We start from the raw sequence: 72,089 nt of genomic DNA on the forward strand, positions 1-72,089 counted from the left end.
AGCCAAGCCACAGTTTCTCAAAAGACTATGGTGGTTCAAAAGGAGTCAAACACATCCCTAGTTGCATCCTCCCAAAAGGATGCAGCTATTGAAAATAGTCCCCAACCAGGGACACATAACAAAAGAGGGAGGAACACTGAAGCCACACATTCACCTATCAAAGCCTTTTCAAGAAGAAAGAAGGCTAAAACCCTAGTTTCAACACAGGGGGCACACACTGCACAGATACATCCACCTGTATCTTTGCCTTCTCAAATTCAGCTTAATGTGGCTCCAGCAAATATGGAGTCACAGCCCCATTCTCTCATAATAGACACACATCAATCACCAAATTCTCCATCACCATCTCTGGCTGTGGATATGATATTCACATCAATTCCTGATTCTCCCTCTTTAAAACTCAGGGAGGAGCCCCACTCAAATCCTGGTGATCATCATCTTTTAGATGATTTGTTGGATCATCAGCCAATTCTTTCAGACTTAGTTGAAGAATATGTGTCACCTCACTTAAAATCAATTCACACAGATTCAACAATTATGTCACTTTCAATATCTACATCTTTTCCTTCTTCAACGGATATCTCTCATCTGTTGACAAGTGGTTGTTCTTCGACGGATAAGCTTAACAGCAGTTATCCGTTGATATCATCAGTTTCTACTTCAACGGATACTCCCTATCCGTTGATGGTCTCTACACATATAACTGAATCTATTCCAAGTGTAGAAGACATGGTTACTGTACAATCACTTCTAGGATTGAGGGAAGGGAGTGATAATTTGAGTGAGAGGTTGGGTTGCTCCCAGGCAAAAGGAGAGGTTGAGAGTCAAAATATGCATGCTATTTCTTCCAGCATGGCAAAAGTGAGTGAGAGGAGTGCCACCTTAGTAGGTGAGGGTGAGGGTGTGAGGGTGTGTGTGAGTCAGGGGGAGCCCCTGATGCAAGAATATAGAGAAAATGAGAGAAAAGCAGGTACAGAAGCTATAAGGGTGGATCCAGCCATTGCTAGTGAGTCAATGATTGTGAATGATGCTGAAAAGGGAAGACAATTTCAGCAACTTTACAAAGCTGAAATTGATAACATTTCCTTGGATGCTGACACTTTTACTCATCATGTTTCAGCCTATCAATTGTTGGCTGCTTAGGGCAATGTGGAGGCAGAGCGGACTTTGAACATAGTGCACACTTCATAATCTCTTCAAAGAGATAAAGCTGCTGTTAATAGGATGCTTTCTCAAGCTGGTGAGCCATCTGAAGAATTTGAAGTAAATTCTAATGATGATGACTCTATTTCTTTGGATGGAAGCATGAACTTAGGGGGAGATGCAGGCCCAAGTTCTGTTCCAAATTTACCTGAATGGGCATGGACAAAGAAATCTACACCAGGACAGTTTGGTGTGGCTTTGGTCAAGCAGGTTATGGCTATTCAAAAGGCCCTTCAGGACACTTCAGATGCTGGTACCAAGGCTATTCTTCAAACTTATCTAGACTCTCTGCATCTCTTGCAGTTGCAGCACATCAGACAGAATTTGAGTGTGGATGAACTCAAAAAGGATATTGCTGACCTGAAATCCTACAATTCTGAGAAGTTGGATTCAGTCATTCCTTATGGTACAATGCAAGATTTGTTACTGAGATTGAGGAGAGAATCTGATGCTGACAAGAGGCTGGCCAAGTTGGAAAATAGAGTTCAAGTCATTGAAAACTCTGTGGTCACCATTCTTCAAAATCAGCAATCTCAGACAAGTCTATTATTGCAGCTGGCAAAAGCACAAGGCTTGACCCCTATCCTTGATGATAACAAAAAGGGGGAGAATAAAGGGGAAAGGGAAGGAAAGCCATCAACAAAAGTTCAAATATCTAAAGTGCTAGTTCCTGCCATCACCACTTCTCCAACACTTCAAATCAAAGGAAAGCTTGATGGAATTGATCTAATCCAGATAGCAGCAGCTGAGATGAAAGTCAAAGAGCAAAGGAGGAAAGTTGATGAAAGGATGCAACAAATTTTTGGTTCTACAACTTTAAAATCACAATCTGTGAAGCATAGCACAAAGGTGGAGCCAATCATTATGGAGCTCAAGCCAGTAAGGAGGAATAAGGTTGGAGAGACTTCTTCCAAGAATCTGAAACCTATGATTCTCAAGCCCAACAACAGATCTAACAAGGACTCTACAAAGAACCCTCTAAGCCTTGCTCAGTTGAAAGGAGTGGATTTTCCTCTTCCAAAGCCTGATGAAGACAAGGTTTTGGGTGGTAATATCATGAAGCACAAGGAGACCAAGGATGTGGTTGAAAGAATGAACATGGTTATTATCTTTAGAGAGGGAAAGAGTATCTGTGTGATACACGGACATCTCAAATTCTCAATAGCCAAGAGGGAAGAAGCTAGAAGGTTGAAGGAAGAAGCTAAAAAGCTAAAGGCTGACAAAAGAGCACAAGCAAAGCTTGAAAAATAGCTAAAGTCAAGTCAAGCTGAAGAAAAGAAAGAAACTGAAGACAAGGGTGAAGATGTAGGTATGGGGGACATGTTTAGTGATGATATGGAAGAAAGAAGTAAGGAAAGAAAGGAATGAAAGAAAGGGAACAGAAAGAAGGCCAATACAAAAAGGAAGATTGTAGATGAAACTGAAGAAACCCAATCAAAATCCAAACCACTACCTTCTATTCCTGAACCCATTGTGCATGACCCCTTCATAAACATCCATGGTGAAACAATCACTCCTAAGGAGGAACCAATTGATTGGGACACCATCAAATTGCCCACTTTCTTAACCACTTCTCCACCATCAAAGAAACAGAAAAGAAAAATCAAATCAACACTTCCTCTAACCTCAATCAAATTCACTCAGAAGCCTAAGCCTAAGCCACAAGCCTCAAAGGATGATTATGTTCACATTTGTGACATAAAGGAATTTACAGACATTGAACTCTATCTGGATGAGCTGGAGGAAGTAAGGGGAATAGATGCCTACAGACAGCTTCCAGAAAGACTAGTGTTCAAATATAAAGGAAGTGGGGAAAGGACTTGGCCTCTTTATAGAATTCTGAATGAAGGCTATTCTACCTTGTTTAGAGTCTACTCAGCTATAAAAAGGGATTCTGGCTTTACCAGAATTGCCAAAACTGAGATTCTCAACAAGATTTTCAGCATAAGGAAAACTTGGTGGGAGCCCAATGCCTTGCCTAGAACATTACTCATCCCAGAGCGAGGAATTACAGTTCATAAATCACCTCATTGGTTGATGGAGTTCAGAGACAATAAAGGAGTCAGAAGATTTTTCAGACTTGAAGATCAGCTCAAGATTGCCAGTAATGAAACTCTCAAGGATATGCAATCTAAGTTGGACATCAATGAAGAAGATGAAGCTGAATTCTACAGACAACTCCAACTCCAAATAGAGGAGAATAACAGGAGGCTAGGGAAGAAAACAAGGGATCAAAGGAAAAGAAATTAATCTGCTCAGGCTAAAAGGAGCACCCTTGGAAATAATGTAATTCTTCAATTCTATCTCAGTATACACAATTTTGCAGCACTTTTAAATTTCTACTTTATTTCAGTTCATATATTTGTTAAGTGTTTTTTTATCATCAAGTTAAACCCAAATTTATGCCTACAGTTCTAGTAGACATAAATAGGGGGAGATTGTTAGGAATATGTGTGTTAGTTTGATGATAAGTTAAACAAAACACTTAAGTAGAAATCTAGTGTTTGTAGTCTCAACGGATAAAACCATTTTGGCTATCCGTTGAAGGAGTAGCTTTACTTAGAAATAAGTTTAGTATTGTAGCACATTTCATTCTCTGTATTTAAGTTGTAATTCTTAGTTGTTGTGGGAAATTATGAGTCATGTTGACTACTAGTGGATATGCAAATAGGAGGGCTAATTGTAAATATTGCATGCCTTGTAATTTTGTATAAGTGAAGTAGTATCAACTGATATTAAAGGCCTTCAACGGATGAGAAACAAAGCTTCAACGGATAACATCCATCAACGGATGAGTGCATCAACGGATAAAGCTTCAACTGTTAATGCATCAACGGATAAAGCTTCAACGGATAAAGCTTCAACGGATAAAGCCATTAACAGATGAAAGCTTCAACGAATGCTGAGTTCAATAGCAGTTGATAATGATAATTCATAAGCTGACAGAGGCACATGGGTTGACAGAGACAAACTGGAATGTGGCAGCCTCTAGGAGGAATCAAGAAAAAGCAGCATTTCCATTATGGTGCAAACAAGGAAGTATTCAAAGATTCACAGCTAAACCTAAATTGCATTGGATAGAGAAATGAAGAAGAAACATGTAAAGAATCTTTTAATTGTATTTTACAGTTTTGTCTTCACGTGTAAACTTGGTGATATATAAACCAGGTAGCAACTAGTAATTAGATGGTGAATTTTCCAGAGCTGTTTAGAAAAATCCAGAGAGAAAATCATCTAGTTTGTACTAGGACGCAGCTGTGATTTAATTCTTTGAATCACAGATTTTCTGAAATAACACATCTCTGGTGGAACAACAAATCCACCAGCAAAGTTTTTAAGTTCTTTGTGTCCTTTACATTTGTGTTTGAATATATATATGTCTGTATTAGCTTCAAGCAATTCACACACACTTGTTCATTAAAACACTTAGCCTTAGAAACTGCTCAAAACTTGAAAAGGTTTTGAGATTTACATTCAACCCCCCTTCTGTAAATCTCATTGTTAGTCCACTGGAAATAAAATTGATTGTGACGATGTTTTTCAGCCGGGTCATATAGTCAAATTTTGAGTATTTTTTGAACAATGGGCCAAGTTCTAAAATGCATTGACTCATTATTATTCGAACTTATCTAAATATGTAATACCAATATAGATTATTTATATATAAGCGATTCTATTTTCAATATTTTTTTAAAAATTATATATGTACATTTTAATTACTTTTTATAATAAAAAATATGTTAAAAATATATGAGATATATTTTCAAACTAAAAAATGATTAATAAATAAGATAATAATCAATTTATGTACTATGCCTAATTTATATCTGGAATTCAATTCTTTAAAATTAACTGTACAAATATTCAACTAGTTATCCTTTTTTTCGAAATTCAAGTAAGTATCTTTAAAGTTAAATAAAATATTTATTTAGCACACTTACATATTATGTGTATGATAAAAAACACATGTGAGACAATATGGTGTAGTGGTAAGAGGTTGTATAGTTGAATGAAATAACTTGAATTCGATTCCCACAAACCATATCTTTTATATAAAATTATAAAACAGGGGTAATTTAGTCTTTTCAATGAGACTTTTTAATCTCATGAAATTATACCCTTGTTCTCCTATTATATATATAAGAGATATGTCAAGTTCTCGTGATTTTGGTGATATCATCTTTCACTAACAATTCTTTCCTCAAGTAAATATACTTTTAATGTCCCTCTCTCTCTCATTTATTATCGTTACTAATTCTCTCTTCAACTCATTTCTCATTCTTCTTTCTTCTCATTTTTATATTATTAATGTTTACTAGCACTAACTTTTACAATTTACTTAAAATGCCCTTCTATGTTTTCCTCTCCTTAATCATTTGTTTACCCTTTTTGGTCATACAAAATTCAAATACATGATCCATTTTAATAATTTAACCCAGTTATAACCCATGGATTTATCCGATTTCAATTTATCAATACAAACAATACTATATTTAGCGGATACTCCATATTCACTATCCATGGGTTCCGGATACTCCATATTCACTATCCAACATATTTGAATTAATTCAACATGGTAACTACCAATATGATATCAATCACAGTTATTCTACAAAGAATAAAAGGAATGTGTGATCACAATTATCATCACAATTATCATCGAATGTATTTCAATTTCCTTGATTGTAGAGTTACATGATTCTGCCGATTCTTTTTTGATTCTTCTTTGTAAACATAATTCTTCATCGCACAATTTGTTGCACACCACATCATACATACAATCTATAGTATGTATCATACTGAATTTTCAATATATTTTTAATATTTACTAGCACTAGCTTTTACAATTTACTTAAAATACCCTTCTCTATTTTCCTCTCCTTAATAAGAGTAAATAGTCATATAAATTATTTATTAGCAAATTACACCCTGTAAAAATATAGATATAGCTCTAATTGATTCTTTTTATTATTTACAAAATCAATAATCCAAATAATATCATACATGTCCATAATTAATGCTATAATTGATTCTTTTATGATTAGAAAATCACTAATTTATTATTTGAATCATGGAAACAATTATTAAGTGCTAATTTTTCTATACATACATCAATTCCTCCCACTAATTATGTCTCAATCACATATATAAACCATGTTCATCCTTTCACACAAAATCACATCTTCCTACTAACAGTTAGCAACCACTACACAAACGTAATAATACTCAACTATTTCTGATTTTCTATTTTCTCATAGTTTTTTATGTATCTATCATGTAGTTAAAAGTTGAATTGATTCGAACTAATTCGCTGAATATACTATTTTCCAGATTTTAGCAATAATGTTCGATCAATTATCTTCTCTCGACCTCTCTAGAACCACCTGGAAAATTAAAGCAAGAGTAACTCGAATGTGGCCTTCGGTTCCAAACTCTTCTACCGCAATCGATGTCATCAAGAGATATAACCTCATTCTGTTGGATGATAGTGTAAAATCTATATTTTTTTACTTATAATAGTTACATAAATTATATTTAAATATCAATCTGTTTATAAAATGTTTGCTATGTTTAACCACTTCTTCACCATTGTTTGTTTATGTAGGATTGCCATGTACATGCTTACATATATCCAGATTACTAGAAAAATGCATTTTGATAAGATAGTGGAGGGTGGTGTATAAGTGTTTTCTAATTTTTACACAAAAAAGCTCTTGGAACACTAAAACCTGTTTCCTCTAGGTTAATAATTAATTTCTCATATACGACAACTGTAGATCCCGTTGATGATGATGATGTTATGATATCTACCCACAAATTTGAATTTGTGGATCTGAGTGAATTATTTGTTGTTGCACAAGCAAAATGTGGTACAGAATTTCCAGAATTTGTAACAGGTTTTGAGGATACAATCCTTTTTTTAAATTTTCAAGTAATTTGTTTTCACGCAAAGTGTCTAACGTCAAGATTGATTGTAGATGTTATGGGAGTATTAGAGAGTTTTGAGGAGCTTTCCAAGATTGATACTAAGTTTGGTCAAAGGGACATTGTCCATTTTCAGATTACTGATGGAAGGTATTAATTTTCTTGGTTCTTTCTGATTATTGTTTGTGTATATATATTTAATATTATTTTCCATATTGTATGTTTACTATTACTTCATTTATTATTTTATTCTAGGCATTCCTCCAAAGTTACCATGTAGGGTAATCTTGCAATTGCAATTGATGCACGTTATAAAGAGATTCCAAACGAAGAGCGAGTGATTGTCATATTGACCACTACCAAACTTAAGATTTTTCATAGTTAGTTAATTTTTAATGAACTAACCTCTTTATTAATAAAACTATCAAAAATATTGCAGCAATGAAGCTTAATTTTCAAATTTTCTTGGTTGTAGCCTCTGTTCAGATTAGCACTATACCTGCTTCCAAAATTTATCTAAACCTGGACCATGATGCCGTTTTTGAGAAAAGACAGAGGTTCACATTTGAGTAATTATGGCACTTTTGTATGTATTTATTCTCAATACCAAAATTATTACATGTACTTCATTTCTCGAATTAGACTCCGTGAAGAAGGTTGCGTTCTTTCAAGAAAAGCTATATCATCAGCAACTCAATTCGAAGGGTCAATTTATCATACTATTCATACTATCACGCTAAAAGAACTTAGTGAGAAAACTGCAACTGATTTTTTGAAGGTATTAATTAATTATTTATTTTACACAATTTTACTAACTACATATGTATAGAAATTTGAGTTTATTTTTTTTTCTACTGCCTCCAGACAATTTTATTCATCATATGTTAATCATTTTTTAGATGATTTTCCTATACAAAGTGAAAGTTAATAATGTGGAGGAGAGTGTCGGCTGATGGTACCAAAGTTACCGTGTAAGGTAATCTTTCCATAAGATGGATTGCTCTGGAGAAGTCACAAAACTGGAAAGAAAATATAAATGCTCCACATACAATCAAAACAATCATGTTCCTCAAAAAAGGTTGTATAATTGTAAACTAAACCATTTTACAGTTATATGAAACTTCAAAAAATCACATAAGTTCTTAATCATTTTTTTAATGTTTAGGTTCAAGATTTTTCTACTTGCAGAAGACTCTAAAGAAGCATTTAATTTCGTCCTCTATGACTGTGCTGTAAAACGACTGGTGGGTAAAATAGTAACAAAACTTATTACCGAGGTTTTCGAGGTATGCCAATTTGTTATTATGGTATCTTTGTTTTAAATTCAACTTTTAATTTCTATTTGTAATAAATTTATTTGTCAGAATCAATTATTTTTTAGGATTCAGGACATATCCTCCGCATATTAAGGCTATTGCAGGGAAAGAGATTACACTCCGAATTTAGCTCAATGATGATAACATCATCCTCAATAGTTCAATTTACTATGCAATTGATGCTTATGATACTAATGGTTCCACATCTTCCATGTCTGCAAATACGGTGGCCTCTGAAATTTCAAACTCGGTAAATATAAGTCTCATTGTAATGCTCAGATTTCATAATATGATCCTTAAACTATTTATTTTTTGTATCTCATATCATTCACAATTGATGATTCAGTGACTATATTTTTTACAGTCTGATGTGGTAGAAATTACGGACCATGGACATACTCCAGGATCCGCTAGGTCTACCAGCAAGAAAATAAAATTGGTAAGCAGTTTGTTATTATTTTATCACGTATAAAAGTGATAACCTTGACACTTTTCTGATATATAGTTCAGTGATAAACCTGAATTCTAATTACACCCATTTGTTTCTTTTTTAGGAGAGGTAAATGTCCATTTTCGCCTGGATCTTTGTTCTGAATGCATAGGGTGATCATGGCATTTCCAGTTTTTTATCATTTTAGTCATATCAATCCATTTTTATTATTATTTCCCACACACTTTTAAGTGTAATGTTTCCATATTTTGCATTTTTGCTTTAAAACAAAATTAAGAGATTTGACAAATTTAATGACTATTAGTGTAATGACTCTTTTATTTCAGGGGTTTTGTATAGTCGGAGTGTCAAAGTTTATACATATTATATTTAATGGTTGCCGCGTAAAATTTTTTAACTAAGGATTTCTCCCATTGGACATGCTCTTATAAGTTATAACCATATGTACTTTAACTTTGGATGTCTCCCTTTGGGAAGATTAGTCATATGAGTTCACTTATCTATCAACGTAAATATCAAATTTGATATAAATTAATGATCTAATATGATGATCAAGTAATAGTTTTAACCTATATATTTGATGATCTTAATATAACCATAATGATCAAGTAAGTGTCTACTTAGACATTACTGGAAATATGTGCAATCAACACCAAAGAATAGATGTTGGATAATCTACTGGAATAGATACTGTACTATTAGATTAATAAAAATTGATACAAACAAAACTCTGCTACAATAAAAGCAAAGGAGACAACAACCAGAAGGAGCTAATTTATTCCAACACCAACTTAACCAAAACAAAAGATTGTATAATTTTGTGCATCAACCATATTCTACAAAATCCAAAAATTTAAAGATCAGATTAAAACAGGTGCTCATGGTTGGTACGTTTCTGTAAGTTAACGAACACCGAAACACTACAAATAAGTTAAGAACTGACAACAAGTGATTTCTACACAGGAGTAAACTCTTTTTATTTTCTTTTTTTAAGAATATTAGGATCTCTTTCATTTACAGAATTTGTGGAGCACTTAATACAATTCAAATAAAATCATGGTAGTCGAAATAAGAAAGTTATCCTATAATCTGACATCTTGCAAGAAGGTTCTTCGGAAAAATCTTTAGCTCAACATTAGTCTATTTACCTGATGGTTGTCCGTTGACGAACACTTGCAAATTATGGCCAGCTGACATAATAGTAAGAATATGATCTTTTCCATGCTTGAGGAACCATTCATTCGATGTTATATTCACTATGGAGAGAACAGAGTAAGATCATAAAATTAGTTTAAAACAGATATTTCAAAAGACACGATAATGATTAATATCAGTAGACGATAATATTTACTCTATAAGGTACCACAAATAATATGAGGAATCTATGGTGAGATTTAAATGCTCATACAACCCCCATTTTTCTAGAGTATCACCCTCATCAGCAGTTGGAGCTTCTTCGGTGAAAGATTGTCAGTGGAAACCTGCACTAACAGGGAGCATCTTCATACGAGCATCGTGGAAACCTAACTGTAAATATTATTATTTGGGGTGATATTAGCTGAAGGATTGCTAAACAATATTTATATATTTGGGATTATAACCTTTAAATATAAGGACAGAATGACAAAAATCATTTTCCATAATGTCTGTCATTACAAATCATAAATGGTGCAGATATAGTTAACATTTAAACAAAAGGAATGTCGGCTTGGATTGTTTCTCCGATATATATAATCGAATACATCTAACAATGATTATTTTTATTTTAATTACTGTAGGAAGTACAATCAAACTAATCATCTGATCATGTGGAATATGACAGATTTCTAGAGTGGATACATGGACCTTGGTCCACCGTCCAAAATTTGCCCGCAACAATGAATCATGTACCTTATCAATTTGCCGACACCTTTGTAGAATTACAAGCAACTATTATTTAAGTAATCTACATTTGTATATCACTTCTCCTATTTCTCCTATTATAGAGTTCTTATTTATCTATCTACCATTTACTGCATAAATAGAAAATTTGTTCAAAGATGCTGGGAAGATCCTCAAGGATTTCACCATTATTATTTTCCTGATGCCAGTTTCTTACATGAATTAGAGAATAGGCTAATTACGTTAGAGCTTGGTTACAACCAAGCTCAGCAGTGAGAGAAGCATGAGAACCTGTTTACAAGTTTAAACGAAGACCAGCTTCAGGCATATACTTCTATGCTCAGCAGTGTCGCAAATAATGCTGGTGGCGTGTTTTTTGTGTATGCTTCAAGTGGCCGTGGGAAGATATTTATCTGGAAAACACTCTGTTGCAGACTACGTAGTTTAGGAAATAATGTGATTCATGTGGCCTACTCTGGAATTGCAGCTACGTTTCTTCTAGGAGGCAAAACCGCTCATTGCAGATTTCACATTCCGCTAAAACTTAACCAATGCCTGGTTGCAGGTATTAAACATGGCTTAAAGATTGGATAGTTAATTAACAAACCAAGAAGTAATGAAGAATATAAAGAATGATGCATAGGATAAATATGGGGGAAATAGTTGACAAGTCATAGTGATAATATGATGCGGTTTAGCATTCTGAAATCTTGGAAAAAATGTAGTTTAACAGTTAACAAAATTGCATAAGGACAAGAGTACATTGCTTTAAAAACTATAAGGAAGACTGTTGACAAATATTCAGAATCAATATAGTAAACTGCAACTAAGTAGTAGAAAAATCAGGCCAAAATGGTAAAAAAAACAGAGCATAAATAAGGATTACCAAATACTACTCAACAACTACTATATCAAAAGTTACTTCATCTACCAGCAAACTAAGAATAACTACATCGTTAACTTTCAGTCCGTTTTCTCGCACAAATTTGTTCCAGCCGGCCGAGAACCTTCTCTTTCCATCAGTCACGTTAATTCCAGTATTCCAAATTTGCCCAAATCTTCTACGATAGGATGCAGGGTCCCATCAATTTACTACAAAATTATTGTTTCCAATTCATAATTTTGGGTATTTAAGAATCTTCCACTATTGTCCACACTAAAAACAATAAATTGAAAACTTACCGATTCGTTACAGTATGTACCCACATGAGATTTAATAAGAGTAAATGCAACTTCTTCAATAATGTTTTCGCCCATTTCCTCAAGTCCATCTTCGATATTGTTGTCTCCATCACTATTATCAATAATATCAAGATTATCTATGTGATTGTATTCGGTCTCACTATCATGACCATCTTTATCATCACTAATTTGGACAATTATATCATTATTTAGTTCTTCTCCTTCTTCTGATATTATTTTTGTGTAATCTATGTCATCCACGTTTAAAAATATAGTAATAAGATATATTATGCTTCATTATATTATTATAATGATATATTAAATTGTGTAAAAACTTATAAAGTAGTTGAATATTATTTTTTCCGCATATCTTTCATAAACCAATGCCTAGGTGTAATATCATGTCTCGAAGATATTAAATCATATTCCACCTACATCTCATCGCTCCTGTAAATTCTCATCCTGGCTTCATGATTTCCATCAATCGTGATTAAAAAGGTATCACGTCTTTGTAGACTATATTGCTTGAATATTTTCCCACTTTTCCAATACTCTGTGTCTTTTTTATACGATACTGGAAAAATAGTATCTCCGCAACGTACTGTATTCGCGTTGGAAAGCATATGATCATAAAATAGACAAACCAGCATTGGTGGAATCTGTCAAGTAACAATAATTTAGAAGACATTGTAGTACATATTTTTGAAATAGTAAACTAAAAAATTAATGTATGTACCAAATCAGCTTACAATTTCTTTGTAATGCCACGTATGCAAGTGCATTACATGTAAAAAAGATGTAGTCCTATCTTCAGTTCCTGTTCAAAAGATATATACTTAAAAAGAATCATAGATCTAGCATTAATCATCTATTCTCATATAATGAATATTATTATTACTAATAAAGCACAAAAGGCCAAACATTACCTAATGACATTTCATGTGGTCGAATATTATCACTTTTGAACAGACAAACATGAACCAGGTGTTCTTCCAATAAAATAAGTGAATCGAACGCAAGAATGTCAAATATTTCCACTCTACTATACCTCACGATTTGTTTCATCCATTACCAAAATAACAATCATTGTGGGATTTTTCAATTTTAACTTCCCAGGTTTTATAAAGAAAACACAATTGTATTGTGTCCCCGTCTTTCCACTGTCCATATAATTCTGACATTTTTTTCGGAAGTAGCTGTATCAGTAAAATAATCAAAAAGTTAAACATTTATAACAAAAAAAAGATATAAGAACATATTTATGTATCAACCAACCATTTACTTATCCATGGGCCAATATCAGATGGGCGGATGGTATGGTCGTAAAAACTTAATTCCCTTCCAAGTACGCAAAAAAAAAATACCGCATCCTCGCCTTTTCATCCTCCAAATCGAGAATGAACTCTTTTTCTTTTATATTATTAGGTATATTCACAGAATTTTGTGAATCATAACCAGAATAATCTATTACCAGACCAGATGAATTATATATCTCAATAAAGAAATTTTCACCTCCAATATAATTCAACAATACCGTATACATTTGTCGGACATTATGGCTTTTCATAAAATTTTCAAATCCAAGTAATTTTTTATTATCACTATCATAAAATCCTTCACAATTAATTCCTCATCTGCAAATAAGAAAGATTTGTCGATGAAGTTTGGCACAAAATTCCATGGCGAATGGTTTTGGTACTCTCTGTCATCAATATATATGCAAACGATCAATTTCAAATTTATATTAATTGCCAACGACTCTATATTGAGTATTGTATTACATACCAATGAATTAAAAGAGTTATGTTCACAAATTTCAACTAAGAAGCTTTTCCTCTTAGCTTTAAGGCCTTCTTCTGTGCTTGATAAGCGACCTTGCAAAATTTGATAATATTGAAATTATTACGTAATTTTTAAAAAATATGTTAGAACTAGGCTAACTAGGCTAACTTTTTATTCATCCAAACATCAACTTGGAGTATAATGTAGAGGTATGTAGAGGTTAAATATCACAAGCAATGTATAAATTATAAATAATAAAATAATTTGACATTACTTAGCAAAAGATTGTTATGTAAATCATATTAAATTACAAATAATAATACACAACACATTATACTATAACTCTCCAAAAGTGGTGATGTAGAATATTTGTGTTTTTGTACTTTCAAACTAAGTACAAACTAACCTTCATCATTTTTGCACGAGAGAGATGGTACATTGCTAAACTGTGACTTGCAACAAGAGCCGATACGATGATATTTTATATTAATAGAACTTATAATCTAAGATCATTTTACAATGCATCTTGGTTTTTGTAGGATTTTTTTACATTGTATCTTTTGAATTTATGCAGCTTACTTAATTGTTGCAATGATTTTCAATCTAATTAAATGAATACCTTTATGAAGATTTGACCAATATCGATATATATATATATATATATATATTTAACATATTGGACAGTTTTAGGTAAAATAAGACAACTAATATATTTATGAACAATACATTTTTCATATAAAATAAAAGAAATAATTGTTTTAACTTCTTTCTACAAACTAACTAAGGGAAAGTTAAAAATTACCTAGGTATCGCTTATCAACTTTTACTTCCTTTTGTATCCATATCTATCAATCATAAATCATTACAATTTCATTTTTTCATATCAATCAATTAATGTAGTGAAAAAATAATTAAAGATTATGAATCAAATTTTTGACCAAGCATTAGAAACTCCTGTAGTTGTGATTTTGTACAAGGTCATCGTTAAATGACATAATGTTAATATTATTACTTTTAGGTTCATATTTTTCACATAATAATTTTTAACTTATTAACAATTATTGAACTTCTATATTTCTAAAAGCCTCAATAGCAATAACCAATTTCCCTGCATCAAGATATATCTTAATCTTGATTTGGAGGTGGTAATAATAATGAGAGAAATGTGTTTTTATTATAAGTTATGTTATATTAATATTAAATATTAAATACATTAACTTAATTTATTTATTTTTACTTTTAAAATATCTTATCATGTTTTTTGTTTCAGTCTTTAATTTAAAGGATTTCATGGACCGCTTTTTGCCGAGTGAAATTATTAGTCATCATCAAAGATCTTAAGGATTTAAAATTGCCAATATATTCGATAAAATATTAAGACCGTAGTATTTTTAAATGCGTAGTGGTATTGGATATTGGATCTTTTAACCGGTTCATTGAATATTTGTGGTGAGAATTCATAAAGCATTATAAATTTTATTTATATTTATTAGCAATTTATCAATTTTATGTCTTTCAATTATTATACAGTAATGCACGCACAATTTATTTTAGTGATGTAATTTCACTAACATAATTAATTTAAAAATATTTTAAACAAATTTAAAATTTACTCCATGTACATTTCTATAATTGTAAATAATTAATTATGTGTTTCAACATACTAATTCAAGTATCAGACACATATTCCAATCTTTGCATTTTTTTTAACAATACAAAGGTATGATGAATTTAGCGATATTGCACTAAAAAAAATTTAAAATAAATTTTGTATATTGCAAGAAATTCCCGTGTGCGAAGCACGGGCTATATTACTAGTCAAATTAATAATTTTTAGTAATTCACTTTCTTTCACTCATTTTATCTTTTTCAAATATTAATTTTATTTAGACAAATATTCATTATTATATTTTTATATTTAATAAAAGGTTGATAGTCAATCTTTATGGTCTGGGTGATATTATTTTGCAAGTTTTTTATTTATAATTTTATTTTATTCTCATTATTAAATATTATAAATATAGTATTATTATATATTCAAATTAAGGTAATTTAAAATATTTTTTTAAAAATAATTAGTATAATTTATGTGTCAAACTCTCCTTAAAAAATTTATATCATCAAATTCTATATGTCAAAGTGTCATTCATTTTTCACTAATAATCTCATTCTTATTTAATTTACTTTCAATGTCTTTCTCTCATTTATTAACTCCATTAGTTCTCTTCCTACCCATTTCTCGTTTTTCTTTTTGCTCATTTTAATATTCTTAAATTAATATTTTTTAATTTTTCTCTTTTTTATTAATTTTATCCTTTTCAAAAATTAATTTTGTTTACACAAATGTTCATTATTATATTTTTATATTTAATAAAAAGTTGATAATTAATATTTGTAGTTTGGGTGATATTACTTTTTAAGTTTCTTTATTCTTAACTTTATTCTATTCTCGTTATTACATATTATAAATATAATATTACTATATATTCAAATTAAGCTAATTTAAAATATATTTTCAAAAAGTAATTATAACATAAATGGGCATCTGCATAAGAACTAATTTTACTTAATAATGATGCATTTAAATGCGAGTTTCGTCCGTAACTATAAGACCCGGGTGTTGCTTCACTCGCTGGAGATACAATTTCGCTAGATAAAAATTAAGAGTATAAAAATTTTAAGAAATTATTATGTAAAGTTATTTTGTCACTTTATGGTAAATTTATTATATGGTTTTAAATTATGTGCTACTTATCCCTTAACCAAAAATTCGTTCAAAAAGAATTAGAACTAAGAATATCCAGAGCAATGGAATGAACGACCAAAACTCAATTTTTACAAATTTTCACCAAACTTGAACAATTTATAATAAACTGGACACTGTATTATAATATTACTAAATTTATATTTTTGCTCGAACTTGTAAAATAAATCGAAGTCGAGTTTCGAAGTCAAACGTGCTTATTGAACAATTAGGTTCGTTTATAGGCCTTGCGTCTATTTCTTTTTTGGTTTTTGTTTATTATAGAGATGCACAAAAAGCCCGGGTCCGAAAATCTGATCCGGCCCGATCCGGTCAAAACCCGGTCAAATCCGGCCCAGTCAAATCCGGTCCGGTCAAAAACCGGCCGGGTACCGGCCCGGGCTTCGGGCCTCGACGGACCCTATATTTTTAGGTAAAGTCCGGCCCGATTAAAAGTCCGGGCTTCGGCCCGGCCTGACCCGATTAAAAGCTCGAAAAAGCCTGGTTATAATCTGATTATTCTAATATATTTTCTTATATATTTATAAATTCACATTTACTATAAATATAAATAATACTTTAAACACATATATATTTACATATCTGTGATTAATAATATTATTTATATACTTCGTTGCATAAATAATGAAAGAAGATATAATAAGTACATTATATATATTTGGATATCATTGTTATGAATATTTGGATATCATTGTTATCATAACAATGACAATGATATCATTGCTATCATAACAATGATATCATTGTTATCATAACAATATGATAAAACATATTATTTTATAAATATGTTATTTTTTGCCGAACTTAAATGTTTTCAACGAAGTAATGTTTTCATAAAATATTCCATGTAAACTAATACATTTTTACGATGATCTAGTTGCTAACACATGTATTTTTCGCAATCTCTAATAATACTCGATCCGATTTAAATTAGAAAAAAACTCGGTCCAATCCGATCCGGCCCGAAAAAAACCCGGTTAGGCCCGCCTCGAGGGCCCAAACGGGCTCTGACATTTCCGGAAAGCCCGGCCCAGTCAAAGTCAAAGTCCGAAAAGTCCGGCACGGTCAAAGCCCGGTCATTTTTAAGGCTCGGTCAAAATCCGGCGGAACTTTTGTGCATCTCTAGTTCATTATGGACCTGCAGATCAATTTTAATTTTTTTTCCGATTGAATACGTTGTTAATTTTCTTGGACCTTGGGCCTCATTTCTAGTTCCTGCTTCATTTCTTGCAACTTGTGGACCGTAAAGCGAGAGGCCATGTTTAAATTCCTTCCTAGACACACCCGATGGCCCATACCACAATACCAATTATAATGATTAGACATTATAAATTTGTTTCAAAATTTTTGGATGTTTCAAAATAAATCCTATTTTTTTCAAAAATAATATATGTTACGTTTTTATTAGTGAGATGGTGAGATTAATGTTACAACACGTGAACTAATATAATGAGTAAGTGACCGATATATGTTGATACTCACGTTCTGGGGAAAATTTTGGAGAAATTTTAGAAATCTTATAATTTCTCTTAATTACGTGAAATAAGAATGATAAAAGATAAAATATTGATGTAACATCTGTCTTTCGGAACATTAACACCAAAATTAACTAAATGAAAAGTAATACCAGGTAAATTACAAAATCTGGTGAAAATACAAATGTTGAAATTTAATTTGTTGACACTTGTGAATGTATGCCGGGTCTAGAGTTGGTAATTCGTTCGTTTTGTATATTTTTATATTGTGTATTTTCATGTTTCATGTCATGAATGTCTAATTCAAATTCTAACCATTAATGATTCGTTTCGTTTCGTGTTCATGTACCTAATTTCGTGTATGTTTCATGTCGTATTTTGTCTAATTTAAAATTAATAACAAAATTAAAATAAATATAATATATATTTAAATATTAAATTATTATAAGTCAAATCTTAAGTCAATAAGTTATAAAGACTTAAGTGCAGTCAAGTCTTGTGAAATTTATATTTGAATCTATTTTTGTGCAAAAATTATATGTAGTAAGATATACTCCCGGTAAAAATAACAAAACTATATAAAAAGCCCCAATGAGAGTCAGTCGTCATTCATAACAATCATCCATTCTTCACCATCTCCTCCTTCCATCAAATTCACATCCGTCTCATCCATCCTTTCGTCCCGTTTACTCCATTTCTAAATCTTTAATTTCTATTATAATAGTTTTCAATAAAATCGAGATTTAAATCCTTTTGGGTGTGATCTTGTTACCGTACCCATCTTTTTTGGTCGTTGATTGTCCCCAATTTTTGGGTGTATGTCTTGTTACTTTTTTGATTCGTTGTAATATTACATTAAGAATGATTTTTACGGTGTATTAGGAGATTTGAGCAACCCGCTTCAAATCTGGAATTATGGTACTTATCGCAAGAGCTCACCTCGCACAATAAATGATTGTTCAATATATGGGGCATCTGTACCCCAGGCTCAGTTGATGTAACTGATGGATATGAACACTGGTTAATCACCAGTTTTTTATGTGCGCAGGTCAATTGTGATTCTACTATTTTCAGTGATAGTGGCGTCGACTGGATTGTTCGAGAAACTTTTGTAATCATTTTTATTATCAAGAATATTCATATTCTATCTGTTAAGCAATCTGAAAACAAAACGGCTATTTGTTTAGCTCGATTTTTGTTTTACAATCAGGTTGTAGTTGTCAGTTTGGGGATTTGTTCCGACTGTATTCTTATGTTTTATATTCAATAAAATCTGATTGTTCGTCAAAAAAAAGATATACACCCGGTAAAAAATTGAGTAAATTAGTGGGACCGATTAATATTATATGTATAAAGTGGGTATAGTGGAGAAAAATAGTGGATGTAGTTATTTTAAAAATTATAAAAACTTTATTATTTTTGGAAAACTTTAAAATGTAAATAATTGGAATGGACATACCAAAAAATAAAGTGTAAACAAATGGGAGGGACATAGGGAGTATGTATTTATATAATTTTACTAGATTTTTTAAAATATTTATTTATTTCATTTATTTTCGTTTCTTGTCATGTACTCAGGATAAACCCAAAACCAATACTAAATTTGACCGTGTACTTTTGTGTTCGTGTACAAAAAATGTCAACTCAAACTCGTAATTATCGTGTCGTGTTATCGTATTGTGTACGAAATTGTCGGCTCTCAAGGTACTATGTTATTGCGAGAAAAGTTATCATTTATAAAATCTGGGAAAAAATTGTAAAAATATTTGAGATTTATTGCATTTAATGAATTAATGTAATATAACAAAAAAAATATTATTAAAATAAATGAAATTTATCCAAAATTAAATAAAAATTAAATATGACAAAATTATAGTTTACCAATTTCCTGATAATCATTATATAAGGATTGCATCAAAAAAGTTGTACACGTCACGCCTTTCCCGATTGATTTGAAACGTTTCAACTTCTCAAATATCTATTGGACAAATCATGTGGGCCCATTCCTACCCGTGCCACGTGTCGACTCTCATCCCCTAAAAAAGCTCAATACTCTCACGGCACGCCTTAGTCCACAAAACGACAATATCAGTACCTTCAAACGACATCGTACAGATCAATTTAGGTTGCATTATTTATTTTTTCCTTTCTGGCAAAGTTATGGTGAACAAGAAAACCCAAATTAGAAAGCACTCTCTTCCTTCTTTTCTAAGACCCTCGCTATAAAAAAATTCAAAGAGTATAATTGTAATAATTATTATATACACAAACCCAAGCCAACACACAAAATCAACACACCCACATAAACACCTTTTCATCCCTAAACGCACAACTCCAAATTATTATTCATAAAATATTCATTATTATTTATAAAATTATTTACAAAATATTCAGGGAACTCAAAATTTTAGTAATTTTTTATTTTCAAAGTGAGATTTTATTTCTCACTTTATATTGCATAAAACTATTTTTTTCTGAGTTTTTTCTTAAATAATGGCTGCTTAAACATACATTCAAGAATTTCCTACTCACAAAATACAAAAAGACCAAGAAACTTATACACACAATCAAGAAACACACATCAACAAAATCAAATAATACAAAAAATACACACAAAAACACAATATATTTTAGATCAAACACAAAACAAATTTCATCACATTTCAATATTATTGATACGTTAGCTCACCGGAATTATCTCCCACTTCTTCACAAAATATACATAGAGTTATATATACGCACAAACACAAACCTGTATATATATATTTGTTGTTTGCATGTATGTATATGTTCACGTAACTGATCACGTAAAAATTCAAGAAAATGGATGGGTTATGCTTAAAGACATGTTTAATGACGGCCCAGATCATCGTTTCCGACGTCCGTAAAACTCCGGCGAAAATTCCGGCGACTTCCGGTCGATCACCGGCGAATGGGTTGTCGTCAAAATGGAGTTTTTCGATGAATTACCCCTTTAAATCTCTCTGGCCAGTTCGGAGAGAAATGCTTAAAGCTGTTTCACATAATGACGTCGTCTCGATAAATGAAGAGGATGATGATGAGGAGGAGAGAGATAGTGGGAGAGATGGGAGAGAGGAGAGAGATTGTGGGAGAGATGAGAGAGATGGGAGAGATGAGAATTGGGTTTTGAAGATTTTGCAGTTGAGGGCATTGAGAGAGAGGAATGATGAAAAAAGTGATGATTTTGAGGGAAAAAGTAATGAAATTGATGAGGAGAGTGAGTGTTTTGGTGAAGAATGTGGAGTGTGTGATGAGGGTGAGGAGGGGAATGTTGTGGTTGATAAAGGGTTGTTTTCGAAAATGTTGAGGAGGGTAAATTTGGGGGAAGCTAGATTGTATGCTCAATTGTCTTATTTGGGGAGCTTGGCTTATTCGATTCCGAGGATTGAGGTGAGGTGTACTTTTATGCATTTGTGTCGTTTGGTAACGTTTTTTTTTTAAAAAAAAATTATTTAAATTTGTCGCGTGAATGTTGGTTTTTAGGTTGTTAGTTGTGTTTGTGATGAAATAATGAAATGAAATGTTGACAAATGATGATTTAGTGATGATAATATTGGAGTTTGACTTGGTTTTAGGTTGTTAATTGTGTTTGTGATGAAATTATGAAATGAAATGTTGAAAAGTTTGATGAGGTTTGGGTGTTTAAGGTTTCTTGATTGTACTGAGTTTCGCGAATTTAAAGATGTTGGTTTTGGTTTGAGAGGTATTTTAGGTGTAGCTTTTGTGTTCTGGTGTGTTTTTGCTATGGATTGGGAATCTGGAATCGTTGTGATGAATTTCATACCTATCTAACTCTGATTTTTATTGCCTGGTTGTCGATGGAATATTATGTGTTATTGAGTTGATATCGTGATTATGATAATTTGATCTGTTTTGGATTGAATAATCATCCTATATGCAACAGGATGAGTTTTACGTGTTATACCTGATTGATTTGTTTGGTTTGTACAGCCAGGAAATCTGTTGAAATATCATGGATTTCATTTTGTGACTTCATCGGTGGAGAAACAAGAGCAGGCATTGAAAGCTGAGAGAGAGAAGGATTCGAAAGAGATTCAAGAGAAAGAGAAGGGTTCAGCTGACTCTCAAAACAAAGAGATGAATTCAGCTGTCTCTCAAAACAAAGAGAAGGGTAAATCTGAGGTTCTTGAAAAGGAGAATGACATAGCTGAAAGTTCCGAGGAAAAAGAGGCCACTGGGGTTCCAAAAACAGAAGAAAAGCCAAAGGACATGGGGAAAGCTGATGAAGAAAAGGAGCGTGAGAATCAACTAAGTGCATACGTTGCTTATCGAATTGCAGCTTCTGCTGCATCATATTTGCTGTATCATACAACCAACTTGCTTCCCTTCAAACCCTCCAACGCCGAAGTGACGGACGACTTGTCCAAGGATAATGTAGGCAAAGTTGGTATGCTGAACAATGTCGACATGATGAATGGGGATGTGGCCTCTCTAATTGCTACAACTGATTCTGTAACATCTGTTGTGGCTGCGAAGGAGGAAGTGAAGCAGGCTGTTGCTGATGATCTCAATTCAACAAGCTCTACACCTTGTGAGTGGTTTGTGTGTGACGATGATCAAACAACTACAAGATTCTTTGTTATACAGGTAGGGCTCGGATCTTAATAATTATTGAATATTTACATATCTTGAAAATTATGAGACAAATTGACTTTCTGTCTTCAATGACGTTTCAAATAGTTACACTTGAACTTACTCTGCTATTTAAGTTTGAAATAACAGTTTATAATACATGTATCCAGCTTAGAGCTAGAGGTGAAAGTAGCTAGTTTTGGCACTGTACTTACTCAGTTGATGCATTAATTGCAGGGGTCCGAGTCGTTGGCTTCATGGCAAGCAAATCTACTATTTGAGCCTGTCAAGTTTGAGGTTAGTGTAATATTCTATTATTAGTAGTTGCTTACTTGCTTAGTGCATTATTACAGTTGATAGTTACTGTCAATGATTTTGTATTTAAGGTCCTCTATAAATTAAATCTTTGTCTTTACTTTGAATAAATAGGAAAACACATGTTAAATCAGAAATAAGTTAACTCAAAACTTTGAGTAATGTGTTTTGTTTTCCTTTTAATAATCTGTAGGGCCTGGACGCGCTTGTTCATAGAGGTATCTACGAGGCTGCAAAGGGAATCTATGAACAGATGTTGCCTGAAGTTCGTAGTCATGTACAAAATCATGGCGATCATGCCATGTTCCGTTTTACTGGGCACTCTCTTGGAGGAAGTTTATCAATGCTGGTGAACCTTATGTTATTGATCAGGGGCGATGTCCCTCCTTCTCTACTACTTCCTGTAGTAACTTTTGGGGCGCCATCAATTATGTGCGGAGGAGATCGTTTGCTTCAGAAGCTTGGTTTACCCAAGAGTCATGTACAATCAATTTGCATGCATCGTGACATTGTACCCCGAGCTTTCTCTTGCAACTATCCCACTCATGTGACAGAACTTCTCAAGGCTGTAAATGGCAAATTCAGGGGTCATCCATGCCTCCAGGATAATGTAATGTGTTTTCTTTATCTATGAGAATTTTAAACGGAGTTTTTTAATCGATTCAGAAGAATATATGTTCAGTTATTTATATATTTGTTTCTTTTTTTGCATAACAGGGGTTGCTGTACTTTCCAATGGGGGAGTTTTTAATTTTACAACCAGATGAGAATTTTTCTCCACACCACGAGCTCCTTCCTTCAGGTAGTGGTTTATATCTGTTAACTTGTCCAATTTCTGATGCTACTGAAGAGGCAGAGAAGCATATTCGAGCAGCACAAGTTGCATTTTTAAATAATCCCCACCCTCTTGAGATCCTGAGTGACCGATCTTCTTATGGTTCGGAAGGAGCCATTCTAAGAGATCATGACATGACCTCATACTTAAAATCTATACAGAATTTTATCCGCCAAGAGCTCAACCAAGTACGGAAGACTAAAAGGGTACACCGAAGAAAGTTTTTGTGGCCCCTTATTTCCCGAAGTAACTTAAATGAGGATATAGCCGTGACTAGTCCTGTTGCATCAACTAGCTCGAATAATGAACAATTCAACTTTGCTGGTGTCCTTCATACCGGGAGGGAATCTTTCAGACGGCTCACTAAGCTTCTAACATCACGGCACATGCATGTGGTGATTGTATTTCTTTTACCCGCACAAGTTCTAATCTTGGGTGCCTACAACATGATCAATTTCCATTGAGAAAGCTTCCATGAGGTTGGCCAACAACACCCTTGTAAACTGTTTTATAATTCTTTCTAGTACAGCCATAGAGTTGGACCGTGTAATTTTTCATGTCATATGTAGTGATTAAGCAAGTAATTTTCCCATGTTTAATTAAGAAAATGGGGAATTTCAGAGGGTAGGAATGTAAAGTAGCATACTGCAAATGTTAGTGATTTAGACAGGAGACAGATTATGTACCAAGTCTTATCAATATCACAATATTCATATTCTTTCATTTGTGTTTCCTCTCAATGAAATGGATCAAAATTGATTCTGATCAGTATTGTATTTCACATCTCTCTTGGTATATTACTTAGTTTCAATTCTCCAGATATGCAGTTCTGTATATATCGTGTAGCTGAATTGCAATATTTCCAAGTGTAATAAATTCCGAACGAGACAATAAAATGCTGGTATTTTGTGGCAAGAAAACTAAAAGAGAGCGAGAGCTACAAGCTATACATGGAGGGCCACTGATAACCTCCACGCAAAGAACATGCACATACGCATACTGATAGAGATGTTTATATGAATACAATCCAGATGACTGGACTGGAAGAATGGTGACAAATTTTAGTTGCCAACCCAAACCAAACTGCTGACCAAATACTACAGTCCCTTGTGATCTTCGAAAATGGTTTATGCTAGGCCCAGTGTGATCTTCGAAAATTAATAAAAATCTTATTTTTGTGAGGCGTGATTTTTTAAAATTAGTAAATATACAACTTTTAATAGTATATTGTTTTAGTCTCGGCTACCAGGATCTAGTTCTGCTGGTTTTAGTCTCCGCTATCTCGAAATCCTGGTTCCGCCACTAACTAGTAATATGAAAGGAGCTTCGGCCTTCAGCAGATAGGAGCTAAGGCTTAGCCATCCAACAAGGCGTATGTATCCTACCAACTCAAGTGGGTCTTTGAATCTTAAAGGAGTAATCTAGACGGCATGGTCAAGAAATAAGTATACCTCAATAATTGCGAATTGAACATGTATCTAATTTCAGCATCAGGTATCTTTCACTTTTCACTATTATTATCTTGTACTCCCAGTCTTGTACCAGTTAAAGGGACGGTGTATCAATCAAAGAAGTCTCTCCCGATCTATTTTTGTGTTCACTTTCCCAATTTTTTTTTTTTAAAAAATAACCTATTTTTTTCAATTTTTCCCAAGCTAACATAATTTTTATATTTTCTAATATTTAGCTATAATTATAAATTATACAATAATATTAATTTATATATATACTGAATTATTTTTTAATATAACATCTTCAATAACAAAATAAAAATATTAAAATACAGTAATTCATAAATACATATTATAATTTTTTTTCTATTTTGTTTCGCATATTTCTTGTTTGAGCAATTAAAAAAAAAACTTGTTGGTGGATGTATATTAGGGCTTTAAAAAACATGTTTTGACATATTTTTTTTCATTTTTTTTCTTCGGTATTCAAATACTGACGTTCTACTTTGGAACAAATTAAAAATCTCAAAAAAAATATTATGTGTAACTATAGTATTTTAAAGTCCTAACAATATAGACCCCATCATACTATATTTTTTGAAATAGACCACACTACATTATTGATATCAGATATGATCAAATATGAAATCTGGATAACCAATATAAATGAAGATATTGAGCTAATGTTTTATCTTTAAAGTTTAATGAAATATCTAAAAGTTGTTGATATCAATGTAATCTTGACAACAACTCAAAACATAGAACAAATTTACTTTTATCCTATCTCTAAAATTCCTATAAATACAAACCAATCTATAACAAATAAATGATAGAAAAACAAAGCAAATTAATTTGCAAATGAATAATTAGAGTTTTATAGATATGATGGAAAGAACAAGTGCAGTATTCAACTTAAGTGAAACTGATCACTTAATCTATCTACACGAGTCCGAAAGTGATGAAACTGATGGTGAAGATGAAGACAATTCCAATTCAGATTCGACAATCAGCAAGTTCTGACGATAAAGAAGAAGACAATCCAAGCACAACAGTCGGAACACATGTACCTATTGTCCCGTGATTTACAACAGAGGCTTTTACCTACAACAATGTCACTAATAACTCAGGTGATTTTTCTAGTTCCTCTAGTGTTAATCCTCTTGGTAGTAGTATTTTTGAAGGTCAGTGTTTTGAAGATAAGCAATCTGCCATCGTGTCAATTAAGTCTGATCACATAAGGGATTCTAAAGATTTGGACTGATGAAAAATGACTACGAAATATTCCACTAAAGATGTGGACTCTGTCTCGTGATGGAGGATATCACCATGGTCAAGCAACAACAAATATGGTTGAAACATATAATGGTCAATTACGATCCACTCGTCATCTCTCAGTCACTTCAATGGTTGAGTACATATATTATCGGAGTATCAAACTTGATGTTGAAAGACAAACTTAAACACTGAACGATCTTCAAAATGGTTATATATATTGCAAGAATTCGAGAAAGCTCTTTCAAAATATTTAAGAAAAGGTATCTGCATATAAGATTATTCCATACAATCAAGAAAGAGGGGTATTTGAGGTGACAACTGCAAGATACAAAACACATAAGAGATTTTGGAAAGGTGGCAACAAACATCATATAGATATCTCTAAATGATATTGTTCTTGTGGAAAATCACACATATATCACTCTCCTTATTCTCATATAGTTGCTGCTTATATGATATGTAATTTAGATTGGAAGCAATACACTGAACCATATCATACTCTACCAAAATTATGAGATGTGGGATATGAATTTTCCCCAATACTGCATCAAACATATTGGACATTTCTAATAGCAAATAATTGGGAGATATATGAAATAATCGTACCTAATGAGGATTGGAGGAAGACAAAGAAGATAAAGCACAGCAAAGGTCAAAGTCAAAAAATTTGCACATAAATGGATAACTCTCAGACTGGTAAAATTTGTGTAAAATATGGGTAATAAGGTCACACGAGAAATAGTGCACGTTATCCTCAAAAAGATCTTTAATGTAATATTTTTAATTTAATTTTAAGTTCTTAGTTTATTAAGTTATTTAATTTTACTAACCATTAATGTAATATCTTCGGTTTAAATAAAAATGTTACGTCTATGTGTATGTATTGTAGTTTATTGAGTTGTTTAATTCAATATATGTATAAATTAATAATTGTATAATTTATAATTATAACTAAATGTTAGAAAATATAAAAGTTAGGTTACTTTGGGAATAGTTGAAAAAAGTAGGTCATTTTGGGAAGAATTGAACAAATTATGTTAGTTTGGGAAAGTGAACACAAATATAGGTTATACATGTAAAGACTTCTCAATCAAATATCTAGCATTATAACCCGTGCGAGACACAAGCTGTTTTCTAGTAATATGTCAAAATTATGCGTATAATTTTTTTTATTTTTTTTATGATTAATAAATAAAATATAGTTCCTAATAATTTAATTAAACTGTACAAAAAATAGCATTGTTGATAATTCATATTTAATGAATATATAGACTCTAAATTGATGATTTATTATGTTATAATTTTTAGCTTTTTTGCAGGCTTCATAATACTGGTGATAACAAATATTTTTTATTGTGCATGATCCATAAGTCAAATAAATTGTTGATTATTATAATTTATGGAGTTCATATATATTTGAGTGTAAGGTGATGAAATTTTGTTGTATATGATGTAGAATATATTTCGGGTCAATCACAAATTTATCGTGTTGAAATGTCAATATAATGTTGTTAAATTATTTGCGACGATGTTTAGTTAACAAATACATGCATATCTACTATTTATACATGGGATATGTACTTTACAGTATGTTATTGTGCGTGGTAAGGTTGATGTCATACTACATAAATTTTGTATTTTTTAAATCGAGTAGATTCTGATGCTATGTTCGAAATAAGCAAAATATATTGGTCTAAATAAAAATTAAATATATTTTTGAATTATGTGTACATTTAACACTATTTCATTTATCTCATAATTGTTAACTTATTTTATTTTTACGTTCAATTTGGTTAAATAACTAAAATTTAACATTTTCTAAGAACTATATAACATATATTTTCTAACAATATAACTTTTATTGAATAAACATGTATTAAAATTTATTTATTTATTTTTCGTATTAGTGTGAACATGAATATTTAACATAGTTAATTAATTATTTCACATAATATCGTAGATTTTAATAAGACAGTTATTTAAAAAATATATTACGATATTTACTAAATACATGTTATATCTTAATTTATTTATATTTTTCGTATCATGGTTATCTTGATATGTCAAATATTAATTAAAATTTGTATCTTAATTACAACTTTAATTATTTAGAAATATATAGCTAACTATATATATAAGGAAAAATATGACTCAAAATGTTATTTCATGAACTATAATTAAAAACTGAATTTTAACTCTTTAGCAACACATATATTTTAAGTGTTTGATTAAGAACATAGAAGAAACGGTAGTATAGTGGTATTGTAATTTGAGAACTAATGGCTAAAACGGGGGTCGATTCTAGAAGATACAAGGGCAAATTCATCAATTTACTGAGAATAAAAAATCTCACTAATTTTATCTTCTTGTTCTTTTATTATATACTAGATTTATACCCGTGCAATGCACGAGAAATTTTTAATAATATTTTTAATGTGTTTGTTACATATTTATTTTATTATTATATTTTATTTAGAATTTTTATTTAAAAATTTATATAAATTTTCGTTACACAAATATTTTTTTGTCATAAATGGTGTTATGTATTGCTTATATAAATTATCTTCATTTGTATTTACTATTTATTTTATTGAATATACGATTTTCACTTGTATTTAAAATGAATAGTGTTATTTTTTTTTGTTTTTTAAATTGTTGTCAACTTTTATACAAATTTCTAGTTACATTTCTATTTACATGAAATTTAATTATGTGCTATTTGTTTTACTTGTATTATTATCCCAATTTTCATACACATATAAAAATAAAGTCATATTATTTATATTGTTATAACTTTTATGTATTCCATATTTAATATAAATAGTATTATTATTTCAATTTTTAAAATTGTTTGCCAACTTTTATATAAATTTCTAGTTACATTTCTATTTACATGAAATTTGATTATGTGCTATTTCTTTAACTTGTATTATAATCCCAATTTTCATACACATATAAAAATAAAGTCATATAATTTACCAAATTATAACTTTTATATAAGTAGTTATATTATAATTTTACGTATAAGTTAATAGCATACATTAAACATATTAGAGAATTAGTTTTATTGTTTCAAAAGAGTGTTAACAAACTTATAAAAAACTTAATATAGTAAAGATACACGCGGTGAGCCTTTCTTAGATGTTAGATAAGTTTAGTTTTTTAGTTAATGTTGTATTGTGACGACCAAACCATCACATACCATCTCATACCGTACCATATGATCTCCTTTACTCTAATTATATATAAGGATATAATAGAAGAGATATGTGAGACGGTAGCATGAACCGGCCGTCAAGCACATTCGACATTTTATATTTTAATATATTTTCATATTTTTTTGTCAACAAGCACTTTCACGTGAATGAATTGTATCAAAATACAATATCCGTCGCGAAGGGGATTCTTTCATTTGAGAAATTTTATTATTTAATCGAAGAGCATGTAAAATGTCCCGGAAATTTAGATAATAAAATATTCATCTCCGAAAAGTATATTGAAGCAAAAATCCTGCAAAACCAACAATAAAATTAACCGGGCTATATATTTTCACATTTACTTTAACATTATATTTATAAAATATTTAATTTTTCCCGAAAGGGTTGGCTAAATTGATTAAAGAGGATATAACTATATTCTTGGTCACATGTTCGAATCCTACTGTTAAGACGAAAACACGCGCTAAATTTGCATGCAAGTATACGCGTTCGCAAGTAGTATAAGATATAAATCAGATTCGTACCCATAGAGACTCTTTTTGGTTAACTTAAGATTATGCAATTTTACAACAATGGTATGGTTATCGCTCAATGCTCAGACAATAAAAAGTTGAGATTTTTATAACTAAGATTAAACTAACATGCAATTAACTAAGAATAAAAATGATTGAATTAACTATATGAGACAAACATGGGATTCTAACTTCATCAAATACTTCATTCAAAGTCATTGTTCTTAACCTTAGCATGCGATGGTGATGACAACTAATCTGATAACTGTTAGTCGCTAAACACGCGCTAATATTACACGCAAGTATACGAGTTCACAAGTAGTATAAGATATAAATCAGATTCGATCCCACAGAGACTGTATTGGTTAACTATCTAAATTAAGCACTTAAGCAACAATGTATGATTATTATTCAATGCTTAGATGATAACAAATTGAGAATGTTTTTAACTAAGAATTACGCTAACTATTATAACTACGAGAATAAGATAGACTGAGTTAATATATATGACAGACATGAGATTCTAACTTCATTAAATACTTCATTCAATAGCCTTATTATTATCAACCTTAGCATGCAATGGTGATGACACTAATCAGACAACACGAAACTGATAAACGCCAACTTTCGTTACACGAGTACCATTTTACCAGACATCCACAAAAGAGATAGAAACTGAATATGCACCAATTATATTGAGACCCTATATGTCTATAGAATTTGACAACATAACGGTTTAAGCACAAGTTATCTATCTTGATTACATAGGGCAAGTAAGATGGTTAAAATTACCTACGAATCATGCATAACAATACATGAACCTATGCTAGTATGACAAGTTCTAAATCCTTAAATTCACTTTTGCTTCATTAAGAATTAACACACTATCTTATAAGTTCGCGACGCTAACAAGACGAATACGCACAACCAATACTAGGATATCATACAATCACCACATACTAAGGCATCAACAATTTAACTAAATAAATCCATAAATAAATCTGCTAAAACCCCACGATAACGATTAGCCCATAATCGAACTCATCGCTAACGTGGGTTCCAATGAAAATATGATATAGCAAACGTAATCTTTATACGAATAAATAAACAAAGTACAATCAAGAATATAGGTTCAGCAAAACAAGAAACAAGCATCCAAATTACAACTCAAAATAAAGATTCACAAGAATAAACTAGTTCGTCTTCGCCTTTGTTGAATTGTGCCAAAAGGTCTCTTGCCGTCTTCTCCCTCCTTGATGTCTTGATATCTCTGAATATATATCCCTTAAAAAAATGACCTAAGTTATGTTTAAATGCATCCCAAGCAATTCGAATTATAAAAGAATCAGGATTTAAATATCCCGACCCAGCGCGGGCGCGCTGCCTTTCTGTACTCCCGGCGTGGCCGCGCGCAACACCAGCGCGGCCGCGCCTGCCTTCTGCCAAAACTTCATTTTTCCTTCTTCTTTATTCCTTGCAGCTTCGAGCCAATCTTCCAAGCTTTAATTACAGCACATCTTAAATACCATATTAGCATCAAAACAATGCTAATTCACCTGATTCACAAAGTAAAGCCTGAAATGCAAAAACACTTGAAAACACGTTAAAACACAAATAACTTGAGTACAAATACACCAACTCAAAGCTTATTAGAGCATAAATAAGTGACATAAATGTCACTTAACACATCCCCAAACTTGAATCAATGCTTGTCCTCAAGCATAAACAGACTCAAAGAACAAGAAATAAAAATGCATGAATGCAACGATCCCCAAAGAATAACTAAACCAATAAACTAGCAACACCTCAGCAAATGCAATTATTCGCATAAAGATCCATCAAATCTCACAAATCAATCTACACACCAGAGATGTGCGTGTGTGCAAATGCTTACAGATATACTATTGTAACTAGATTGATAATCATAACTCACTACTTATCAAAACAATCGCAAATTTATAAATATAATAAAAGCTAGACTCAAAATAACTTATAACACTTCAATTCTTATATCGGAGTTAACATGGATTCACGCTTTTATTCACAACAAAATAACAGAAATATGCTTATTTGATCGTGCAATGAGTGAGGTCCACAAAAGACTTATAAAATAGTACCCATGTAGCGAGCGTTAGGTTAGCGGATCCCAGACTATAGAAGCCTTAGGTCACTAGGCACAAAGTCCCCTAAGAACTTAATAACTCGAGTACTAAAGAGCCCACTCGTGATCAATTATACATAACACTTATTTTTTTTTCTCTTTTTTCTATATTTTTCATTTTCTTTTTTTTTCTATTTATGAATGAGTGTGTTTCGCTCCTTCTCATTCAACCCTACACTACTCATAAATATATGAGATGGCTACTAGCCATTTGACACCTAGCCACACAACTAGCAATGAAATCCAATTTCTCCAATTTCTAAATATCCATGTCTTTTATTATTAAGAGAATACCCTAAATTCTAAATATAAACAAGCGATTAAACCTCGACAAACCATGACTATGATCTAGCACTGTAGCAACTTATAAGTCTTAGTGAAATACAAATGTCTCTAGCATGCAAATTAATCTAATAAGACTCAACATCACTAAATACAACATCACTACACTAGCATCAATATCACCAATTAATCGAAAAAATTATCTAAGGGAATCATGATATAACGCAAATGCATGAAACTCCATGAATAAACTATCATAAAAACTACCAAAAAAAACTACATGGCAAAATGTATGCAACTATATGAAATAAAACTATCATGAACATGCAAACTATATGAGACTCACACAAACATATTCCTTCAACTACTACCCCCAAACTTAAAATATTCACTGTCCTCAGTGAAGGTAATAGTAAGGAATCAGGCATACTACTATGAATCAGAATCCTCACCCTCAAAGGGTGGAGTGTCAGATGTGTCCGGAGGTGGATACATGGAATCCTCACCAAAAACTGGCCACTGAATGTCAACTCTGGTGGCTCTAAATGCAGTCCCAAGTGCCTGGGTGAGATCGCGTGCAAACCGACTGTGGATGTCATGCATTGCATCCATCCTCCTCGCAAGACGCTTATACTGCGTCGAACTCAAACCAGCTCCCATTTCTGCTCTTGCTGCCTCCCCCTGCTATTGCTGCTGTGATGGACTGGCCTCCTTGCCCAACTTGGCTCTCCAAGCCGCCTTGCTAGCCTGCTGTGTACCACCGACATATGACTGAGGGGCTGGACATCCTCCTGGTAGATGATCATAAGAATAACCAAGCCCCTTAGGATCGGGCTTCCCTCCATACCACTCAACCATGCTGTGCAGCATAGAACTGTCAATAGGAGCACTGGGAATCTGAAGCTGCTCATGTGCGGGCCAATGAACACCAACTGCCACGCACAACTTTGTCACAATGGACGCATACGGAATCGCCCCAGTAGTACCTCCTCTCAAAAGCCTCAGGATCCCCTGATATATCGCCATCCCCAAATCAATGTAATCACCCTGCAGAATACCCCAAAGCAGACGAGCACGCTCTACCGTAATCTCATGCACATGCGAAGATGGCATGATGTTAGCACAAATAAACGAGTTCCAAGCCCGTGCATACCTGTTCATGCATGAAGCAGGGAACGTGGAGTAATCAGTAGTGCCCCTCTTGAACTTCCAATGAGTCTTAGGCACACAGAGAGTAGCAACGATGAGATCCAAATCAAAGTCCTCAGGAGTCTTATCGTCCCAAGTGTCCTGGCCCACCTTCCTCGCAGGCTGCTCAATCACTGTCTTGATAGCCTCAGCACTGTACTCAACAGTCCTCCCCCTCACCACCGTAAAACCATTCTTCTCCGCCTTCGCGTTGGCGTAGAACTCCCGCACAATAGCGGGAGCCTCACAGAAAGGAACCTAGCCCATCTCCAAAATCATCTCCAACAGCCTACCATCTTTTCCTGATGGCAGAAATCCTCTCTCCTTAGCAATAGGCTTCGAGAGAAGCCTCGTGTACTCCTCATCAGCCTCAGGAGTAGAGAACATGGTCCTCACACCACTCGCAGTAGAAGAATCGGTGGCGCTGCTTCCAACTTGAGTTCTCTGTCTTTTGGGTGCCATCGGATTGAAAAAGAGCAAATAAAAGCTTAAGTGTTTAGAGAGAATATGTGTTTGAGAGTTTGTGAATTGGTGAAGATGTGTGCAAGTGTATGTATTTATAGGTGGAGGGGTGTGAATTTGATAAGTAATAGAAGTGGGAATTTATTATGGGAATTGTGGGAATAATGGAATTGATTAGGAGAGGGAATTATAGGACGTGGACGAGTAAAAATCGGGTTAGAATTGATTTTGGAATTAAAATTCCGATTTTCTCTAATAAAAATGTTGTTTTTATTTTATTTTTTTGAACAGGGACTCGGCGCGGTCGTGCGCTAGGACAAAGCGGGCACGCTCACATTCTGGAAAACCGGCGCGGGCACGCGCTAGGACAGCGCGGGCACGCTTGGCTACTGGAAAAATGGCGCGGCCGCGCGCTTGGCCAGCGCGGGCACGCTCAGCTTCTGTACTTGGCCCCGAATTTTTTCTTTCTGATTTTTTTATGTTTTTCTCTTTTCTTCTTGCTTCCTCTACCTACTAATGTACAACATATTGGGTTATCTCCCAATAAGCGCTTATTTTACGTAGCTAACTCGGTGTAGAATCTCGAGATCAAGGGGACAATAAAACAGCACTAACCACCTCGCGGTTTGCCGTATCACCATAATAATGCTTCAACCGTTAACCATTTACCTTGAATGCTTGGCCCAGATTATTCTAAAAAATTTCCACCGCTCCATGTGGAAACACAGTTTTGATTATGAAGGGCCCTGACCATCTTGACTTCAACTTTCCAGGAAAAAGGCGGAGACGAGAGTTGATTTGATCAGCTCTCCAGCAAAAAAGAAATGGCTCATCCCACATATACCACTTCACTTCATGTAGAAACTTCTTCCTTTGAGCATAAGATAAGTCGGGAGGCATGATGTTACTCACAAGGTAGTTCACAATGTCTCCAAACTACGGCTCTTCTTCTTGCACTCCAAATAGTTGCTCGTCGGGAAAAGACTCATTTTTCAATATCTTATCCAATAAAGTAGCATTAGGATTCTCGAAATGCGAGAGATGATCAGCAACTTGATTTTCAGTTCCTTTTCTGTCCTTGATCTCTAGTTCAAATTCTTGGAGCAAAAGAACCCATCAAATCAATTTGGGCTTCGAGTCCTTCTTCGAGACGAGATATCGAATGGCGGTGTGATCAATGAAAACTGTCACCTTAGTCCCAAGTAGATAAGATCGAAATTTCTCAAAGACGTAGACAATAGCCAAAAGTTCTTTCTCCGTAGTAGTATAATTCAGTTGAGCACCGTTGAGGGTCTTACTAGCAGAGTAGACCACATGAAATATATTGTTCTTCCCCTGCCCAAGAACTGCTCCAACTGTATAATCACTTGCATCGCACATCATCTCAAAAGGATCATTCCAATCAGGTGCGGTTATGACAGGTGTCGTGATTAAACTCTTCTTCAATGTCTCAAATATTGCAAGGCACTCGTCATCAAATTTAAAAGGAACATCTTTCTCTAGTAAACTGCACAATGGCTTTGAAATTTTCGAGAAGCCTTTGATCAAACGCCTGTAGAAACCCGCATGACCAAGAAAAATGCGAATTTCCTTAACAGAAATAGGTGGGGGAAGATTCTCAATGACCCCCACCTTGGCCTTATCCACCTCAAGACCCTTACTAGAAACCTTATGCCCGAGAATTATGTCTTAACGCACCATAAAGTGACATTTCTCCCAATTGAGAACTAAATTGGTCTGAACGCACCTCTTGAGAACATGTCCAAGATTTTGCAAGCATTCATCAAAAGAATCGCCAAAGACTGAGAAGTCTTCCATGAACACTTCCACATTCTGGCCAATCATGTCAGAAAAGATGGCCATCATACATCGCTGAAATGTGGCTGGTGCACCACACAGACCAAAAGAAATTCGTCTAAAGGCGAACGTACCGAATGGAAAAGTGAAGGTAGTTTTCTCTTGATCTTCTGGAGTGATACAAATCTGATTATAACCCGAATACCCATCCAGAAGACAATAGTAGTCATGACCAGCCAACTTGTCAAGCATCTGATCAACGAAGGGCAAGGGAAAGTGATCCTTCCTAGTGGCCTTGTTTAGCTTCCTGTAGTCCATACAGACTCTCCACCCCGTGACTATCCACGTAGGAATAAGCTCATTCTTCTCATTTGCTACCACAGTAATACCACCTTTCTTTGGTACACATTGAATTAGGCTTACCCATGAACTATCAGAGATAGGATAAATGATCCATGCATCTAGCCACTTCAGAATTTCCTTCTTTACTACTTCCTTCATGATTGGATTAAGTCTTCTTTGTTGCTCGACTGTAGGCTTGCTACCTTCTTCTAGCAGAATTTTATACATGCAGTAAGAAGGGCTAATTCCCTTGATATCTGCTATAGTCCATCCAATTGCCGATTTAAATTCTCTCAGAATTCTCAAAAGTTTTTCCTCATCGCTACCTGAAAGGTTAGATGCAATAATAACAGGCAGAGTAGATGCGTCACCTAAAAAAACATATCTCAAATGTTCAGGTAAAGGCTTAAGCTCAAGAGTAGGAGCTTCATCAATAGAAGGCTTGAGGCATTTAGGAGCCTTGTTCAATTCTTCCATTCCAAGAGATTCAAAAGGAATATCTATCTTCCTCTTCCATGGAGACGCATTCAAATATTGCAATTGCTCATCTCCTTCGTCATCTTCACTGTCTGAATTTCCCAACAAGGCTTTTTCTAAGGTATCAGACCTTAGCATTTGATCAAGTTCCGATGTGACCACCGAATCGACCAACTCGACTTTTAAGCACTCCTCATTATCAATAGGAAATTTCATAGAATTGAACACATTAAAAGTCACATCCTGATCAAACACTCGCATTGTAATCTCACCCTTCTGCACATCAATCAAGGTTCGACCAATTGCCAAGAAAGGCCTTCCCAAGATTATGGGAATCTTCTTATCCTCCTCGAAATCAAGAATGACGAAATCAGCAGGGAAGATGAGTTTATCCACATTGACCAAGACATCCTCCACAATACCTCTTGGATATGTAATAGAACGTTCGGCCAACTGCAAGGTCATGTAAGTTGGTTTGGGATCGGGTAAGTCCAATTGCTTGAAGATTAGCAAGGGCATCAGATTGATGCTAGCTCCCAAGTCATATAAGCATCTGTCAAAAGACACTTTACCAATAGTACATGGAATAGTAAAGCTTCCTGGATCTTTAAGCTTCAGAGGCAACTTCTGCTGCAGCACAACACTGCATTCCTCCGTGAGAGCGACAGTCTCTAAATCATCTAGCTTCACCTTCCGAGAGAGAATACCTTTCATAAACTTTGCATAATTAGGCATCTGCTCGAGAGCCTCAACGAGAGGTATGTTGATATGAAGTTTCTTGAACACCTCCAGAAACTTCTCGAATTACTTGTCCAGCTTTTTCTTCTGCAGCCTCTTAGGAAAAGGCGGTGGAGGATAGATCTGTTTTTCCCCTGTATTACCCTCAGGAAGAGTGTGCTCAACAGTAGTCTTCCTTGGTTCCACTTCTTCATCCTGCTGCTTTTCTTCTTCCTCAACCCCAGCTTCTTCAGTCAACTCTTGAGTTTGATCGGGATTTGTAACCTTCCCAGACCTCAAAGTCATTACCTTTACCTGCTCCTTAGCTTCCTTATTTCCTGGAACTTTAGTGTCACTAGGCAATGTACAAGGTTGACGATTTAGCAAGGCATTGGAAATTTGCCCAATTTGATTTTTCAAGGTCTTGATAGAAACAACTTGACTCTTGCACATGAGCTTCAACTCCTCTAATTCAGATTTTTCATTAGCTTGTTGCAGCTGGAGTTGTTGTTTTGGTGTATACTGCGGTTGCTGAAAACCGGGGGGTTGTACTGCTTAGCTGGATACTGCTGATAAGGTTGTTGAACCGCATTTTGAGCATTGCTCCAACTGAAATTAGGATGATTGCGGTTGTTTGGATGATAGGTGGCTGGCACAGATTGCTGCGATCGCTGAAAGTTGCTCACGAACTGAGCTGATTCATTAGAAATTGTGCACTGATCAGTCTCATGGGCACCAACACAAAGCTCACAGACATTAGTGATTTGATTAACTCCATAATTAGCCAAAGTGTCCACCTTCATTGTCAAAGCCTTAAGTTGGGCAGCTATAGCAGTTGCTGCATCCAACTCCAGAATTCCTGCTACTTTTCCCTGAGTCAGTCTCTAGAAAGGATTCTGGTACTCATTAGCAGCCATCAGTTCAATAAGTTCATAAGCTTCATCGTAGCTCTTAGCCCACAAGGCTCCTCCTGATGCTGCATCAAGCATGGGCCTAGAAGTAGGACCCAATCCATTGTAGAAACAGTTGATAATCATCCAATCAGGCATGCCATGGTGTGGACACTTCCTTAGCATCTCCTTGTATCGATCCCAAGCCTCACACAGAGATTCTCCAGTTTGCGCAGCAAACTGGGTAAGAGCATTCCTGATTGCTACAGTCTTTGCCATGGGAAAAAATTTAGTGAGAAACTTTTGAGCTAGATATTCCTAAGTTGTGATAGACCCTGCCGGTAGAGAGTGTAACCATCACTTAGCCTTATCCCTCAAAGAGAATGTGAAGAGTCGCAACTTGATTGCATCTTCAGTCACACCATTGAACTTGAAAGTATCGCAGATCTCGATGAAATCTCTGATGTGCATGTTGGGGTCTTCGGTAGGAGAACCCCCAAACTAAACTGAGTTCTGTATCATCTGGAACGTGCTTGACTTGATCTCAAAAGTGTTAGTCGTGATGGCTGGTCTAATGATGCTAGACTGAATGTCATTAATCTTTGGCTTAGAATAGTCCATCAAAGCCTTCAGATTTTCTGCTTGATCACCCATAGCTACTATAATTGGCTCTACAACTTTCTCTTCTTCTTCTACCTTTTTTTCTTCCTCAAAAACTTCCCTACGAATTACCATAAGTTCTTCCTCGGCTTTATCCAGTGTTCTCTTACGAGTACGCGAACGCGTATACATACATCCTCGCTAGATCACCTTGTTAGTCCCAAAATATCGTAGAAGGGGGGGGTTGAATACGATACCTATAATCTTTTTCGATTCGTTTCAAGTTCTTCGTTAAAAGTACGGAATCAAAAACAACACAAAACAATTCGAGGAATATATTTTTTTTTAATATAAACCTTGAGGTTGCTACAATCTAATCAAAGTATTGATTATCTACAATAAATTCAGCAGCATAACAATATATATTTACAAGGATAATAAATGTGAAGCTTTAATGGAGCTCTCGTAAACTTTCTGTGTTTGCTGAAGAAGATAACTAATTGAATGAATTACATTCAATTGCTGCTTTGTACTCTTTCAAAATTCAATGGATAGGTGGCCAATTATTGTCCACACAATTCATTAATTTTGCTGCATGCAACTCTGTGAATAACTCATCTATGGCGACAGCTCTGTGGCGACAAGCTTTCCCCTGTGCTTCCTCTGTGGCGACAGCTCTGTGGTGACAACTCTATGGCGACAGAGTTGCCTTGAACAATTCTCTGTGGTTATAGCTTTTGTGGCAACAACTCTATGATGACAGAGTTGCCTTGAATAATTCTCTTAGTTACAGCTTCTGTGGCGACAACTCTATGGCGACAGAGTTGCCTTAGAGTAATTTCTCTGCGGTTACAGCTTCTGTGGCGACAAGTAGAGAGAGCTTTCATGACTTAGAATATTTTGGCTCTGTGTCAAACCATTCTTCAATGTATCAATCATTTTTCTTCTGTTAATTGAATCAAAATACTTTCTTGAATATTGATGTTTAGTGCACTGGTCTGGTTCACAAACAACTAGCATTGTGAGGATCCTAATTCAATTTGTCTTGTGTTCCTAAGTTGATACAAACTGATGTTTAACCATTGCTTCTTTCACTGAACCCTTGATATGTTAACAATTGAAATCAATACATGCAACTAATGTCTAAAGCCCTTTTATGTCTTATTCTTCATGGCTGCTTGAACATAACAATGAACTTTATCCCATGATCTGTTGGAGGACTTAATGAATAAATCAATCATTTGCTTCTTTGTGTTTATCTTGTCTTCATCTGAAGGGATCCTGTGCTTCACAGTTTAATATTGTTTATCTGTTTCTATTTTCATATTGAGTTATAAATCCTCGATTACATGTTACATTACATTATGCTTTACAATCTCCCCCTATTTGATTGTTAGAGTTCGACAAGCAAATCCCTAAGGATAACTCAACTGATAATAAGAAAAAGTACGAACTATAAAACAGATAACGATATTAAATACATTATGGATTACATATTCATTTCCAGATTTCTTAAGATACAGATTACAAAGAAGTGTTCCTCTAGCCTGAACATATACTCTATGTCTTCTTTGTCTTTGTCTTCTTCTGCTTCCTATTTCCTTCTTCTTGAGGCTGATCGGATTTTCTCTTAGAGGCTTTCTTCTTAGGAACTGAAGGTTTTGGAGGAGACTCTTGCAGCTCATTCAATCTAGCTTGCACACAATCACGAGCTTCTATCTCAAGTGCATTGACTGGAGGTGGATTATTCAGTTCATGAAGCATTATCTCAAGGTATTTGACTTTGGTGCATTTAAGAACAAGATCAAACAATAGAGATGATTTTCCAGGACATTACGAAGATGGTTATCCTTTTAGGATGTCCTCGTACTCTCTTGATGTCAATTGTTGATTCTTCCTCCATCACTTCATCAAGTACCTTTATGATAGGAATCAAAGCAACCTTGTCTTCTTTGCATGTGGATAGTTTGACATCCATCAAGGCTTGTTGTATTGAGTCTGATTCACTTGTCCTGAAGTCTTTGATTCTGATCTTGCTTTTGTTGATTCTAAAGACTAACTCCCCTTCACTGTCAGTGCTGATTATGGGTTCATTGTCTTTCAGAAGATTAATCTCTTCTTCCCCATTGATGAACACCATCTCATGATACGCTCTCGTAACCTTCTTCATATCCTTCTATGTGTCTCTGATCATTTTATCATTGAGCCTATAAGCATATAGAACTTCAGCAGCTTTGAGGTCTGCTTCAGATCTCTTAACACCTGGAGCTTCCAGTTTAGCTCTTTTGCTCATGAGTTGACTTTCCAAGAAAGTAAGTTGTAGATAACGAATGGTTCTTATGTGTTGGTCAGACATGGTGATGTTTTGCATCCTACCACCTGCAAATACTTTGATCACAAATGGATACATAAATGCTTGAGGAGATACATCCATCATCATTCTCCAAAGTTTTTCTCTGAAGTATTCGTTCTCATTCGATTTCAGCCATGGGATTTTTTGATGCTAGGACAAATAGTTCAACAATATTCAACTTTTTCAGTACACTGGTAGACACCTTCATTTGTAGACCATCTCTGTGATTGATAGTGATTCTCCATCCATTTTTCAGAATGTTCACAGTAGTTCCAGTAATTATTTTGCTGAATTGATCATATAACTCATGGATGTTATCATGTTCTTTTCTATAATGTTTCACAGTTCTCAGCAGATTAGAGTTACCATGGTCTGAATATTGATATGTTTATGGTTTGTCCATTTTCTTCCTTATATCTTCCCATTTGCTTCCTTTCCTGTTAGGTTGAAGATATGTTTCTCTCTCTTCTCTGTTCCTCCTTCTTTTAATGGCTCTTTAAATTCTTGCTTTTAATCTTTCCATTTCTTCTTGAATCTCTACATAAGTGCGATTTATTTTTCTCTGGAAGTCCATAGAACAAACAGTCATCTGAGAAAGCATCTTTATATTCAAACTCTTCATCCTCAGAGATAATCTTTCTTTCTTTTGTAGCCACTTTCTCGAATCTTGGCTCACACCCCATCTGAACATCACTTTCATCTATTTCACCTTCTTCTAGTTCATCTTCAGAGAATAGGGGTTTTGGAGCATATATCTGAGACAATAGATTTCTCTGAGTTATAAGGATTTGGCTCTGATGTCCTGATTGCTCCCCCTGAGATGTTGCACTCTCCTTAGAAAATCTTTCCTTGAGGAGCACCCTTTCATCAATTCTCTCTTCTAGTTCTTCCTTCATCTCATCTCCAAATTCATCACAAGTACCAACAGTCTGAAAGGCATCTTGAAGTAGGTTAACAACAACATCTACTTTTTCTTGTTCTACTACCTTTTTCTCCCCCTCAGTTGAGTTATCCTTCAGAGCTGGTGTTGATTGAGCATGTAAGGTTAAAATAGGGATCTCAAGAGAAACAGGCAGTTGCTTACTGACTGAGGTCATTGGCCCAGTACTGGAAATAGCTGCTTCAGATGAGACCGGGAGCGGCGCTTGCTTACTAACTGAGATCTTTGGCTCAGTGTTGGCAATTGCTTTTCCTTTTCTTGTATGATAGAGAGATTGCTCAACGAATTCCCGTAAACTAGCGAATGCTGCTTGCTGATGTTCAAGTTGATCGGAAAGACTGGCGATCTGATGATCTCTGAGAGATAGTTCTGTCTGAAAGTGTTGATCTTTAAGAGCCAGCCGTTCCTTGAGATAACTATATTTGAAAGCTATCTGCTCTTTAAGATAATCTTTAGTGACATAGTTTAATAGATCTATAGGTGTAGTTTGGATGGTAGGTGTCTCACAGGCTTCTCGCAGTGTATCGCTCAGCACTCTATCACTCGGTTTAGGGTCATGTGTGTCACTCGTCCTCACAAGTTCACTCCGCTCAAAGCTCTGAATTCCAAGTGTACCTACAGAAGACACCGAAGCCATTCTTAAGGAGGTCAGCAGTGGTGCAATGGGAGTTCGCAAATCCCGATCCTTGTCTGAGACAAGTTTCCTGTCATCAGGAGATGACTCATCCAGAGTTAGAATCTCTGGGGGGGGAGCACTGGGGCCTTCATATTTGGCATCTGATCCCCAGCTTCCCCTTGTATATGTGAAGATACATTCCCCTCAGGCTCACCAGTGAAATCTGGTTCATTGCCAATGGGTTGCCGATCCGCGCCTACGTCGGATCCACTATCCGCACCTACGTCGGATCCACTATCCGCAGATGCATCCAGGTTTATTAGTCCTGGGGAGGTAAGTGATGTGGTAGGTTTGGCAGCGATTACAGCACTCTCTCCTAACACCTGTGAAGGTAGTTGATCCATTGAAGGACCTTGAACAGGATATTCTAACCATAAAATGGTTGAATTCCATGTTTCCGTCAATACTTCCTCACCAAATAGTACTCTTCTAATCGACTCATTTAAAGCTTCAAGAGCTTGTGTAACACCCCCAGATCCGGGGTCAGGGATCCGGGTCGTCACGGTCTTTCTTTCCACAATATCACTTAACTGAATTAATAATAAATAACCTCATGTTGTGACCCCACACTAACACACACCACAACTCGTTATAGTCTCAGAGATGAAATTGAAATAAGTACAAGTCTTTGAATCCACAATTTAAAAGTTATTACAACCCAAAATGATTACTTGATAAGTTTACAATTAATTGCCATTATCTGCCATAAGTTATAATTATACATAATTGATTCCCAAAAGTAGAAGGTCTGATCTACAGATAGATCTACCTCTGCAGCTATAGCAGCTATGATCTTAACGGGAAGGCACGGGGCGCTTCCCACGCTCTTGCGCTGGGTCTGCTTGAGTCTGACCATCTTTCCTAACTGTTGTTGTGTGATGAAGAAATAAAGCAAGAGTGAGCATTACAGCTCGCAAGATAATATATAGTGTAAACAATAATGCAAGTATCTAAATGGATAACTTACTAAAATCCTTTATCAAGTGTAAGATAATTACTTACTGGATATAAGCAAAAACAAGGGATGAAGTCACCAAATACTTCACTATACTTATATCATTTATAAAACTACTTGAACTACCATTGTTCAAAGTATACTGAGTTTTCGACAGTTTATCACATAGATGAGACTACAAGATAAAATTTGAATAGATTAAATCTTTAAAATATTATTGAATGAAATGAAGTTATGAGATGCTTCATTAAGTCCCGATATATATATATATATATATATATATATATATATATATATATATATATATATATATCCACATATATATCTCTTATACATTTCCTGAAAACCTATGTCATGTAAAGTATGAACAGAGTTTGTAACATCCAATGAATTTTTGGAAAGGAAAAGAATTGTGGCATAAACCCGATATCTTGCTGATTAGGCAAAGATACCAATAAGTAACATTTTCTACTGTAGATGGATGAATTCCTCGCCGGTCTTCACCCTGGCCGCATTCGGACTTCACGCTAGACCGTTACCCGGCCACTCACGCGTGGATGGACTGTCACCCAGCCTCTTACACCTTCATAGACCGTATCCCGGCCTGTCGCTTATGCCGACTCAATCAGATGGACTTACTTCCCGAACATTGGGCAAGTAATCAAATTGTTGTCTCAAAACAGCAACCACGTTGCGAATATAAAATACACCACAGAGCCGGATCCCCCAGGTTTTGAGCGAGTATTTAAATCCCCTTGAAAGGAAGATCTTAAATATAAAAATGAGTTTTGGGATCCGCTCTAACCTTTAAAAATCATTTTGAACACTCGAAAACATTTTTAAGAATGTTTGGAGTAATGCCAATTTAATAAAATAAATCAGTCCCAATATATTAGAAAATATCTAAATATTATTATTTAAATAATATTCCCATCAGGATAATCCTTATAAAAATAATTGAAGTAAAAGTTTTAAAACTCATACTTGAAATGGATATTAAATAACCAAAGATATACTTATACGAAAGTATGATCTTTATTTGAATAATCGAAAATAAGTTTGATTATCGAAACATTATTCTTTAATAAAATAAAGAATGTTATTTAATAAATAAGCGGAGTCATAAGTCCTCAAATGAATATTCAAAATAATATTCATTAAATAAAATAAAGCGAGTCATAAGTCCTCGAATGAATATTCAAATATTATTCATTAAATAAAATAAACTGAGTCATAAGTCCTCGAATGAATACTCAACTAATATTCATTAAATAAAATAAAGTTATCGAATAAACCTTATTCGATTAATAGTTTTGAAAACTATATCAATATATATATATATATATGTAAAAATATATATATATATATATATATATATATATAATATACTCGGGAACATCGACTCCCAGTTTTAGAAAATGTTCACTTTGGGGTCCCCTATACTAAGGGTATACGCAATTACTGCTTATCTCTAGCATAGGTATTATGCAGTTGAATCAACAGATATATATCAAGATTACGAAACAGGCATGCATATATACCATATCACATGCTCCAATATATCGCAAGAATTTGCTAATTAACCATCATGCATCTATCACAAGATAATGCATATACATATGTATACATCACAACAACAGTATAACGGGTAGAAAACTTGCCTGAGCAACTGGGGGTGACAAATGGCTTGGGACGAGTCTGGTAACCTATAAACAACATATAAGTTGGAATTAAACCAAAGTCGCTTATGAATCTATACTTTAACCAATTAGACTCTAACACTCGCTTTGCGCTCAACGATTCCCTTAAGTCGCTCGAGTACCCTCGGCTCCACCATTTTTAATAAATTAACCATTAAGGGTTTTAAGGCGATTCTTTCGCGAGTGCCTTACCAACTGCCTAATACACTTTACATAAATGATTCATACTCCAATTAGTCCTTTAAGGTCTTTAACCTATGTTTCAAAGTAAGGCGAGGGGTAATGGTTCGTTTTTCTCCTAAACCGTACATCGGATTCAAACGAACCACATATCAAAACGAAGCTCGTAACATGAACTATCTAATCATGGCAATGGTCAAAATCTAATAGGGAGTTCTCGGGTCCTAATGTTAAGAGCAAAAACAGTCTAAAGTAAATCGGATATTATGACGGCTATGTTTACGCGATTACCAATTTTATTCTACTCCAAACCAACCACCAATCAACCACAATTCATTCATACAACCAAAATCCATCCATACCATACTACAACAGCCCCAACAACTCAATATTACCAATTCATACTTATTTCTCAATCATGAACTAAGAGTTTACTTAAGTTTATTAACTAATCATCAAGATTTACAACTCCAAAACATAATAAAACCAACCAATCTCTAAGTCTACAAGAATCATGCTTCTCATGAACCATAACAACAAAACTAAACCTAATACTCAAGTAAAGTTAGGGTTTGGAGGGGTTATACCTTCCTTGGAGAGTGGAGAATCAAGTAATTAGCTTGGAATCACCCTTAAAAGTCCTTATCCAAGCTTAATCTAAACAAAAACTCAAGAACAAAAATTTAAGTTCTTGAAAAACACTATTCACCCTCTTCTTCCATGATTTTTAGGAAGAGATTGTGAATGAATTAGAAGCTCAAACTTATAGGATAGCTATATCTATGCATAAGGAGTATTAGATAATTACCTCACTAATTAACAAGGCTTGGATCTTAGATTTTCGTTTTTTTCTTCTTGAAAACAAAGAGAGGCCGAGAGCTTTGATGAAGAAAAGAGAAGTCAACTTTGTGTTTTGGTGAAATGAATTGTTTTTGGCTTGGTTGGTTGCTTTTGATTTGTTTTAATTACTTTTTACCATGGTAACTTTTGTGTGGTTCTTAATCAACCAACAACACACTTTTCTTTGTCATGCTTATGTCACCTTGTTATGCCATCCTCCCACACTTGTCCTCTTCTTATTGGTTTGATGACATCATCCTCACTAACCTCTTTGATTAGCTTCTAATTACTTGGCTAATGACCGCTGATCTGTTATACGGTTCGCTTAACTTTCGTTTTCGTTTATCGTTTATCGTTTGAGGGATCATACCCGGGATCTTATTACTTGGGTTTTCTTAACCTTTCTCAATGCATTACATTTCTTTTATGATCCTCTCTTATAATCCTTGAATTTAAATCCTTTTTATCCTGTTACCTTATACTCAATTCTTTCGGTATCTGGTGGATTTTCGGAAAAAATCAAAGTGTTCGAATTTGGATTCTGACGATCTTTACATACACTTATTTATCATATAGAGTACTAATACGATCTCAGAATAACAATAAAAGAACCCCTACATAGTGTGGCATGAAAATTTTTCTTATTCAGCAATATCAGCAAAAACACTATTCATAAGGGTTACAAAAAGTTCAAAATTTTGGGGTTATTACAGTTGGATATTGGATAAGGTGTTTGACTCGTTACAGGATGTCGTGGCTGACGGGCGAATTTCAATAGATCTACCTTGTTGAGAAGATAGATCTAGTAACTGTGTAGTTGCCTTTTTAGCCAGAGATTCCTTTTGATAAGATACCTAGAGGTTTACAGTTGTCTGAGGATGTTCACTACTTTGCTTCATAGGAGACAGAGTTGCGGGTTCTCTCAAAGTACCTTCCTTATTTGCTGCATCTAGTGCAGTTTCTCCCTCTATTTGCATGGGGTCCTTATACTCCAGGGTTTGAGCTAGGAGAGTTGACGGTGTTTGGTTGGGATCTATAGGGTGGTTATGAATTTGTGGCATGCCAAATTCACTCCCTAGCCTATCTACTTGTTCAACAAGTAGCTGCGTGTGCTGAGAATCAAGGTGTAATTGATCTATGCTAATGAAATTAAAGCATGCTTCAAAAGTATGACTCATAGCAGAAGTACCCATACATGAGAAGATTGGTGTGTAGACAGATGTATTAGAATGAGTAGACTCAGCAGCTTGATGTGGTGGACTAGCAGCTTCAGGTTGAGGTTGTGGAGAATCTTCAGGTTCAGCTTCTTGTTCTTGTCCAACTTCAGCCTCTGCTCGATCACCATGCTTAGGATCAGGTTGATCTGCTTCTGCATTCACATTTTCTTCAGGTTCATGATCAATGTTTTCCTGTGGGTCATTTTCAGCTTGAGGTTCATCTTCAGCTTCAGGTGCATTTTCAGCTTCTTCTTCTTCTTCTTCATATTGAGCATTGATAGTGGCAAAGGCATCTATCATGTGGTCTGTTAGGAAAGCAGCCTCTGAGTTTGGATAGTTCCCTTTCTTGTGTAAATTAGTCACTAACAGTTGAGACAAGACAGGAGGATCTTCCAATATGTCACTGTGAGTTGATGTCTCTTGGGCTTCTGACAGTTTTCCATTGAGCACAATCTGAAGGAACCTTGCGTATAAGATAAAGTTCTGACGTTGTGATTGGTTGTCCAAAATGTTCTTCATAAATAACCGCCCAAAGTTGATGCGAAAATTATTTGCAACAGCAACCCCAACAACTTGATTGAAGATAGTTAGTCCGTGGAATCCAGCCGTCTTGGGAGCCAAGCAGTGAGATAGTATATTGAAGAATAGATTCCATTCCTTTGGAAGATGACTTTTATTGAAATGCCTTGGTAAGTCATCATTTGCTGTCATTGTGCTCCTTATTGCTCTGAAGAAACTGAGTAATTCCCAATCTTCTGGAGTGTCATCAAAATTATCACGAGGTAACTGAAGATGTTCATTGAAGTCGTCCTCTGTAATTCTGATTGTATCATCACCAATGTCAAAGGAAAAAGCTAATTTTGCATCTTCAGAAGAATCTGTAGCTGTTTTATGTACATGCCTGAGAAGCTCAATATTCAATTTCACATTAGTAGTTAATGCGAAACGCATAATTGAGTGTTCGTTTAAAAAATGGATCCAAGTCTCAAAATGTACCATTTTCACTGGATCACGTTCAATAATAGAAACAAAATTTATTTTTCGGATCTGAATATTATTCGCCATTTAAATAAAATGAGAATAAAAATTTAGATTTAAAACAAATTCAATTGTGCCCTTCGAATTATTAAAAGAAATAATTTGACTACTCTTTAACACACTTATGCTTTTAAAAGATTAACCAAACAAGGCCTTAAAGTTGAAATTAGGCTAATAATCAAATCAATCAAAACTGCCAAACAAAGCCTTAAACACACAAAATCAAGTGCAAATCGATTTCAACAAATAACCGGTGGAATTTGTTGAAACTGGTCTTAAAATAATCCTTGTGTAATGGGCTTTCAGAATCTATAAAAAATTAAAATTTTGGCAGAGGTTTGTTAATGATTTGATCAAAACAAAAATTATTTCTTCTCCTGCGATTTTGTTGTTGTGTGTATATGAATGATAAAACTGAGATGTATGTATATATACTCGCAACACACTAGCAAATTAGAAACACAAGTGTTTCTGTGGCGACAGCTACCTGTGGCGACAACTACATGTGGCGACCACAGAGCACTGTAGTGTCTCTGTGGCGACACATATATGAGTTGGTGCTAGTGATTCTTCTGTGGCGACACAGAGGAACTTCACTTAGAAAAATATACTAAGTTAATCCTCTGTGGCGACACAGGAGATTTGTTACTTAGAGAATTTTTAGAGTAACCTCTCTGTGGCGACACAGAAGAGTTATACTTAGAAAGTTTATAAGTCAATCTCTCTGTGACGACACATATGAGGTATACTTAGAAAATTTCTAAGTCATTTTCTCTATTACGACCCAACACCTTCTGAGCTGCTCAAGTTTTATTTTAAACATCTTTTTTTAAAAAAAAATCATTGAAAAGAATGTTTAAAACAAATAATAAATCACAAATATATTTCACTACTTATACAAATGTTATCATTTTATTAATGACATTATATTTTTGTGAAAAATAATTATGCTGCAATATATTTAATATTAATTTCAATGAACCCCTTCAAATATTAATTACTTAAAGTCCACTAAAATTAAATTAAATAGCTTTATCAATATGAATGTGCTCAACCATATATATATAAATTGTATGCAAGCACATAAATGATTGAATTACGAGAAATAATTAATGGCATGTAGATTCTGATGTCCTTAAGATATTGAATTTAAACAACAAGAGAATTTAACCAGAATAAATTGCAGTTATTGAATTCCAAAATTAATTAGAAATATTTAACATCCCAAGTTCACTAACCAACTTAGAGAAAGTGTTTTCATCTTGCAGTTGTTGACTTCCAAAATTAATTAGAAATATTTAACATCCCAGGTTCCCTAACCAACTTAGAGAAAGTGTTTTCATCAAGTGGTTTGGTGAAGATGTCTGCAATTTGATCCTCTGTGGGTATAAAGTGTAATTTCGCAGTGCCATTTATGACACGCTCTCTGATAAAGTGATACCTGATATCAATGTGCTTTGTTCTCGAGTGTTGAACTGGATTGTTTGAGATTTCTATTGCACTTGTATTGTCACAGAATATTGGGATCTTTGATACCAACAGATCATAATCCCGGAGTTGGTTCCTCATCCACAAGATTTGAGCACAACAGCTTCCAGCAGCTATATATTCAGCTTCAGCAGTTGATGTGGATATTGAGTGTTGCTTCTTTCTATGCCAGGATATCAATCTTCTTCCAAGAAACTGACAGCTTCCTGATGTACTTTTCCGGTCAATCTTACAACCTGCAAAATCTGAATCTGTATAGCCAACTAGTTCAAAACCTGTACCTTTAGGGTACCAAATTCCAAGATTTGGAGTTCCCTTAAGGTATCTAAATATTCTTTTAACAACTATTATATGAGATTCTTTTGGTTCAGCTTGAAATCTAGCACATAAGCATGTTGCAAACATGATATCTGGTCTACTTGCTGTGAGATAAAGTAATGAGCCTATCATACCTCTATAGCTTGTGATGTCAACTTTCTTACCAGTTTTGTCCTGATCAAGCTTGGAGGCTGTTGGCATGGGAGTCTTTGATGGAGTTGAATCTTCCATATTATACTTCTTAAGAAGTTCTTTGATATACTTGGATTGACAAATGAATATTCCATCTTTCCTTTAACTCACTTGTAGACCAAGAAAGTAGTTCATCTCTCCCATCATACTCATCTCGTACTTACTCTGCATTAGCTTAGAAAATCTCTTGCAAAGATCATCATTAGTAGAACCAAATATAATATCGTCAACATATACTTGAACTAATATCATATCAGATTTATGCATTTTATGAAACAGAGTTTTATCTATGACACCTCTAGTAAAACCATTTACAACTAAAAACTCAGAGAGAGTGTCATACCATGTCCTAGGAGCTTGCTTAAGACCGTAGAGAGCTTTGAATAGAAAGTAGACAAAATCAGCTATATTTGGATCTTCAAAGCCTGGTGGTTGTTCCCCATACACTTCTTCTTCTAGCTCCCCATTCAGGAATGCACTCTTCACGTCCATTTGATAAACTTTGAATTCTGAATGTGCTGCGAATGCCAGAAACATCCTGATTGCCTCAAGTCTAGCTATTGGTGCATAGGTTTCATCATAATCTATACCCTCTTCTTGAGAGTAACCTTTAGCTACCAGTCTGGCTTTGTTTCTCGTTACAATTCCATCTTCATCTAGCTTGTTCCTGAATACCCATTTAGTATCTATCACTGACTTGTTCTTTGGTCGGGGTACCAGCTTCCATACCTTCTGCCTCTCAAACTGATTGAGTTCTTCTTGCATAGCAATAACCCAATCTGGATCTTCCAGTGCCTCATCCACTTTCTTAGGTTCCATTTCTCAAAGAAACCCTGAAAAGTGGCATTCATTTTGAGTGGCATGTCTAGTTCTTACTCTTGTATCAGGATCACCAATGATCAATTCAAAGGGATGGTCTCTGTTCCAAACTCTTTAACGAGGCATATAAGATCTTGATGTTTCCCCTTGTTCAGCCTGATGTTGAGTGTGAATTGTAGATCCTCTTCCTGCTCCCCCTGAGTTGATGTCACCATGACTAGATGATTATGATCTATTTGTAGTGGTTCTTGATGGGGTTCCTGAATGATTATCATGATCATTGTTTTCACCATTATCACCACTTGATCCTGAATCAGCATTTCCCTGAACTATAGACACGGTTCTAGCAATCTCAGGTTCTATTATATCCAAAGGATCATCTGATAGATTCTCAAATTCCAGAGATTTAGAATTTTTTTCTCTCTACAGGCTTGCCAACTTGGTATCGTCGAATGTTACATTAAGGCTTTCAATCACCTTCTGATCAGAAATCATATAAACCCTGTAAGCTTTAGATTCCATAGAGTAGCCAAGAAATATGCCTTCTTCTGCTTTAACATCAAACTTTCCTAGATGTTAATTTCCTTCCTTTAGCACAAAGCATTTAGCACCAAACACATGAAAGTATTTCAATGTTGGTTTCTTGTCAGCCATAATCTCATAAGGAGACTTGTCATGATTTTTATTAATCAGGGTATGATTTTAAGTGTAACACGCTGTGTTGACAGCTTCAGCCCAGAAGTAGGTAGGAAGTCTTGATTCACTTGGCATAGTCCTTGCTGCTTCAACCAAGGTATGATTCTTCCTTTCTACTACCCCATTTTGTTGTGGAGTCCTTGGAGCTGAGTACTGTCTCGAAATACCTTTCTCCATACAAAATTCATTTAGAAATGCATTCTTGAATTATGTCCCATTATATGATCTGATCTTTCTAACAGGTAGTTTTGCTTCCATCTCAATCTTCTTATGATCCACTATCTGCTGAGGTGCTTCATCCTTGGATTGTAAAAATAACACCCATGTGTATTTGGAGAAATCATCGACCATCACTAAAGCATATCTTTTCCTTGATAGTGACAACACGTTCACTGGACCAAATAAATCCATGTGAATCAACTGAAGAGGTTCAGTTATACTTGTCATCTCCTTGCTTCTGTGCGATGCTTTCTTTGATTTCCCTTTTTCGCATGCTTCATAGGGTCCTTCTTGACAGAATTCCATCTTTGTAGTCCTCTCACTAGTTCTCTCTTGATCAGAGAGTTCATTGTCTTGAAGTTCAAGTGCGAGAGCTTCTTGTGCCATAGCCAACTTAGTTCTTATGAAGTTTTGCTGTAGAAACATCTGCTTACTCCATCACAGGTAGACTTCAAGTCAGCTACGTACAAATTACCTTTGTGAGAGATTAAATATCTTTCTGTTCTGAAATCAACATTGTATCCTCTGTCACAAAACTGGCTTATGCTCAGAAGATTATGCTTTAATTCTTCCACATGAGAGATGTTTTCAATGATGACATTGCCAATTTTCAAATTGCCATATCCCTTAGTAAATCCTTTGCTGTCATCTCCAAAGGTAACTATAGGGCCAGCTTTCTCAACCACACCTGTGAGCAGGGACTTTTCTCCTGTCATGTGCCTAGAACACCCACTGTCCAGAATCCACATGATCTTTTCTTTTCTTACCTTACCCTGTAAACACAGATTGATTAAGAAGACTTTGGTACCCAAGCTTTCTTGGGTCCTGAAGGTTTATGAGTAGAAACAGAATCAATAATTGAAACCTTAACAGGCTTAGCTTTCACTTTGACTGGCTCCTTCTCAGGGTTAGTCTCAACAGTGTTGTCAGACTTAGAAATAGGAGTAACAGTCTTGTCTTGTGTGTGCTTATTACTCATGCTTGTCTTAGTGTTGATGCTAGTGCTAGCAGTTGCATGAAAAGCTTTAAAATATTTAGACATGGTAACAAATGCACATGGTATACATCCAACTATACCACAAGGTTCATGAAAACTAGGCATGTTAGGCATGGCAGGCATATTGGAAGTTGCAATAGATTCTACTTTACTTTTAATGCATGTATGTGTAAGATGTGCAGCAGAATTGCAATTATTACAAAGCTTCCTAGATGTAGATGAGGAAGATGCAAAATCAGATTTCTTATTAACACATACCTTGCCATTCATGTTCTTCTTAGTCTTAACCTTAGCACTCTCACCAGTCTTAGGGTTGACTATTGGGTCTGGTTTGTTAAGTGTTTCAGGTTCCTTTCTATCCACCTTATTACCTAGGTTAGCTATGGATTTGGATTTCGTAGCTGGAGCCTTAGGAGTCTTAGGGGATTCCTCTTCCTTCTCTCTATCTTCAGCAATCAATTCCTCATTGATTAGCAAACTTACTTCAGCCAAAGGTTCTGAAACAGACTCAGTGAATAGAGGAGATACAACATCCTTAATAACATATGGAACCTTTTCTGAGACAAACATGTTTATCTCTGATGTACCACTATGTTTCTTACTGTTCAGCTTAGAATAGTCAAGTCTTATTGAAGTCTTAGATTTAAATCTTTGACTATCTATTATCTCCTTCTGAGTTAGAGCTGCATTCTTAAATGCCTGTAACTTCTTTTCTAAGTCAGCAATTTGGGTTCTAAAAATAGCTTCTATGTCTACATTGCACTTAACCTTATTCTCTAGATACTCATTCTTTTGCTTAAGGTCTTCTAGTCCAACTACAAGCAATTCTAGTTCTTCATTCCTAGAGGTTAAACTCTCAGATTTAAGAACTAACTTATCATTTTCCATTTTATATGCAAGCATGCTTGTATGAACATTATACAATTCTAAAGTAAGTTCATGCACAGTAGATTTGTATTCAGATACAGATATATCTATAGTGGTAAGTTCAGGAACCTGAGATGATTGTGGTGATTCCTCTGCAGAGTCTGCCATAAGGGCCAGATTTACATACTCTTCCTCTTCATCCAAATGAGTATCGTCCCAGCTTTTTCCTTCAGCAATGTACGCTCTTCCTTTTTCCTTTACCACATAAGCATTCAGCTTCTGTTTCAGCTTCTCATTCTTCCTTTTCAGATCTTCATAAGTTTCCTTCTTTTTATAGGAGTCATTTGATTTAACTGCCTTGGGCTTTCTGCAATCAGATGCAAAGTGCCCTAACTCATTGCAGTTGTAGCATCTAGTTTTTCTCTTGTCAATCCAACTTGACTTGTAGCCTCCTCTCGAGCTTGACCCTGACGAGCAGCTTCCTTTCTGAAATCTACCTGATAAACCCCTTTATTTGTAGTTGGGCTTTCTTATGAATCTAACATGACTAAATTTTGCAGCCATGTATGCCATAGCTTTATCCTCCAACTGTTCAAGTTCCTCTTGAGTATAGAACTTACTTTCATCCTCTGGCTCACCATTGGTAATTTCAGCTACGACAATTTCTTTAATTGTTGAGGAGGGTGCAACCTTATTTTCTTGAGATTCTGGTTCACGAACTACAAGTGCAGTGGTTTTTGCAAGTGCCGTACTCTTACTGTCAATAGAACCAGGTCCATAGATAATGGATCTTTGCTCTTGCTCCAGCTCATGTGTTCTTAACTTACCATAGATCACATCCAGGGATATAGTGATAAAATCTGCTCTTTCCCTGATTGATGTGTTCTTTTGTTCCAGGTGAAGTGGGAGCGTCAGCATAAACTTTCTGTTAGACTCTCGTATGAGATAGACTTTCCCTTGCAGCTTTAATTCACTTAACAGTCTTGTATATCTCTCAAAGAGTGAAGACAGTGCTTCTCCGGGTTGAAGTTTGAATGCCTCATACTGAGTCGTCAGAATATCCATCCTATTTTCTTTGACTTCCTTTGTTTTTTCCATCAAAAGCTCAATGGTGTCCCACATATCCTTTGCACTGTTACTTCTAGAAGTTGATGGCTCATATCATTATCTGTCGATTCTACAATTATGAGTTGAAGGCTTGTGTCCAGATTTATCAACTCCTTATCGGTTTCCGTATATTTAGACGGATCCCTGAGAGTGGATGAGGAAGGAATTCTCACACCAGTTGCGGTCGTGGATTCATCAATTACTTCCATCAGAACATAAGGTCCATTCAGTAATATCCCAATGTAAAGTGGATTCGAAGCTTTTATAAACAACATCATCTTTTTCTTCCATAGGTTGTAATTGTCTCTGTCAAATGGGGGAACCTTTATACTTCCAATTCTTTGGTTATCCATTATCTTGGCGGAATTAGATTATTTAAAATTCAAAAATTTCAAGAAATGAGAAATTTTGAAAATTAAAAAATTCAAGAATTTTTCAAGAACTTATTTCTTTCTCCGGATCTTGATTTGTATGTCAATCAACAAGCTCTGATACCAATTGTTAGTCCCAAAGTATCGTAGGGGGGGGGGGTTGAATACAATACCTAAAATCTTTTTCGATTCGTTTCAAGTTCTTCGTTAAAAGTACGGAATCAAAAACAACATAAAACAATTCGAGGAATATATTATTTTATTAAGATAAACCTTGAAGTTGCTACAATCTAATCAAAGTATTGATTAGGTATAATAAATTCAGCAGCATAACAATATGTTTACAAGGATAATAAATGTGAAGCTTTAATGGATCTCTCGTAAACTTTCTGTGTTTGCTGAAGAAGATAACTAACTGAATGAATTACATTCAATTGTTACTTTGTAGTCTTTCAAAATTTAATGGACAGGTGGCCAATTATTGTCCACATAATTTATTAATTTTGCTGCATGCAATTCTGTGAATAACTCATCTATGGCGACAGCTCTGTGGCGACATGCTTTCCCCTGTGCTTCCTCTGTGGCGACAGCTCTGTGGCGACAACTCTATGGTGACAGAGTTGCCTTGAACAATTCTCTGTGGTTACAGCTTCTGTAGAGACAACTCTATGGCGACAAAGTTGCCTTGAACAATTCTCTGTGGTTACAGCTTCTGTGGCGATAACTCTATGGCGAAAGAGTTGCCTTAGATTAATTTCTCTGTGGTTACAGCTTATGTGGCGACAGAGTTACCTTAGAGCAATTTCTATGTGGTTACAGCTTCTGTGGCGACAACTTTATGGCGACAGCGTTGCCTTAGAGTAATTTTTCTGCGGTTACAGCTTCTGTGGCGACAGGTAGAGAGAATTGTCATGACTTAGAATATTTTGGCTATGTGTCAAACCATTCTTCAATGTATCAATCATTTTTCTTCTGTTAATTGAATCAAAATACTTTCTTGAATGCTGATGTTTGGTGCACTGGTCTGGTTCACAAACAGCTAGCATTGTGAGGATCCTAATTCAATTTATCTTGTGTTCCTGAGTTGATATAGACTGATGTTTATCCATTATTTCTTTCACTGAACCCTTGATATCTTAACACTTAAAATCAATACATGCAACTGATGTCTAAAGCCCTTTGATGTTTTATTCTTCATGGCTGCTTGAACATAACAATAAACTTCTTCCCATGATCTGTTGGAGGACTTAATGAATCAATCACATCATTTGGTTCTTTGTGTTTATCCTGTCTTTATCTGAAGGGATCATGTGCTTCGCAGTTTAATATTGTTTATCTGTTTCTGTTTTCATGTTGAGTTATAAATCCTCGATTACATGTTACATTACATTATGTTTTACATACCTGAAATAAAACAAGGAAATAAATAAGTAACAATGTCTGAGTCAATGAAATTTAACGACCACTGATGGAAAGCACATAAACTAGTAATTAACACAGCAGTCCCCGGCGCCAAAAACTTGTTAGTCGCTAAACACGCGATAATATTACACGCAAATATACGAGTTCGCAAGTAGTATAAGATATAAATCAGATTCGATCCCACAGAGACTGTATTAGTTAACTATCTAAATTACGCACCTAAGCAACAATGTATGGTTATTATTCAATGCTAAGACGATAACAAATTGAGAATGTTTTTAACTAAGAATTACGCTAACTATTATAACTACGAGAATAAGATAGACTGAATTAATATATATGATAGACATGGGATTCTAACTTCATTAAATACTTCATTCAATAGCCTTATTATTCTCAACCTTAGCATGCAATGGTGATGACAATAATACTCATGTAGCGAGCGTTAGGTTAGCGGATCCCAGACTATAAAAGCCTTAGGTCACTAGGCACAAAGTCCCCTAGAACTTAATAACTCGAGTATTAAAGAGCCCACTCGTGATCAATTATGCATAACACTTTTTTTTTCTTTTTCTCATGTTCTAAACGAGTGCGTTTCGCTCCATCTCGCTCAACCCTGGACTACTCATATAAATATGAGCCGGCTACTAGCCATTTGACGCCTAGCCACAACTAGCATTGATATCCAATATTTTTCTCCAACTTTTAAAATCCATGTTATTCCGTCACTAAGAGAATAACATAAATTCTAGACATAAACAAGTGATTAAACCTCGACAAACATAGCACTCAAGCAATCTATAAGACTTAGTGAAAAAATTTATTGTTTCTATCATGCAAATCAATTCGGTAGGACTAAACATTCCTCTATACGACATCACTACACTCGAATCAACATCACAAATTAATCGGAAAAGCAACCTAAGGGATCAAGATATAATGCCAATGCAACTATATGCAACATACTAACATGATAATAAATACGCAAAACAAAAACAAAAACAAATAACTACATGACAAATATGCAAACTATATGAACTAAACTAGCATGAATATGCATCCATATGGACTCACACACACATATTCCTTAACTACCACCCTCAAACTTAAAAATTTCATTGTCCTTACCGAAGGTAATAGCAAGGAATCAAGGCATACCTACTCGGAAGAAGAATAATCATCACCCTCCGCAGGTGGAGCGTTAGGAGGTGGGTACACAAAATTTTCTCCAAAAACTGTCCACTGTATGTCAACCCCTGTGGCTCGAAAAGCTGTACCCAATGCCTGAGTAAGATCCTGCGCAAACCTGCTCTGCGTCTCATACACCGCATCCATCCACATCGTCAAATGCCTATACTGCGTCGAGCCTAAACCTGCACTATCCTCTGTCTCTTGCGGCTGCTGCTGCGAAGAACTAGCCTCACCAATCTGACTTCTCCACGCTGCTCTGCGCGCCTGAGTCGAACCACCAACATATATCTAATCGGCCGGCTGGCCACCCGATAAATGATCAAAGGTGTACCCAAGTCCTTTCTTGTCAGCCTTCCCACCATACCCCTCCTGCATGCTTAAGATCGTAGAACTGTCGATGGGGGCGCTCGGTAACTGAAGCTGCTCGTGTGCGGGCCAATGAACACCCACCACTACACAAAGCTTGGTCACAATCGAGGCATAAAGGATAGACCCCGTAGTGCCTCCACGCAAAAACCATAAAATATCCTAATGAATAACAGAACCGAGATCCACATAATCTCCCTGCAAAATCCCCCAAAACAACTTCGCACGATGCACAGTCACATCATGCACATGAGAAGAAGGCATGATATTCGCATAAATAAAAGCATTCCAAGCACGAGCAAACCTGTTCATGCATAAAACAGGGAAATTGAGATACTCGTTCGATCCCCTCTTGAACTTCCATTGTGTCTTCGGGATACACAGCGTCGCCATAATCAAATCCAAATCAAAGTCTTCCCCCGTCTTATTAACCCACTCCTCCTGAGTAGGATGTCTCTCATGTTGGTTGATAACCCTGCGAATAGCCTCCGGGTTGTAGTGCACTGTCAACCCACGCACCACCGAATACCCATTCTTATTAGATTTTGCGTTCGCATAGAACTCGCGAAGGATACTCATAGGCAGAGCCCGAGGTGCCTCACAAAACGAAACCCATCCCATCTCCAAGATCATCTCGAGAAGCTAACCGTCCTTACCCGAAGGTAGAAAACCCCTCTCTTTCGCTATCTGCTTAGACAACAACCTTTAGGGGTGTGCATTCGGTTATAACCGAACCGAACCATTTTTTTTCAGTTAACTGAAACCGAAATATAAGAAAACTTTCTACCAAAAACCAAACTGAAATGTATTCGGTTTTAACCGAAACCGAAATAAATAATTCAGTTATTACCGAAAATCGAAATTTAAAACCAAAATGTAAGAAATAATGCCAAATTTGTAAAACCCATTCACAAAATTTAGAGTATTACAACACATAAAATAGCAATATATGTAATGAATAATGATTACAATTGCGGTGGAGATATTTGCTAGACCATTGAATCTAATTGAACTCCGTAATACTGGAAAAATATGTACATCTATGTATATAATTTTACAATCAGTCTATCAGAACTGATAAGTGGTAACATCATTTTTTATTAACATCTCGAAAGCTCTATCAATTTATGATATCCTAAAGTCTATCAATTTATGCTCAAAATCGAGTGGATCGAAATTGAATTACCTGGCAACAAATCAAATTTTTGGGGTTCTTCTTACTTCTCTGAATCAAATCGATGGTACAACATAAGATTTTGACACGATGAATGGATTGATTTAGAATGATGATATCAAATTGGACACTTGGAGTTTCGAGGCCAGGTCCAGAGTTTGTGTATGTGTTTCTATCAGAGAGCAGAGGATAAAGTATACCTAGTATGTTATGTTTTAGGATTAATAAATAAAGTTATTTAAATATTTTCAGAATTTCGGTTAACAATTCGGTTTTTCGGTTAACCGCGGTTAAAAACCGAGATACCGAAAAGCTAAATTTCAAAAATTTCATTACCGAAAACTGAACCGAATTTTACATTTTGGTTAACCGAACCGAAAAAATATCGGTTATTCGATTCAGTTTTTGTTTAATCGAACCGAATGCACACCCCTAATGACCTTGTGTACTCAGCTTCAGCCTCCGGAGTAACAAATCGAGGCCTCGTACCCCCAACACTCGAAGTATCGATAAAGATGGGGTTAGTGTTGCTGCTTCCTTGAGTGTGGGCTCTCTCTGGTGCCATTGGAATAAATTAATTGAGATAAGGGAGGTGTGTAGAGAGATTTAGGGTTTGAGAGAATAAAAGTAAGGTGGAGATGGATGTATATAGGTGTATGTATATATAGAGAATTAGAATTAGGGTTAGATTAGAAGTGGGATATGATTTTGGGTTTAGTGGGGATAATTGGGTATTTTTAGGACCAAAAATCGGGTACAAGAAATTGTATAACTGCTGTGTAACTCTCCTTTTTCTGATTTTTTCATATTTTCTATTTTCTTTTTCTTATTCTAGGACTCAGCGCGGCCGCCCCACTTGGGAGCGCGGGCGCGCCGTGTTTCTGTTGTTTCAGCGCGGCTGCCCCGCTTCCTAGCGCGGGCGCACCATACTCCTGGAAAAGGTCCCCTGTTTTTTATTTTGTTTGTATTTTCTTCTGATTTTCTTCCTTCTTTCTTCTTTTCTCAACTACTAATGTACATCAAACATGGGTTGCCTCCCAAGAAGCGTTTGGTTTACGTCGCTAGCTTGACGTAGAATTTCGAGATCAAGTTGACAATAAAACGGCACTAACCACCTCACGATTTGTCGTATCTCCATAGTAATGCTTCAAATGGTGTCCATTCACCTTGAATGCTTGGCCTGGATCATTCTCAAAAATCTACACCGCTCCATGTGGAAACATAGTTTTGACAACAAACGGGCCTGACCATCTCGACTTTAATTTTCCAGGAAAAAAACGGAGATGAGAGTTGAACAAAAGAACTTGTTGTCCCGACACAAATGATTTGAGCACTAGACCCCTATCGTGCCATCTCTTGACTTTCTCCTAGTACATTTTGTTCTCATACGCTTGAAGTCGAAACTCATCAAGTTCATTCAATTGAAGTATCATTTTCTTACCAGCTGCTTCCATATCAAGGTTCAATTTTTTCAAAGCCCAATATGCCTTGTGCTCTAGCTCCACATGCAAATGACATCCTTTACCATAAACTAATTGAAACGGTGACATGTCTAGCAGAGTTTTGAATGCTGTTCGATAAGCCCAAACAGCTTCATCCAGCTTTAAAGACCAATCCTTTCTCGATGGACATACAACTTTCTCTAGAATATGCTTGATCTCTCTGTTAGACAACTCAGCTTGACCATTAGTCCGAGGATGTTAGGATGAGGCAATGCGATGATTCACATTATATCTTTGCATCATAGCAGTGAGCTTGCGATTGCAGAAATTCGATCCCTCATCACTGATTATGACTCTCGGAGTTCCGAATTTTGTGAATATCTGCTTGTGAAGAAAGTTAAGCACTACCTTCGCATCATTCGTTTGCAAAGCCTTGACTTCGACCCATTTTGACACATAATCGACCGCCAACAAGATATACTGATTATTGCAAGATGAGACAAAGGGCCCCATAAAGTCAATTCCCCAAACATCGAAGACCTCAACCTTGAGAATCACATTAAGAGTACATTTCATCCTTCTTTGACGTATTACCAACACGCTGGCAGCGATCACACTTCAAAATGAACTGACGCGTATCCTTAAACAATGTAGGCCAGAAGAATCCTGCTTGAAGTATACGAGCTGTTGTCTTCTCTTCACCATAATGGCCTCCATAAATAGTCGAATGACAGTCTCACAAGATACCCTTCTTCTCTCTGTACGAAATATATCTCCTGATAATTTGGTCAGCTCCTTGCCGAAATAAAAATGGCTCATCCCACATGTACCACTTCACCTCGTGAAGAAACTTCTTCCTTTGAGCGTAAGTCAAGTCCAGAGGCATAATGTTGCTCACAAGGTAGTTCACAATGTTTGCGAACCACGGTTCTTCTTCTTGCACCCCAAACAACTGCTCATCGGGAAAAGACTAATTTATCAATGTCTTATCATGTGAAGCTGTACTTGGATCTTCTAAACGAGAGAGATGATCAGTAACTTGATTCTCGGTACCTTTTCTATCCTTGATCTTCAACTCAAACTCCTGAAGTAAAAGAACCCATCGAATCAATCTTGGCTTTGAGTCCTTTTTCAAGACGAGATAGCGAATTGCAGCTTGATCAGTGAAAACTGTCACCTTCATCCCAAGCAAATAAGATCAAAACTTCTCAAAACCATAGACAATGGCCACGAGTTCCTTCTCAGTAGTAGTGTAGTTCAGTTGAGCACCATTGAGGGTCTTACTAGCATAATAGACCACATGAAATACATCGTTCTTCCTTTACCCAAGAACTGAACTGTATAGTCACTTGAACCGCACATCATTTCAAAAGGCTCATTCCAATCAGGTGCAGTTATGACAGGTGCCGTGATCAAGCTCTTCTTTAATATCTCAAAAGTAGCGAGACACTCATCATCAAACTTCAAAGATACATCTTTCTCTAATAGATTACACAATGGTTTAGAGATTTTAGAACAATCCCTGATGAACCGCCGATAGAAACCTGCATGACCAAGAAAACTACGGATTCCCTTAACAGATATTGATGGAGGAAGATTTTTAATGACCCCCACCTTGGCTTTGTCCATCTCAAGACCTTAACTAGATACCTTGTTCCCAATAATGATGCCCTATTGCACCATAAAGTGACATTTCTCCCAGTTGAGAACCAGATTGGTCTCAACACACCTTTTAAGAACTGCGCCAAGATTTTACAAGCACTCGTCGAAAGAATCCCCGAGCACAGAAAAATCGTCCACGAACATCTCCACATTCTGACCAATCATGTCAGAGAAGATGGTCATCATGCATCTCTGAAATATGACAGGTGCACCACATAACCCAAAAGAAAGTCTTCTGAAAGCAAAAGTACCAAATGGACAAGTGAAGGTAGTCTTTTCCTGATCTTCTGGAGCAATGCAAATCTAATTATACCCCGAATAGCCATCCAGAAGACAGTAGTATTCATGCCCAGCCAACCTGTCAAGCATCTGATCAATAAAAGGAAGAGGGAAGTGATCTTTCATCGTGGCTTTATTCAGCTTTCGATAATCCATGCAAACTTTCCACCCCGCGACTGTTCGAGTAGGAATGAGCTCATTCTTTTCATTATCAATCACGATGATGCCTCATTTCTTCAGCACACACTGAACTGGGCTTAACCAAGAACTGTCAGAAGTAGGATAGATGATCCCTGCATCTAGCCACTTGAAAATTTCCTTCTTCACAACCTCCTTCATGATCGGATTCAGCCTTCTCTGTTGCTCAACAGTCGGCTTGCTTCCATCCTGTAGCAGAATTTTATGCATGCAATAAGAAGGGCCGATTCCCTTGATATCTGTCATAGTCTATCCAATTGTCGACTTGAACTCGATCAGAATTCTCAAGATCTTTTCCTCATCACTACCTGAAAGGTCAGATGCAATAATAACAGGCAAAGTAATCACCTAAAAACGCATACCTTAAGTGTTCAGGAAAAGGTTTAAGCTCGAGTGTAGGAGCTTCCTCAATAGATGGCTTGAGATGCCCCTCAGCATTTTTGAGTTCTGACAATCCAAGAGATTCAAAAGGCATATCCAGCCTTCGCTTACAAGGAGAAGCATTCAAATACTGCAACTGCTCATCACCTTCATCATCTTCACTATCTGAATCCCCCATCAAGGCTTTCTCTAAGGCATTAGACCTTAACATTTGATCAAGTTCTGAAGTAACCATAAAATCGACCAATTCCACTTTTAAGCACTCTTTTTTAACAGTAGGGAATTTCATGGCATTGAAAACATTAAAGGTCACATCCTGATCCAGTACTCGCATAGTGAGCTCACCCTTCTACACATCAATCAAGGTTCGGCTAGTAGCCAAGAATGGTCTTCCTAAGATTATGGGAATCTTTTTATCCTCCTCGAAATCAAGAATTACAAAGTCGGCAGGAAAAATGAGTTTGTCCACCTTGACCAAGACATCCTCCACAATACGTCCCGGATATGTAATAGAACGATCGGCCAACTGTAAGGACATATATGTAGGCTTTGGATCAGGTAAACCCAACTTCTTGAAGATAGACAAAGGCATCCGATTGATGCTAGCTCCCAAATTACACAAACACTTATCGACCAACAAGTTTCCGATGGTGCAAGGAATAGTGAGGCTTCCAAGATCTTTAAGCTTCGGATGCAACTTCTGTTGCAGCACAGCACTGCATTCCTCCGTAAGAGCAACGATCTCTAAGTCATTGAGCTTCACTTTCCGAGAGAGAATACCTTTCATAAACTTCGCATAGCTAGACATCTGTTTGAGGGCTTCAGCGAAAGGTATGTTGATATGAAGTTTCTTGAACACCTACAGATACTTAGCAAATTGCTTATCCAACTTTTGCTTCTGCAACCTCTTAGGAAAAGGAGGTGGAGGATAGACCTGTTTTCCTCCTGTATTACCCTCATGAGGAGTGTGTTCCACAGTTTTCTTCCTTGATTCCACTTCTGCTTCCTTATGCGCATCTTCTTCAGCCAAAACTTCAGATGCTGGAACTTGAGATTTTTCGGGGCTTGCAACCTTCCAGACCTCAATGTAATTGCCTTAACCTGCTCTTTTGCTTCCCTATTGCCTAGAAATTTTGTGTCACTAGGGAGTGTACCAGGTTGTCGATTCAACAAAGCATTGGCAATCTGCCCAATTTGATTCTCCAGAGTCATGATAGAAACCGCCTGGCTCTTGCACATGAGTCTCAACTCCTCCAATTCATATTTTTCATTAGATTGACTTGTACTTCCATGCGGTAGTTGTTGAAATTGGAGTTGTTGTCTTGGTACATATTGCGGTTGTTGAAAACCAGGAGGGTTGAATTGCCTTGTTGTATAGTGGTGATAAGGCTGTTGCACCGCATTCTGATTATTGTTCCAGTTGAAGTTAGGATGATTGTGGTTGTTGGGATGATAAATGGCTGGAACTGGTTGTTGCGACCTCTGAAAGTTGATTACAAACTGAGATGATTCACTATAAATAGCACACTACTAAGTTTCATTCGCACATACACAAAGCTCAAAAACACTTGTGATCTGATTAACTTCATAATTAGCCAAAAAATCCACCTCCATTGTTAAAGCCTTAAGCTGAGCAGCTATAGCAGTAGATGTATCCACCTCCAGAATTCCTGCTACCTTGCCTTGAGGTAGTCTCTGAGTTGGGTTATGGTATTCATTAGCAGCCATCTGTTCAATCAACTCATAAGTTTCATCGTAGCTCTTAGCCCATAAGGTTCCACCCGATGCTGCATCGAGTATGGATCTAGATTGTGCTCCCAAACATTGTTGAATTTGAAAGTGTCGCAGATGTCGATGAAATCTCTAATATGCATGTTGGGATCTTCCGTTTGAGAACCCCCAAACTGGACTAAATTCTGCACCATTTGAATCGTGCTAGATTTTATTTCAAAAGTATTAGCCGCGATAGCTGGTCTGACAATGCTAGAATGAATGTCATTGATCTTTGGTTGAGAATAATCCATCAAAGCTTTCAGATTCGCTATTGGTTCTCCCATTGCAATAATAGCTTCTTCTTCAACTTTCTCAACTTCTTCAAAAAATTCTTCAACTACTTCAACTTCATCCAGTGTTTCCTTTTGAGATTGAGAACGCATTCGCATACACGCTCTCTAGAGTACCAGAAACACCAATAAGCAAAACAAGTAAGTAAAATATCTGAGTCAGTGAACTTTAACAACCACTGATGTCAAGCACATAAACTAAATTAACACCGAGTCCCTGGCAGCGGTGCCAAAAACGTGTTAGGACGAAAACACGCGCTAAAATTACACGCAAGTATACGCGTTCACAAGTAGTATAAGATTTAAATCAGATTTGTACCCATATACACTCTTTTTAGTTAACTTAAGATTATGCACCTATGCAAAAATGGTATGGTTATCGCTCAATGCTAAGACAACAAGTTGAGTTATTTATAACTAAGATTAAACTAACATGCAATTAACTAAGAATAAAAGTGATTGAATTAACTATATGAGATAAACATGAGATTCTAACCTCATTAAATACTTCATTCAAAGTCATTGTTCTTAACCTTAGCATGCAATGGTGATGACAACTAATCAGATAACACGAAATAGTAAACGTCAGCTTTCGTTGTGCGAATACCCTACTACCAGACATCCACAAAAGAGATAAAAGCTGAATAGACACCAATTATGTTGAAACCCTATATGTCTATAGAATTTGACAACATAAAAGTGTAATGCGTAAGTTATCTATCGTGATTACGTAGGGCAAGTAAGATGGTTAAAATTACCTACGAATCATGCATAACAATTATACATGAACCTATGCTAGCATGGCAAGTTCTAAATCTCTATATTCACTGTCGCTTCAATAGAGATTAACAAACTATCTTATATGTTCGCGACACACATAAGACGAATACGCACAACCAATACTAGAATATCATACAATCATCACACACTTACATATCAAAACAATTAACTATAGAAATTCATAAGTAAATCTGTTAGAACCCCATGACAACGATTAGTTCATAACCAAACTCATCATCACCATGGGTTCCAATGAAAGCATGGTAAATAACTAAGATAAACTAGGTTTGAAATAACTGAATAATAATAACAAAGTACGTTAACAAGAGTATTATGTCCAAACAACAAAGAAAACAAACATCCAAAATTACAACTTAAGCAAAGAATCACAAGTAAAAAAAAAGATCTTCTTCTCCTTCGTTGTATTGTGCTATTAGGTCTTCTTGCTGCTATCTCCTTGCTCTCCCCTATTAAAAAACGTCTTTTTATCTTTATATATATACACCTGGATGATTTGGACACTTCAATTCTTCGAATTAGAATAAAATTAGGATTCGGGAAAAAAGACCTGGTGCGGTCGCCCCGCATACCAGCGCGCCCGCCCTTGCTTTCAGTCAAATGGCCGTGGCCGCTCCGCATACCAATGCGGCCGCCCTGAGCTTCTGAAAAAATCTGAATTTTTCTGCTTTCTTGACCTTCTCGTGCTGGTTTCTTGCGCGCAATCAACCGAGGTTCCATCCTAACACTCTTTTAAATATAAAATATGCAATATCCATTCCTACTTTCGAATATGCCCTCAAATGTAAAATACTATAAAAATATATCAAAAACGCAAACAACTTGAGTACAAAATACTAACAAAGCGTTCTAAGTGGATATAAATGCCACTTATCACCTACGGGAAGAGAATTTATGATTATGCCTCCTGAGTCAGTGCATGTCGCTTAAATGCGGTTTAACTTGGTTCATATAGTTTGCAGATTATTGCGTGAGCCCGTGGGATTTACCCAGTGCGCACCCGAAGAGTAGCGGTTCCAGATTCTTTACGATAATTAAAAAAATATTTAATTTATTTTTAAAGTAACATATATACGAGTACATGCTATCATATTTAATAATTTCTTAAATATATATGTATGGTACTTGTATGAAACTTGGCTTAAAAACTCTCATAAATTTAAAAAGGAAAATTTCATATAGGCACTAATAAAATTAATTTCCTCAGATTTCTCTATTGAGTTGGATATTTATAAATTTTGACAATTTATTTTCATTGTTTCTTATAAAACAAAAACATCAACAAATCGTGACTTCCGTAAATATGATTATATCACATGATTATTTTGCTCAAGTGAAATTTGTGTAAACATGGGAACAAATTGTTGAAACTCTCAAATTAAAGTTTTATATGACAATTTTTTATCGTTCAGAATATAGTTTTTTATCGTAGGTAGCCTGCAAACGACGTGAACCAAAGTAAACCGTGTTTAAGCGACAAACTTTGAATCAGGAAGAATAATCATAAATTCTCCTCCAGTGAGATTCGAACATGTGACCAAGATGATAGTTATCCTTTCTTTAACCAACTGAGCCAGCCCTTGCGGGCAAATATAGTTACATATACAAGAATAAACTCTTATACATGAACAATAAAATTAGTTACTAAACTTGATCATGATACGATCAATATCTTTATATATATAAAGGAAAACCTCTAGGAGTTTCAGAATCGTCTGCAAATTATATACCTATTTTTCTAGAGCTACTCAATTTTAATTCATTAAAATTAAATTTCTTTTATACATTCGAATTAGTAGGGAAGATAATAAATATTTAGAAATCAATCCTATTTATAATTTGTTTATTCGAAATATTTCGAATTAATATGGAAGATAATAAAAATTTAGAAATCAATCCTATTTAGAATTTGTTCGTTCAAATCATTTCGAATTAATATGAAAGATAATACATATTTAGAAGTCAATCCCATTTAAAATTTATTTAAACAAACTTTTACCTTTTTCTCAAGTAACTTAAATCGTAATTTCCTATTTAAATTTGAAGTTCACTAAAAAATTGGAACTTCCTTATTTAAGTCCTATATTTTAGAAAATAAAATCCAAGTTCATGTAGAACTAGAAATAAAATCCAAGTTTATATAGAATATAAAATTTCCTTATTTAGGTTATATATTTTAGAAAATAAAATTCAAGTTCATGTAGAAGTAGAAATAAAATTCAAGTATATATAGAAGTAGAATTTTATTAAAATTCAATTTGAAACTTAAAATAATTAAAATTTATTTCAACTTATTCAAAATAGAAAAGAAAAAAAATTGCTACTTACATATTCGAAATGGAAAAGACTTGTAATAATTAAAACTTGTTTTAACTTATTCGAAATAGAAAACAAAAGTTAATACTAACTTATTCGAAATATAAAAGAAAAAAAATTACAACAACTATATATAAATGAAGATTCTTAAAAAATGATGATATTTAAACAATTCTCTGCATACAAACAGCAAAGAAGGACCCAACCCATGATCATGGAGTTACAAGAAGTTGACCGGACTATTAACGACCCGAGTTTCAAGCTTGATTTAAGATTCGGTTGAAACCGAGCTCATGCTCGAGCCCGAATATTTTTAATCGAGTTCGAACATGAAAGTTTTCGACTCAGTTCGGCTTAATTATAGCCTTAGTTGTTGTACACAACTATAAAGTTAATATTTTGAAGTGAGTTAATTACACAAGTCTCGATAATTAATAAATTATTATTATATGGTAATATATTATCAACAAGTTAATATGGTAACATAATATAAACAAATTATTTATTTAATGGTTGTATTTTTTTATAAATAAAAGAAAATTATAATCTCGTTGTTGTACATGAGTATAAAGTTAGTATATTGTAGTGTGCTAATTACGCAAGTCTTAGAATAATTTTATTCTATATCAATATTAGCATATACCTCAATTGATTGAAGGCACATGTTTGGACATATGTGTCACGTGTTCAATTCTACAAGCCAGCAATATTTTTTCATATTTATTCAAGTAGGGCGCAAAATAGTAATTTCAAATTATATGTTTGTCCTAAAAAATTTGAGCTTATCGAACTTTTTATGACCCGAGATTCGAGTTTGAAATTTAAGGTTCGGTTGAACTTGAGTTCGTACTTGAACCCAAACATTTTTAATCCAGTTCGAGCCTAACAATTTTTGACTCGACTCGGATTGATTATACACTTAGTTGTTACACAAATATAAAATTAGTATCTCGAAGCGAGTTAATTACCAGAGTCTCGATAATTAATAAATTATTATTATACGATAAGATATTATCAACAAGTTAATATGATAATATATTATCAACAAGAAATTATTTATTTGATTTATAAATTAAAAAAATAATTATAATCCCATTGTTACACATTAGTATAAAGTTATTATATTGTAATCAGCTAATACCCAAGTCTTATAATAATTTTATCCAATATAAATATTGAATTATATAGGTTTAGTCACCCAAAATAAATAAAGAAGTATGTAACTCAATAGTTGATGTTATCAAAATATAATCAAATGAGCCTCTAACTCAGTTGATTGAAGTCATATGTTTGTTATAAGTGTGTAATGGGTTCAATTCTCCATGCCAACAATATTTTTTTATATTCAGTCAAATACGAGAGCAAAATAATAATTTCGAATTAAATATTTCCCCACGAAAACAAGAAGTTATTTATTTAATGTATCAATTAAAAAAAATATTTAATGTATCAATTTTAAAAAAAAATAGTTATAATCCCGATGTTACACGAATATAAAATTATTATATTGTAATCAGCTAATTATCCAGTCTTAACTAAATAGTTAATGTTATCAAAGTTTAAACAAACGAGTATCTAGCTCAACTGGTTGAAGTCATATGCTTGTTATAAGTATGTCATGGGTACAATTCTCCATTCCAACAATATTTTTCTATATTTATTCAAGTACGAGGGCAAATTAGTAATTTCGAATTAAATGTTTTCCCAAAAAAGTAATGTTATAAGATTATATCAACAAGTTAATATGATAATATATCATCAACAATAAATTATTTATTTGATTTATTAATTAAAAAAATAATTATAATTCCATGGTTGCATATGAGTATAAAGTTATTATATTGTAATCAACTAATTACCCAAGTCTTAGAATAATTTTATCATGTATAAATATTGAATTATATAGGTTTAGTCACCTAAAATAAATAAATAAGTATGTAACTCAATAGTTGATGTTATCAAAATATAATCAAACGAGCCTCTAGATCAGTTGGTTGAAATCGTATGTTTATTATAAGTTTGTCATGGGTTCAATTCTCCGTGCCAACAATATTTTTTCATATTCATTCAAATACGAGAGCAAAATAATAATTTTGAATTAAATATTTTCCCTTTAAATAATTATAATACTGATGTTACACATGAATATAAAATTATTATATTGTAATCAGCTAATTATCCAGTCTTAACTCAATAGTTAATATTATCAAAATTTAAACAAATGAGTCTCTAACTCAATTGGTTGAAGTCATATGCTTGTTATAAGTATGTCATGGGTTCAATTCTCCATTCCAATAATATTTTTTCATAAAATTAGTAATTTCGATTTAAATGTTTCCGCAAAAAAGTAATGTTGCAGTATTATATATACTAGCCTAAAAACTCGTGCGATGCACGGTTGTTTTAAATGTTATATTATTTATTTTTTATTTTAATATTGTATCAATTATAGTTGTTAAAAGAATAAGAAATATATTATTTTTTAGCCCAATGTCATTATATCGACTAACGAATTATATTTTATTTTAAAGTTTTTTAGTGTAGTTCAATAGTCTAATTGTTTTGACAACGTCAGTAGCATTTATTATTTTTTAACCCAAACACCGTCTATATCTACCCAAACACCGTTTCTTACTCGTCTGCTAAGTGTAGATATATATATCTCTTTGTTTCAGGGGTTTCATAATTTTTAACGATAATATTATATAA

The 72,089-nt window shown here is 34.8% G+C and overlaps 1 protein-coding gene and 1 non-coding gene across 2 annotated transcripts; both read left to right on the forward strand.

Moving 5' to 3' along the window:
• Nucleotides 1-20,491: 20,491 nt before the first annotated feature.
• Nucleotides 20,492-24,511, forward strand: LOC141692497 (phospholipase A1 PLIP2, chloroplastic). Its single transcript, XM_074497363.1, has 5 exons — nucleotides 20,492-21,390; nucleotides 21,952-22,608; nucleotides 22,831-22,890; nucleotides 23,102-23,518; nucleotides 23,626-24,511. The coding sequence occupies exons 1-5, from the start codon at nucleotides 20,803-20,805 to the stop codon at nucleotides 24,205-24,207; spliced, it is 2,304 nt and encodes a 767-aa protein (XP_074353464.1). The 5' UTR covers nucleotides 20,492-20,802; the 3' UTR covers nucleotides 24,208-24,511.
• Nucleotides 24,512-38,672: 14,161 nt separating this feature from the next.
• On the forward strand, nucleotides 38,673-38,779 carry LOC141694874 (small nucleolar RNA R71). The gene has a single exon (XR_012564155.1). It is a non-coding gene; the product is annotated as a small nucleolar RNA R71 (small nucleolar RNA).
• The last annotated feature ends 33,310 nt before the right edge of the window (nucleotides 38,780-72,089 follow it).

Source organism: Apium graveolens, chromosome 10 (genome assembly GCF_009905375.1).
Source record: "Apium graveolens cultivar Ventura chromosome 10, ASM990537v1, whole genome shotgun sequence".
Lineage (NCBI taxonomy): Eukaryota > Viridiplantae > Streptophyta > Magnoliopsida > Apiales > Apiaceae > Apium > Apium graveolens.

Bases quoted from the DNA above. Each gene is read 5' to 3' on its own strand.
- LOC141692497 (XM_074497363.1), top strand. From the start codon at position 20,803: ATGGATGGGTTATGCTTAAAGACATGTTTAATGACGGCCCAGATCATC. The intron at 21,391-21,951 runs GTGAGGTGTACT...TGGTTTGTACAG, and splicing joins ATTCGATTCCGAGGATTGAG to CCAGGAAATCTGTTGAAATA. The intron at 22,891-23,101 runs GTTAGTGTAATA...AATAATCTGTAG, and splicing joins TTGAGCCTGTCAAGTTTGAG to GGCCTGGACGCGCTTGTTCA.